General features: G+C 35.8%; 2 protein-coding genes and 4 long non-coding RNA genes across 11 annotated transcripts; 3 read left to right on the top strand and 3 right to left on the bottom strand.

Annotated features, from left to right (window-relative positions):
• The first annotated feature begins 2012 nt into the window (after positions 1 to 2012).
• LOC110894036 lies at positions 2013 to 9026 on the top strand. 2 transcript variants are annotated; one of them, XM_035980765.1, is made up of 4 exons: positions 2013 to 2314; positions 2831 to 2970; positions 6994 to 8041; positions 8737 to 9026. In XM_035980765.1, the coding sequence occupies exons 1-3, from the start codon at positions 2154 to 2156 to the stop codon at positions 8022 to 8024; spliced, it is 1332 nt and encodes a 443-aa protein (XP_035836658.1). In that variant the 5' UTR covers positions 2013 to 2153; the 3' UTR covers positions 8025 to 8041; positions 8737 to 9026. The 2 variants fall into 2 exon arrangements, with proteins under 2 accessions (XP_035836658.1, XP_021996886.1); XM_022141194.2 differs by having other exon boundaries at positions 2013 to 2970.
• On the bottom strand, positions 4696 to 6167 carry LOC110894037. The gene is made up of 2 exons (XR_002566075.2): positions 5822 to 6167; positions 4696 to 5337 (listed from the first exon to the last, which is right to left on the bottom strand). It is a non-coding gene; the product is annotated as an uncharacterized LOC110894037 (long non-coding RNA).
• Positions 8984 to 14573, bottom strand: LOC110894038. Of its 2 annotated transcripts, none has more exons than XR_002566076.2 (2): positions 14453 to 14568; positions 8984 to 9304 (listed from the first exon to the last, which is right to left on the bottom strand). It is a non-coding gene; the product is annotated as an uncharacterized LOC110894038 (long non-coding RNA). The 2 variants fall into 2 exon arrangements; XR_004874431.1 differs by lacking the exon at positions 8984 to 9304 and adding an exon at positions 9828 to 10414 and having other exon boundaries at positions 14453 to 14573.
• A 377-nt stretch (positions 14574 to 14950) lies between these two features.
• Positions 14951 to 16356, bottom strand: LOC118484780. Its single transcript, XR_004874432.1, has 2 exons — positions 16144 to 16356; positions 14951 to 15307 (listed from the first exon to the last, which is right to left on the bottom strand). It is a non-coding gene; the product is annotated as an uncharacterized LOC118484780 (long non-coding RNA).
• Positions 16357 to 27209: 10853 nt separating this feature from the next.
• LOC110894039 lies at positions 27210 to 30707 on the top strand. Of its 4 annotated transcripts, none has more exons than XM_035980767.1 (3): positions 27231 to 28078; positions 28194 to 28309; positions 28958 to 30707. In XM_035980767.1, the coding sequence occupies exons 2-3, from the start codon at positions 28294 to 28296 to the stop codon at positions 29995 to 29997; spliced, it is 1056 nt and encodes a 351-aa protein (XP_035836660.1). In that variant the 5' UTR covers positions 27231 to 28078; positions 28194 to 28293; the 3' UTR covers positions 29998 to 30707. The 4 variants fall into 4 exon arrangements, with proteins under 4 accessions (XP_021996888.1, XP_035836660.1, XP_035836659.1 ...); XM_035980766.1 differs by having other exon boundaries at positions 28965 to 30707; XM_022141196.2 differs by having other exon boundaries at positions 27210 to 28309.
• Positions 30708 to 52398: 21691 nt separating this feature from the next.
• Positions 52399 to 55010, top strand: LOC118484781. The gene is made up of 3 exons (XR_004874433.1): positions 52399 to 52561; positions 53651 to 53739; positions 54762 to 55010. It is a non-coding gene; the product is annotated as an uncharacterized LOC118484781 (long non-coding RNA).
• Positions 55011 to 72089: the final 17079 nt, after the last annotated feature.

Genomic DNA, 72089 nt, shown 5'->3' on the forward strand with positions numbered 1-72089 from the left:
TAATAAGATGTCGTCCTTGCGCGTAGGCTTCGCAGGCTTGTGCAAGATCGCAACATGTGTTGGATAAGTTGCACATGCACAGTGCAAAACAACACATCTACATACTACTCTGCACTTCCTTTGCTGTCCCCACGCGGTATTGTAGCATGGCAATGTGCAAAATATAGTAACATGAAAGTTGTAGAAGATGTGGATTCAGATGAAACTAATAAACTGAGTGATTGTCATTGTCACAACTACCATCTTTAGTAACAACGACCGTATTCTGTGTATGTTGCTTAAAACATCCGTTTTTATACATAAGATGAGAATCTCATCTTTATCTGAGAGGGAAAGCAAACCGGGTCCGTGTGCGCTTTCACGGACTGAAGTATGTTCTTTGCCGAGTGGGGAAGTAAACCGGGTGATGGTCAGCAAGATTTGGGACCATACCACTTCAGAGCTGTAGAGATATAATGATAATAATAATAATAATATAACTAATTTTTAAAAAATATTTTGTTTTCTATTTTAAATAATATTAAGTAATTGGGTAAAAAGACTAAAATATCATTTTATAATCTGTTTCAACTAAAAAATCTAGAGGTTAGAGCTAAAGACATAACGTGCAGGATTTTGAAATGTTAAATACAAAACTCGTCAATTTTAACGCTAAGGGCAGGCGGGGTGGGAGGAGAATTCCTCCGTGATGGATTTCTTCACGCGTGACAACAACGAACACACCACCCCCACTCCTCAATTTCCACGCGTTAAACTTAATTTGCGTGATAAACTTCACTCGTGATGTGATGACCGTTTGAAAAGGTTGTGAGTGTTGTGAGTGATGTGTATTGTTGGGTGTTGTGAGTGATGACCATTTCCACTAAAAAGGTTGTGAGTGATGGAATAATGGTTGATGACATGGCGAAACTTGATTGAATGTTGTGAGTGATGAGTGAGTGATGTGTGATCACCGCCCCTCCCCTAAAAGTAACATAAATGAGAAATCTTGTAATTTAGTTTTACAAATCTATATTAGGAATAAATAACGTCTAAATTATGTATTTCAAGATTACTCACAAAAGCTTACGTAAAACTTATACTAATCTTGACATACCAACTAAATTTTTTTTTCTTAAAACCCTAAAACGGAGTACTTTGTAATTTGTCAACAATAAAATAAGTTTGTGTTTAACAAATCATATATGCGAGCTTCAAATAATAAGATTAAGATAAGTTTTGATTTTTGATAAAGTGAAAAGTTTGAATTGGCATAGATTAAGAAAAGAATAAAGGAAAGAAGTTGGCTTAGTTATGTAACACGCAAGAAAAGAATAAAGGAAAGAAGATGGCTTAATTATGTAACACGCAAAATGAAAGGTAGAACATCATGGAGACAACGAGAATAATTTCTTTTGGAGTGGTCATATATAATCTTTTAAAAAAAACTCTTCCTTACATGCATGATTATATATTTTAGGAGTTTTCTTTTACATGCAAGATTGTATTTTTAGGAGTTTTCATGGTGGAACAAATAATTAATCTATATATTTTCGTTGTTTGGAGAGCTTCTTTTTTGTGAAAGCGTTCCATAACAAAATAATGAACATTGTGTTAGAAAAATGACATGTATTTTTTTTAACGGTAAATTTGAATTACTGACAGACTACTAAAGTATTATTGTGCAATCAACGAAACCACCTAATCATATCCATCTCCAATAGGCAATGATGCCTATACATCAATTCGGGAGAAAACTCAATAAATATGAGAAAACACTTGTTATAGAAAAACCTAGAACCTAATGATCTTAAGTCTTATTTCATCCTCAAAATGTCACTAGACTATATTTTAAACTTTAAATTATATATAAGGATAATTACCTAGGCATTTAAATATATGTTCTAAAGATAAGGATGCATAGTAGTTTAATGTAAAATACAATTATACCTTTACTTTACTTTACCAACTTAAAAAGAAAAGGGAGATAAAGCATATAAATTTGATCTAACATATTATCCTCCATACCTCATTTTTAGTTATCATCGATCTTTTGTATATGATATTTAGTTATCTAGTTCACTCTTGAAAATCATTTCTTCTTGTTCTTCAATCCATTGTTAAATCCTCCTCTTGTTCTTTCGATCCCTTGTTAAATCCAGGTTTCATGTAATATGGTGGTGTTACAACATAAGCATTCACTATTTCTTATCGATTTAAATCCAAAATATCCACGTGATGAACAAGTATATGATGATGAGGAAGATTTGATAATCAAACAAGCCTTTCAATGTCTATGTGCTCGTTGCGAACAAGAAATCACTTACTTACACAGGTATTACTATAAATGTGATCAATGTGATTATTCACTTCACAAATTATGTGAAAAAATTCCAACAAAGTTGCAACATGCCTCGCATAGTGCACATTCTCTTACCCTCTTTCTAGATGAGTCGCTAGGGCAGTGCCATACATGCAAAAGTACTCCTCTGTATAAACAACTGAAATATCAATGTTCTAGGTGTATGTTTAACATATGTTTACATTGTGCTACGGGTGATGTACAATACCATATTATATATCACCCGAGCCACCAACACCCACTAATTCCTGTGTGTAGACAGAGACAAATTTTGACAGAATGTGATGCTTGTGGAAAGGAACATAAAGGGGTCTTCTATGAATGTATCACATGTTTTCATTTTCTTATCCATAAGGATTGTGTTTTCCAGCAGAAAAGGTTGTTAATTCAAGATGGTACATATGGCCGTTTCTCTCATACTCATCCACTCGTTCTAACTTACTCTTTTCCGATAGTGGATCAAAAGGCTAAATTTTATCCTACGTGTAGGGTATGTGATAACTCCTTTTCTGAAAATGAAAATCTTTGGGTTTATAAGTGTGATAAATGTAGATATTATGCTCACACGGATTGTGCAAATGCAATACATAAACCTTCGAGTTCCAATTCAGAATCCAATGAAGATTCAGGTAAATCTATTTCTTATTTTTGTAATGTGTTAATTGCAAGATACATCTTTTTCCAACAATTGTTTAAATTTATGTTAGTTCATAGAGTGGTTCTAAATACACCCTAACATGTTTTCACTTCACGTGTTCGTAAAATTGTTAGTTGTTACGTTTGACCTAACCTTTTTTTAATTTGCCAATCTTTTTTATTTATTCACCTGAATGCATTTCAATCTCAACAATGAGATTATGTGTTTTTAAAAAATATATCGTACAATATGTCTTAACGTACGCTGCGTACATGATGGCAAAATCGCACTTTATGTTACAAAAAATGAAAATCCCATGTTACGGAAAAAATGAAAATCGCATGTACATAAAAATACTACAAATCGCATGTTAAAAAAAATATACAAATCGCAAGTATATAAATAAACTACAAATCACATGTATATAAAAAGATGAAAGTCGTATGTTATAAACCAAATTTGCATGTTGATACTGAATCGCGTACGCAGCGTACGTTAAGTCATTTTGTACAATAGCCGGCCTCTATTTATTTTTATGATATTACTAGCTTACAACCTCGTGTATTACACGGGTTGAATGACGAAAAATATAAATAATAAACTTGTGTATAATTCTTATTAATGAAATGACTTATTTAGATAATTATTAGTAAAACGAAAGAACAATTATATTTTCGTTATTTGTACAGTTGTACATGTGATTTGATACTTTATTAGTAATTATTGTGTATATCGAAATAATGTATTTTATCTTAACAAATATATATGGTTAGGGTAAAATGAAAACTTCTACGAGTTGTGAGAACTTAAACTTACAAAAGGTTTTTTGAATTTTTTACATAGGCTGTCAATGAGCGGTTAGAGACTCAGGGCGTTAAACTTTTTGATTTTTGATTCAAGTGGTTAAAACCACTAAAACATATGGACTCAAAAAGTAATTTACGATCAATTAAATTTAAAATTATACGTTTGATCTCTAACTATATTAAATAATATTATACTTATTATATTATTTGATACATTTATATTTGTTATAGATAATTATGAATTGAATTTGAATTTATACGTTTATCTCTAACTATATTAATTAATATTATATTATATTTTGGAGTAAATTACTTTTTGAGTCCCACTGTTTTAGTGGTTTTAACCACTTGAGTCCAAAATCAAAAAGTTTAACGCCCTGAGTCCCTAGCCATTTATTTTATAACGTTTTGAGTCCAATTTTGTTTATTTTATAACGATTTGAGTCCAAAAAAATTGGACTCAAAAGGTTAAAATATGGACTCAAAAGGACTCAAATGGTTAATGAAAATGCTTATAGGGACTCAGGTCGTTAAACTTTTTGCTTTTGGACTCAACTAGTTAAAACCACGAAAATACAGGGACTCAAAAAGTAATTTACCCTATATTTTGTGTATAAAAAATAATATGTAATACTATTACTAAAAGTGATGAGTCATCAGAGAGTCGTGACACGTGTACAAAAAGATTTTTGTTTATTAGTATAGAAAGAAGAAAGATTATTAGAAAAATCTTTTGTTTTCTTATATACTTTTCTCTAATCGCTGTTATTGTGTCTGTATTTTTAGATTTATTGTTAAGTATTTTTTTTAACTATTCTTATAAATAACATTTCTATTTATATTTTAACTAGATGGACGCCCCCGCCGCGATGCGGCCGGGGGCTTAGAAATTAAGACGTAACATATACTAATAAGGCATAAACGCTAGGTTCAAATCATTCATATATTGTTATTCGGCAGTACAACGTTTGTGTGCATAAACGAACTCCATAATTGAAGACGATTCAAATAGACCATCTACATGAAATATAACAACTGAAAACATAGGGAAAAATAAACGGCATATGTGCAGAAATAGGTGAAGAACGTCACCATAATTTGTCACTTTCTTATCATATCTTCTTCATCAAAAATCCAAATCGTATTAAAGTATTCTCCAACTTATTTGAATGACATAAAAGATTAGAAGTTATGCTAAATGAATAGACTAATCCAACAACAAACTGACCAAGAATTTATTACTCCAAGACATAACTTCATTTACCCCTTTAGAAAGCCAACATTTTTGACCCGTTAACCGACCAACGTATTTCGCTTTAGATCTATCTGTTAGACCACCATGGGTGCAGGGAGTTTGCAAGTGGAGAAAGAAGGAAAACATGAGTGTTGGCTGGGAACAACTGATAAATCATAGAATATCACATGTTGGCCAAATTATTATATTTATTAGGTTTTTAAGAAACAGAAACATACCAGGACTTGCTTGCAACCGGAGGCTAGCCCAACCACCTACACAAATCTATCCAATTAATTACTCTTGAACCTTCTACCACCTACACAAACCAACCAGTTAGTCACTCTTGAACCGTCTGCATTAAGGCTCTTATAGCACTGATGGAAGAACTAACAAACAGGATCAATGGTCATACTGAATTTACCAAAATAATAATTAGTGATTCAGAAGTTGTGTTTTATTTTAATACTGAATTAGTGATTTAGAACTAACAAACAGTATCAATGGTTATATTGAGCTCGCCAACGCAATAATGAGGGATAACTGAGGTTGAGTAGGGTTAAATCAATTTATAATTAATAAAAAGGGCGCTACTGGTGGATGGGGGCTTTATCCCATTTCTTGTTTGTTAATGGGGCCGAGATTATGATCCAAGACATGAATGTAGACTTTCGTTCATTGGACCTTGGTCGTAACTTGAACGGATTCTTGCCGGAATTATGTATTACCAAAATAAGTCTCATACAACAAATCAAGAGCAGATCTAACTGAAAATTTAACATGCAGTATAATAAAATACTTACCGGATCTTCGTCGGAGACTGGCCGGACTTCACCTGAAGTACAACTCTACAACTCACGGCCGCCATGGCGGTCGTTTATGCGTCGAAAGTGAGAGGCGCTGTCGTGCGCAGCCGGTTTCACCACCAGAAACGGTGGTCCTTCCACCGTATCTCTCATCTCTCTTTCTCTCTATCTCTCTCTCTCTCTCTAAAATATGTGAACTCTATCTTTCTATTATATGTGTTTGTGAAGCAGGTGTGTAAGACACAGTTTTCAACTATTGATGTGTTTAAGAGTGTTGTACAATAGTATACAATCACAATAAGCACAAAAAACCTATTAAGCATTATGTATAACCTTCATTGCACCAAAATGTTGAAAGTTAGAGTATATATAAATTATATCTATTCAACTTTGTACACTCTGTTTTCGTTAACTTCATGTCAAATTTTTAAACATCTTAAACATAATTTTTAAACATTGTAAGAATAATGGATAACATACTAATAGATAAGTAATATCTTTAAAAGTATTTGATATAAAAAAATGTTTTAGGTTTATTTGTATGACTTTTTTTTTGAATTATTTGACATGATACAACACCTCAAAGTTGTTTACATAGGATTGAACCCAAATTATTTGATATGAGACAAACTCTATTAAACATTTAATAGAAGGTGAAGAAAAAAAGATATTTATTAGATGTTCTTTTGAATTATAAGAGTCTAGTGGAATGTACTAAATGCTATAAAGTTTCAAGATGAATGAACTAACAAACTAATGAAAACATTTAGATTTCCCTATATGTAACGTCTTGTATAGTCGTTAAATGTAAATTGTGAATGTGAGGCTGGTTGTGGAAGCTATTGCTTCTTAGTTGGAGGTCTTGGGTTCAATCCCAAATAAGGAATAAATTTAATTTATTTGGTGTATTTTAGGAGAATGTAAGCTTAGCCATTAAAAAAAAGTAAATTGTGACGTTAAGTGATGAATATAGAAAGTGTGTGTTTTATTTGGTGTAGTTATTTTGCATATATTCATTGCATTGCATGGAATCCAATAGTAAAATGTAAAGCAAGTTGTTGAAACTAAAAAAATTGAAAAATATGTTACGTACGTACATTTTGAATTGAGATTTCCTTTTTTTTCCCTCTATTAATTATTTAATAACCAAACATTGCATGGTTCATCAGGTTATGTTTCAACTTTCGAAGAGTATAAAGAGTTAAAAGATGGCTGTCATGTTCTCGATCTCCCTCTTCCCGATCTAAGTAAAAACAGATTCACAGCCCTCTTCTCCAAAGAAAGTAATGAAATGACCATAGCTCATAATTGTCATGAACATCCACTGATTTTAGTGGATTCACGATGCAATGATGTTACAAAGGTTGAAGATTTATGCAATGGATGTGACTCACAAATCACGACCGTGCCATTTTACAAGTGCGCAAACGGATGTAACTTCGTTCTCCACGAATGGTGCGGCCGGTTGCCCACTCAAGTAAAAGGCCACCCATCACGTGAGCCAGACGATTATCACCATCGACATGCCGTTGTTCTCAAGCCAAAGGAAATGTGTATCAGCTATAACCCCAGGACATTCTTATCACATGACGATCTCCGTTGTCTTGTATGCTACAACAATTACAATGGATTTGCTTACCGTTGCACCAAATGTGATGATTCCATCGATGTTTGGTGTGCACTCATACCTAGATTCATCACACATAAATCTCACCCATATCACCTATTTTTTAAAGTCCTCAAAAGGTTGGATAAGGATTATTGTCGTCTGTGTTTGTCTGGTTTCACAAATCCTGAAGAAACTTCATTTAGTTGCTCATTGTGTAATTTTCATCTGCATCCCAAGTGTGCTTTGTTATTACCAGAGACAACTAGGCACAAGTATGACAAGCACCCCATGACCTTATGTTACAGCCCAGTTGAAGACCATATAGGTGACTATTTTTGTGAAGTTTGCGAAGAGGAAATTAATCCAAATGGTGCTTTCTATCATTGTCATGAATGTCTCCAGTCCATGCATACAACCTGTGCTCCGTTAGTACCTCTAAGCAAACCACATATACATGACTTACACGTGAAAGGTAGTCATGAAACTGATGTTAATTACGAGGACTTAATCAGATTTAATAAAACAGTCACAAATCTCTTCCAAATTCCAAGTAGTTCAACGGTACCACAAGGTCCAAGTACTTCATCTTAATACCACGAGGTTCAATGGTACGTTGTAATTCCCCTTTCTCGTGCTCTCAGTTTAATTGGATTGTATATGTTTGGCTTTGGGTTTTTGAAAAGGTTAATAGTTAATTTGGACTATGATTAATGAAAAAAAGTTGGGAAGGTTTTGAAAATTGAGGAATCTTTTTTCTGCCACGAGTATTTGGCAACTTCATAAGTTGTAATGCTCACTGTGCAATTTTTTTTCAACATCTGTTGTCAAAATATAGTAGAATTAGTCACTATTTAGACTCGAATTTTAGCTGTTCTTCCAGACTTGCTTATGATCAATTTTAGTTTTTGATTGGGTTGGTTGCCACTTTTTCCTAGCTCAAATTTGATTTTTTGCCTCAATGAAATTGGTTGTTTCGTCAAATTTAGTATCTCCGGTTAAAAAAAAACCTCATTTGTCAAATGCAGTTAGTCACATAATTCATTTCTTTACGGGGTACTTAGATACTAAGCCTCTTGAATCATATATTACTGATTGTATTTAGACAAATTTGCTAAATCATTCGGTATTTTAGTTACCCGTGTCAAATCATATGTAAAATTGACAGGTAATTTGATTTTGTTCATTCAAATTAGTTGTAGTTCACGTTAGATAATTTGCTATAAATCCACCCCTGTTTATGTTCATATTACTATTTTATTATATCTAGGTTTGATTCTTAGTAATGTCATTGATTATAATTCAGGTTTTTTACTGCTGAATGGTTCACATTCTAGACTGGGTGTCGCTGATATGTAAGGTGTACTTCTGATATGTGGAATATCCATGGTTAATTTTCAGCCGAAAACAGCAATAAGTGCGACACCGGTGGTCTCCATCCTCCAAATAGTTAATTTCGCTTTTGCTTTAAGCCTTCATAAAGTTTAAACAACCCCTGGTGATAATTACGATTGAAAGTTTAGATTAAAAAAATGTATTGCTACCGATTTATGTGTGATAATAAGTATTTATATATCTAGTTGATTATTTATAATGCTTTTAAGATTTATGCATCCATCCTTTTATTACACCCTGCGTGTTGCGGCGGATTCGACAATACTCGAACGGAACATGATACACATCAGGCAACTATACCATCTAGCTATACTACTAATTAAACTTTTGAAGTACTCTTTTGGCTTTTCAATCAAACCTTCATGATTAATTTACCAAATCTTCATCCGGGTCAACAAAATGCAACTGCAGGATTAACTTCACCAAACCTTCCTCCATAACTTTGTTGTCCCCAAATATTTGTTCCATTTCGCTGGTTCCTGTATCAATATTTTTAGCCAAAAACTCCTCTATGAGATTAACTATCAATAACATTTTGCTTAGCAAAAAAATGTTATAAACTGGTTGGGTTTGGTTGATCTAGCAGGTTTGTGAGGTGTCTTCTTTCAACCCGTTTGTATTCTTAAAATAAGTTTGTTTATGCCATAACTTAAAATGATTGGCTAATTTGTGGCAACATATAAAAATTTAAAATATTTATAATTTTAGAGCAATAATACACAAAACATTAAATGAATGGGTTAAATAGGTCGTGTTCATGTCTACCAGCAAACTCATGTCATTTTCGGCTCACGTTGATGGGAAAAAAAACGCCAAACCCGGTCACAAACGGTAAACACAAACGCGGAAGCAAACTTCGTTTGACCAAGACTTTTCCCAAACTAGAATGAACCTGTGAGGATGCAAACAAATAGGGTATCCCAACTACAATCTAAACAGCCCGAAAACAATAATGACAAGAACACCAAATTTTAGCGTGGAAACCCTCTCAAGAAAGGAGAGTAAAAACCACGGGACTACTAGAGCCGCTTCAAATCCACTATCACCAAATTAGAGCAATACAAAGTCTTCCCTAGGTCTACTAGAGGCATACAATAATCATCATACACTTGGAATCAACAACATCAAGCATATGGAATCAAATACAATGACAAAAGAAGGAAATCACCAAGAATTCTGCAGCTGGAACAGAAGGGTGTGCAGACGGACTTCCAGAGCTGATTTGGACAAACCCACCGTTGGATAAGGTCGCCCTGATGTCAGAATGACTGTGTCCAAAAATCAGATCGATCCAACGGTTCAATCTCCGGGAAATGAACGACCTCTGCACCTGGGTTTTGAAGTGACGGAAATGAGCGAAAATTTCTTCTTCTTTTGTGTGAGCTTTTTGTGAATGTTTTTTAGGGTGTTGGCTGATTAAACCCTGCTTCTCCTTTTTATTAATCTTCAAAGAAAACCAAATGGGCCAAAGAAAAATTGATGGGCTTCCTCATTGGCCCAAAAACCCAACACACGTGTCGGACACGATTTTCAAGTTCGTGTCAGATTCAACTCGCCAACTCACGAACACAACCCTTCAGCACCACGGACTGGATATTTGACAAACAAAGGAGACAAACTATATCAAGCTCAAATGCAGCTTGTATTGGAGTCATATCTTTATACAGGATAGTCCTGACCACCAAGTCCCATATAACATGCCCAAACTCGCACACATCAAACTTTCCCACTGGAGGATTTCTGCCTAATTATCTCGGGAGCTATCCAACGAGATGTCTTTTTTAGTGGCACGTTGCGGTAGGTTGTTTTTTAAAATGTCAACTTAAAAAACGCACTTAAATACGATATATTTGGGAAAGAACGAAAAGCTACGATGCTTGCTGTAAAAACGTACTTTAAGTAAAACGCAAAAAGAAATTTAAAAGTAGAACTAAAAAACTAAGTGAGAGCTGAGACTGCTTATTTCAATCTGATTATTCTTGTTGGATTCAAAGTACAAGCTTATTTTCATTGGAGTGAAATAAATTGTTTTCAGTAACTTGCTTGTTTGTTCTGCTTATAATTTAAAGTTGCTTAAATATGCAAACTCAAATACCCCCTAACGTAACTTTAGTGGTGTACTGCAAGCAATCAAAATCCTTTTCTCAAATATCCTATCAACCTTTCCATCTACATTAGTGCCACTTACTTTACCATATTTAGCTAGAAAATGTTAGCCTAGATACGTTCAAACTTTGACTGTTGGTATAAGGCTAGCTACTAAATTATATATCAGTTTTATCTTATTTCTTATAAAGAACATATAACCTTGTAAATGTCTAGTGCATCTTCAATTGTTAGAACAATTGAGAATCCATTTAGATTAGTTGTTTAGGGGAAACAAATTATAGACGCCTTGTTTTGATTGACTGTGGATTTAGTTTTTGAACCCTTAAATAAATCCCAATTTAAGGGGAGGCGCTTCAATGGCAACATAGAGCATTGAATAGGGTAGGTGAAACTAATATTAAACTTAGTGTAGTAAATTTAAGGTCGCTGTCCCCAATTATTAAGAAAAATATTGCTTTATTTTCTATAGAGTAAATTACAAGTTTTGTCCTTTATGTATGTCTCAAATTGCAGGCGCTGTCCTTTGCCTTTAAAATTGATGAGTTTTGTCCTTAATGTTTGCAAATCTTGCACGTTATGTACTTTAGGGCAAACCCAGTTAACTTTTTTTGTTAAATCTGGTCACATAGATCCCATATAAGGGCAAATTTGTCATTTTACCCTTTCAATAAAAAGATTATATATATATTTATAAGCTTTATTCTCAGTCACTCTCCCTCACCTCTCTCTATATCATTCTCTCTCTAAAAACACCACCTACCACCACCATCTACCACCCACAAACACCCCTTCTACCACCGCTTTCTACCCTCTGACCCAGAACCGCCGCCACATTCAGACATCACCGCCACATCCAGACACCACCGCCACATCCAGCAACCACCGCCACATCCAGACGCCACCGCCACATCCAGACACCGCCGCCACATCCTACAACCACCGCCACATCCAGACGCCACCGCCACATCCAGACACCACCGCCACTAGATTCCGAGTCTAGTGATGAGTTTTCCGAGTCTAGGATTCGTCCGTGTACAAATACACAGGGTTTTGCCTGACATCTATACAATATTCATACTAGGAGCCCTAATTCCCTAAATTCACACACACACGTCTCTTCAACCACACGCACACCCAAATTCTTCCATTTAAATCACCAAATTCCGGTAAGAAAACCTAATTTTCTCTTAATTCATTATCTCAATCTCAATTCCCCCTTCACAGATCTGTAAATTTTGTTCCAATTGATGCTGTTTTACTGTTTCTTCGATAGGATTTAGGGTTTATGTTGTTATATGTTAATAAGATGAAAGATTTGGGGAGATCTGTTTATTCTGTTGACGTAGAGAAGAAGAAAAGTTCTTCTGGTTGTTTGATTATCAAACGGAAGGTATCCGATGGTGATTTGGGGGTTGTTAAAGGGTTTAGTGATTCATCCTCAAGGAATTTGTTTAATTCTGTCAAAGATGTTAAAAGACCTAGGTTGATTAGGAGTGATTCCGAGTCTATGGATTTTTTGTTTGTTCAGAGATTTGATTTTTGGGGGTTTTTGATGCAAGTAGCAGTGAGGAGGTGGAGGTGGAGGTGGCGGTGGCGGTGGAGGGTGGTGGCGGTGGCAGTGGAGGGTGCTGGTGGTGTTGAAGGGTGGTGGTGATGGAGGTTATATATATATAGTTAAAATAATAATATATTTAATTATTTTGTTTTATTTTTTAAATACTATTAAATAAATGAGGTAAAAAGACTAAAATGCCCTCATGTGCCTTGCACATGATCAGTTTTAACCAAAAAATCTAACTGGGTTTGCCCTAAAGGACATAACGTGCAAGATTTGCAAACATTAAGGACAAAACTCATCAATTTTAAAGACAAAGGACAGCGCCTGCAATTTGGGACATACATAAAGGACAAAACTTGTAATTTACTCTTTTCTATATTCCGGCGTGTTTCCGTCCCTACGTCGTCCCCAATTATTAAGGTCGCTGGAAAAATATTTTTTTGAGTGTTTTGGCCAAAAGCTCAATTTTTTTCGTCTCAAACCTATTTGTAACCTTAGATTGTACCTTTAGGAATTTTTTTTTTTGCGATTTTTACATATATCCCCCTCCTAAGCTGCCTTATTACGTATTTCCCCAAACCAGAAAAACAATTACATATTTCCCCTCCCTAACCCATATATATTACATATTTCTCTTTTTCTTTAAAATGACTCTTATTTATGACTATTTTACCCTTAATAAACTATTAAATGAATATTTATATATTTCCCTAGGGTAAGGTTATTGTAAAAAAAGACCAAAAGTGTGAGAAATGTTAGAAAGAATCTCAGCCATTAGAACTAAACTAATTGAAAAGGGTAAACAGGTAATTTTATCATTAATTCAATTAATTAAAAACTTCCCATAACCGCCACCTTAATTATAGAAAGTATATAACACCATTCAGCAAGTATGTAACACCATTCAGTAAGTATATAACACCATTCAGTATTCAGCAAGTATATAACACCATTTAGTAAGTATATAACACCATTCAGTAAGTATATAACACCATTCAGCAAGTATATAACACCATTCAGTAAGTATATATAAACCATTCAGCAAGTATATAACACCATTCAGCAAGTATATAACATCATTCATTGACTAAACATCAGATCAAAACATATTTTTTTCTCTATATAAGTATAGCAATATGGTACTCATGTTAAAGATAAAAAAACGCTCGTTGTGTTGTTATGGTGTAATTTTTTTTTTAAAAAAAAGTTAGGTATAAAAAGTTATTGACGTTTAAAAAAGACGGGGGAAGTTACATGTGCATTACCTAATTTTAGTGAGTTTAAAAGACTATATTGGCCCTAGATATTTCAAATCAGTCTGAATTAATGAAAATATTTTACAATTTGGTCCCTATTGATCTCAACCATCCATTAGATCAAAAGATCTAATGGCTGAGATTCTTTTTTATCCTTCTCATACTTTAGGCCTTTTTTACAGGATCCTCTACCTATTTTCCCACTCTAATATCATCAATCAATTACATATTTACACAATTCATGTAGTATCGCCCTACCTCTACTTATACGAGTTGTTAGCCAACCGAAAATAACCTCCACATTATTTATATTATCATCTTTCATATCATCCATATTATCACCTAAAAAATAAAAGAAATCATATCACACGTATTGTCACCTAATAAATAAAAGAAAAAAAAAAAGAGATTTGGTAAGCATGTTGGTGTCAGCAAAGAAAAAATTATTGTTTAATAAGCTATTGTAGATAAGCATTTACTGTCTAACAAAGAAACTAAACAAAAAGCAAGATTCAAACTGAGACTTGTATTACGAACTGAGAAACAACAAAATTCACATGTATTACGAACTGATCGATTGTTTAATAAGAGATGATTCACATGGATAATTCGATGCAGTTCGATTCACATGTATGGTTCGATTCACATGAACAATATTCGATGTAGTTCGATTCGCATGTATAGTGTCGTGAGATTCAACATACCTGGCAGGATTGAACAAACAGAAAGATTCAATGGCAGGAGGATTTGGCGTCTACCAGAAGAAGAGGAAAAGTTTGTGTTGTGTAGGGTTTGGTTATGACGTTTGATTATACAATGGATTATTAGAAGGGTAATTGGGTATTTTCTAAAAAAAAGGGAAATATGTAAATGTTTTTTTGGTTTGGGGAAATACGTAATAAGATAGCTTAGGAGGGAGAAATATGTAAAAATCTTTTTTTTTTCTAGTAAAAGCCCCAATTATTGAGGTCGGCGGAAAACTTTTTTTTGTCCGAAAAAACTCAACTTTTTCGTCCCAAACCTCTTTTTAACCTTAGATCGAACCTTTAGGAACTTTTTTTCCGGCCAAAAACGTTTTTCGGGCGACCGACGCCTAACGGCGTTATGGTTCGTTAGTCAGGGTCTATTGGAGAACAATAAGATAATAGTTGGGACTACCGGTGGTGATTTTTGTTGTTGAGACCAATGGCGACCAATTAACAATAGTTGAGATTTGAATACATTACTCCTAATAAATAACAATAAATCAAAACGACCTTAGTTGGGACTTGAAAGTACTTTAGATCAAGTTCAAGTTTCAAAAACAGAGAGAGACTACTTGCAATGGCACCCTCCTTTTGACCTCTCTTTAGCTGAAATTTAACTAATTATTTGCGTACATAAATAATACAAATTGTTGAATGTGGTTGTGCAAATGTGTCTGCTACTATTTCTCTTCGTCCATTTGTATACAACTCTGAGATCTTAAATCATCACCATCTTTCATTGGATCCTCGGAATTTGATGTGTTGGGCAACAAAATCTTCAAGAGCCTCGTGAAAAGGTGGTTATGAACTTGTCTGTAAAAGAAAGTCCTCAAAATTTTATAATTTCTTTAATAAAAAAAAAGGTTTGACACTTTGATACGTTTTCTATCCGGAAACTTTGCAGTTGAATTGCACTATACTCGTGTTAAAAAAAATTTGGTAATGTTGAGAAACACAACCCAGATCGACCAGTTCACTCTACAGTCCCATGTCACTTCTTAGTACTTCTTAATCCGGGCCGGGTCGACTCACAAACTCAACCCAAATTGACCCATTAATAAGTAACGGGTACAAATTGCCAACTCTTGTATTAAATCAGGAGCCTTTATTTTACCTTAGGTAAACAGGATGCTACCAGTTCTAGTGACAATGTATCTATCAATGGCAATATAAGTTTCGGCTTCAAAACATCCCCCAATCCCACACCTACACAACAACTAAATGGAAATTATTATTTTTTTTTAATGGGACTAAAGCAAAATTAATTAATGAAAAACATAAGTAATAATAAGGCTCGACTAAGATTTGATGGCATGACTGAAGGTCCAATATTACTTAGAATGTTTAGAAGAATCCATGAGTTTTAACTCACATTTAACTGCACGCGAAACAAACATAACCATACATCAATAAACTAAGTTGTAACAAACTCATGAATTAACTACCAAGTATCATTAATTGTCCGATTTCAGATTTGTAATACATACACGAACATAGAGCATTTCAAGTATTAATTTCACGTTTATCTGAAAGCTAAAAACCATTGAACATAAAAAAGGTGATTCTAAACTCAAAAAGAAAACTACAGATATGAAGTTTTGAAACACCAGTTCTTGAATTTGAAGATGATGATATTGATGATGGGTTACCTTTTGCGAGTGTGTAGTTAGCTCAATCTCAGAAGTATCTCCCTCATGATGCTCATGCGAAGAATTTACTTGGCAGGACCTAAATCTTTCATTTCAAATTCTTCAGAAATCTGTTGCTTCAGCTTATTAATATGTGACATGTCTGACCCTGCTATCGACATATCATCTACATACAACAGTACAATGATATAGGAATCTGCGAATTTCTTGAGATACAAGAATTTGTGGTCTTTACCCACACATAGTTTACCTACACATGTAAATGTGTGGGTAAGTATCTACACATTTAGGTACATGTGTGGGGAATTGTTGATGATTGATTTTTTATAATAAGTAACACTTAATATACGTTGGAAATATGTACAAGTTTCAAACACAAACAGAGAGTGAAAGATGTTAAAAAATTACATATATATTAAATACAAAGGTCGGTGACCTTTTCCTTTAAGCCCTTAACTTTTAAAAAAATACATATTTAGCCTCTACACATTACTCCTTTCAATTTTTATATATTACAATTCCAACCCCTATACTTTTACTTTCTAACCCCTTACTTTTATCTTTTTCACTTCACACTCTCAAACTAATGAAGTTACACATTCACTTTTAACTTTTAACTTTTGGTAATTGATAACTTTGATCCGCCAACGTTTTCTACTTAATAACTTGACGTCTCATTTTATTTCAATTGCTTTTACGACTTTAGACCATAATGTAACACATTAATATGCTATTTTTTTTATCTATGTCTAACCATGTTAATGTCTAAATTACTTTTATGACTTTATACGGTTGTCTAAAATATTGTTAATGAGCGAGCCGTACAGTTGTCTAATGACGTTAATGACAAGAACGTGTTGTGTGTAACAAAGTAAAAAACGTGTAATGTCACGTGCGGGCATCACACGTTATTGTTATCATTATACATTGTAACCACAATGCTTATATATGTTACACTGAGTTTGATCGGATACGTCAAACACGCGTTTTATATATGTGGTCAATACATCACATAACGTATCGTCAACTATAAACAACTAAGGTGTCGCCGACGTAACGCTCTGTGACTCGCAGTTTTAACGTACCTGTCATTTTAAATTCACGTTTCAACATAAACAACTCACGTTTTGTCACAAACGTTTTTCTCAAGCGAGTCTGGTAAAAAATAATACGTTTTATACTTATTTTGTGTACGTTCGTAAACTTTATTCGAAAGCGAGTTGGGTCAAATATAATACATTTTCATTCAACGGTGACGTAATTATTTTTAGTAAAGAGTCGGGTCAAATATAAAGTATAAATACGAGTTAATTTAACTTTCGACGCCGCCGCAATACGCGTCGGGTAAAAATCCTAGTAAAGTATTATGACAGAATTATCAGCTCCCAAAATAGAAGATTGACCCAGTTGTCTCTCCTCAATCACAGTAAAAGACAGCCAATCAACAATTAATGGTTTTCCTTTTTTATGTTTATGTGAGGACTATAAATTGAGCTTTTTTTTCTTTGTCATGTTATCAAGAAAAATCAATATTATCAAACAATTCATCTCTTCTTTCTCTGTACCATTCAACAAAAGAGACTACTTGCAATGGCACCCTCCTCTCTTTAACGGAAATTTAACTACTTTTTTTGTATACATGAATAATACAAACTGTTGAATGTGGTTGTGCACTTGTGCAAATGATTCTGCTACTATTGGTCTTCCTTCATGGTACTATGAACTTGTCTGTAGAAAGAAAGTCATCAAAATTTTTATAATTTCTTTAATAAAAAGAAAAGGTTTGACACTTTCGCACATCTTCTGAGCGAAACTTGGCAGTTGAATTGCACTATACTCTTGTTAAAAATATTGGTGATGTTGAGAAACACAACCCAAATCAACCCATTCGCTCTACAGTACCATGTCACTTCTTAGTACACGTCATGTTTGGCACGGGCCGGGTCGACTCTCGAACACAAGCCAAATCAACCCATTAATAAGTAGTGGGCAGAAATTTTCAACTCTTGTATAAATTCAGGAGTTTTTATCTTATCTCAGGTAAATAAGATGCTACTTATTCTAGTGACAATGTTTCTAATCTCTGTCAATGGCAATATAAGTTATGGCTTCAAAACATCACCCATCCCAAACATATATAACAACTAAATCAATTTTTTTAACGGTGCTACATCAAAATTAATGAAAAATATAAGTAATAAGGGGAGGGAGGGTGGTTCACTAGTGATAGAATTTGTCACTCATAAGCACCAATCAAGTTCCGCCATGTCAACGACCATTTTTCCATCACTCACAACCTTTTTTAGTGGGGGTGGTCATCACTCACCACCACACCCAACAATTTTCCCCCAACCAACAATACACTCACAAAAAAAAATAATAACGGCGTGATAAAAATAACGAAAATTGGAATGCGTGATACTATAACGCGTTTTACTTTGTACCGGCGGTGGAAATAACGAGTTATACATATGCTATAACGCGTGATGCTATAACCGCCCCGTGTGGCCTAATAAGGCTCAACTACGATTTGATGGCATGACTGACGGTCCAATAAACTTTTTGAAGAATCCAGGAGTTCTAATTGTCATTTAATTTCACACAGAACAAACATAACCATACACCAATAAGCTGTAGCAAACTCATGAACCAACTAATCGGTATCATTAACAGTCCGGTTTCAAATTTGATGAACATCAAGCATTTCAAGTGGATATGGTAGGGCGTGGTTGGGGGCATGGTGCGACACGTGGAGTATAGGGCACCCAAGACCAAAAGCCAATTTCAAAGCGGTATGGTGGGGCGTGGCTAGTGCTCTTGGCCAATGAGGTTTCACCATATCATGTGGATAGCCCCGTCCAACGCCCGGGCTGAATCCCATGCCAATGGGGCCACGCCCAAACCCAAGCCCACCTGGGGTGGTGACTTGGGCGTTTCACTCCAACCCACCCCCAACCCCGCCCCATACTGTGAGATTAAATATATTATTAATGTAATATTTAATCTTGTAGCTTTTATAATCATTTATATTATATTAGATCAAAATATATTAATAACCTATTAATAATTAGTTGGTAATTGTTGATGGACCATATTACCCTTATTAACTAATTAGGTTTCCTCTTGGGTGTATAAATAAGGGGATTATTAGAGAGCTTAAGGGTTACACACATTACACAATTACAAACTCTCATAACATCAAATTCGTCTCTCTCCCCATAACCGAAATCAACCCTACTTTCGGTTCTTCACCATCATCACCTTACACCCTAAGGAGGAACCAGATCATCCTGACAATCATGTCGAACTCTATGGCTGCATCTCTGACTGGATTCTCTACCGGCTTGTCTGCTGTAACAGGTATGTTATTCATGTTTTCCATTATGTTTAAACAGAACTGATCCAACATGTGGTATCAGAGCATATGTTGATAAATCAGTTCTGGTTTTGTATACATTATTCTGGGATCAAAAATCTGGAAAACGGAATTTTGAAAGTTCATAAAAATCACGGCTGTTTCGAGTCCTGTTACCGAAATCCCTGTTTTCGGAAAATAATTGATTGATAAATTGACTCGAAATCGTAATGGGTAACCTAGTATCCGAAATCTGTCAACAAAAATCTTAAAATCTAGATTTCAGAACCCAGAATTATGATTTTATTTTTTTAGGGTTCATCATATTGTTCTAAGAAAACTCGAAAAATTCATTAAGTTTTGGAATATAATCCGGATTAGTGGGTGTTTTACTGTTTTTGATCTGAATTTTATCTACTAAAAATTTCGGAAACTGTTAAAAGATAATCAGTTATTATTTTCGAAATCTTTTGATAAGTTTACAGGAAACATTATCCCACAATCCCTAAAATTTCGAGTTTTCAGTTATCATCACAAAACAGCTGTTAACAGGGATTCGAGATCATCAGACTGCGAATCGAGACCATCAGATCTCGACTCGAGACCACAAGGTCTCGACTCGAGACCACAAGGTCTCGACTCAAAGTCATAAGTGCTCTCAAATCTGCATAACTCGAGACCATAAGGTTGCTACTCGAGACCAAGGTTGCTACTCGAGACCAAGGTTGCTACCCGAGACCATAAGGTCATAACTCGAGACCATAATGTTGCTACTCGAGACCAAGGTTGCTACTCGAGACCATAAGGTCATAACTCGAGACCATAAGGTTGCGACTCGAGACCATAAAGCTACAACTCGAGACTAAGGTTGCGAGTCGAGACCTCATAACTAACTCGAGATCTCAAAACTCAGTCGATACCTAACTCGAGACCATGACTCGAGACCTCATCACCTTAGGCTGTTTAAATGTGACCAAAACTCAGTTCGATCCGCGCTAACATGTGGTTTGCTATTAAATACTTGGTTTTGTTAACACTTAATTAATTAATCAGAATCAGATAATTTTACAAAACCAAAAAATAGCTTTACTTGAATGAGCTTCTGATGTATTAATTCTGGCCAAAGCTGATTTAATACATCTATTTATTGTTCAGGTATTATGAAAGCTATGTTGAGTATGCATTACAAACGTGAAATGTCTTAATTCTGGCCAAAGCTGATTTAATTCATTTATGTTTAGCATGTTTGACAAGTGCATAACTAAAGTGATTGTCTCATTTCTGGCCAAAGCTGATTTGTCACGATTACTTTGCACACATACTTAAATGATTACACTTCTGGCCAAAGCTGATTTGTCTTCGTTTAAGTCGAATTTTTTAACTAAGTCTATTATTTTGATGTTAGTAATAGACATTATCACAGCTTCATAATTAAAATGGTCATTATTTACGTCTGCCTTAGTATCACAAGCCCATTAGATCACATTAGGACTTCTTTCTTAGTATCATAACTTGCTCATCTTATTTCCACTATCAGCACCCAATTGTGGGATTCCACCTTTGACTGGTGATAACTTTGCTGCATGGAAGGATGCTCTCATGCTTACGCTTGGGCTGCTGGACTTTGATTATGCTCTAAGAGAGAATAAGCCAGCGGACCTTACCGCTACAAGTACTGCTGCTGAGCAGATAGTCCATGATAAATGGACTAGGTGTAACCGCATGTCTCTCATGTTCATGAAGCAGTCCATTCATAACTCAATCAGAGGAGCCATTCCTGATTCTGAAGATGCTAAAACCTATTTGGCTTCTGTGGAGAATCAATTCAAGGGAACATCAAAGGCACACGCTAGCACTCTTATTCTCAAGCTGGTGACAACTAAGTATGATGGGAGTAGCGGCATTCGCGAGCACATCATGATGATGCATGACATGGCCAATAAGCTGAAGGGCCTAGAGATGGAGATCAGTGATGGTTTTCTTGTTCACTTCATCATCACTTCGCTTCCTTCGTCCTATGAAGCATTCAAGATTAATTACAACACTCAGAAGGACAAATGGACGATGAGTGAACTGATCGCTATGTGCGTGCAGGAGGAAGAGCGTATGAAGATGGATCGCACTACTGATGTTGCTAACTTCACCACCTCCAGCTCAAAGAAGAGGAAGCACAATTATCAAAGAAAGGATGCTTCTAAGGTTCAAAAGCCAAATCCAAATCCTAATACAAGTGCACCTTCCAGCTCTAAGAACTCCTTAGGCAAACCCTATTGCAAGTTCTGTAAGAAGACAGGACATAAGCAAAAGGAATGCCCTGACTTCAAGGAGTGGCTGGCTAAGAAAGGTAACGATTTTTTCATGATACTTGAGTCCTTTAATTTAAATGTTCCTGCTAATTCTTGGTGGTTTGATTCTGGTTCTATGGTTCATGTTACCAATTCACTTCAGGGATTCCTTACAATCCGGAAGCTGGGAAGAAACCAAAGAACACTTAAAGTTGGGGATGATCGGGAATTAGAAGCGAAGGCCATAGGAACATTACAATTATTTTTGAAAACCGGTTTATGTATTAAACTTTATGATACCTTATATGTTCCTGAGGTAACTCGGAACCTTGTATCAGGACCAAAGTTAGACATAGACGGTTTTGTTGTTTCTCATAGTCATCGCAAACTCTCTATTCTCTATGATTCCGTTGTTTATGGTACTGGCATTCTGGATGGTGGTCTCTATAGATTAGAACTAGATGATAATTTTTCCAAATCTTTGTTGTCATATAATATTAATGAATCACTCACAAAGATGGAAAAGAAACAAATTCGAGACTTAGAGACTTCATCTATGTTGTGGCATCAACGTTTAGGCCACATCTCAAGAGAACGATTAAATCGTCTCGTAAAGGATAAAGTCTTACCTCCTCTCGATTTCACTGATTTTGGAACATGTGTCAAATGTCTTAAAGGCAAAATGACATCAGCGAATAAGAAAGGTGCCACTAGGAGCTCTAATTTATTAGAACTCATTCACACTGATATTAGTGGTCCCTATCAAATCGCTGGCATCACAGGACATACTTCATTTATCACTTTCATTGATGATTATTCTCGTTACATGTACTTGTATCTTATAAAGGAAAAGTCTGAATCTCTTACAACTTTTAAAGATTATAAAGCTGAAGTTGAAAAACAATTAGATCGTCAGATTAAAGTTGTGAGATCAGACAGAGGCGGTGAATATTATGGAAGACGTACTGATGTGGGTCAAGCTCCTGGTCCATTTTATGAGTTTTGTAAGGGCCAGGGGATTGTGAACCAATACACCATGCCTGGTACACCTCAGCAGAACGGTGTCGCTGAACGAAGAAATCGTACCCTTATGAACATGGTGTGCAGTATGTTAGCCAACACTAATTTACCATTATTCCTCTGGACTGAAGCGTTAAAAGCAGCTGTTCATATACTCAATAGAGTTCCTTCTAAGTCTGTCCCTAAAACTCCTTATGAACTTTGGACAGGAAGGAAACCGAGTCTTAAATATATGAAAGTATGGGGCTGCATTGCTGAAGCAAAACTCTATAATCCTTTCCTAAGGAAACTTGACCCTAAAACAGTTACCTGTTTCTTTATTGGGTATCCTGATCATTCAAAGGGTTATCGTTTCTATTGTCCTTCCCATGTCACCCGTATTGTTGAAACCAAGCGTGCTGCGTTCCTGGAGGATTTCAAGGTCAGTGGGAGCAGTACCAACCCTTACGAAGAATTGCAAGAAGTACAAGACGCGGGGGGGGGGGAGACTCGTCGCTTACCATTACTCCGTTTACTCCTCTTGTACCCCATGCAACTGCACCTGAAACCACTGCACAAACTCCAACTCCACAACCAGAACCCATTATACCTCATAACGAAGGCACATCAAACGCTCAAAACCAAGACAATGCTGCACCCGAAAATCAGCTCAGGAGGTCATCTAGGCAGAAACGGCCTACTAATTGGGATGATTATGTTACCTACCTGACTGAAATGGATGCTGGAAAGCTCAATGATCCTATCTCTTATAATGAAGCCATTAGCAGTGATCAGTCTTCTGAATGGAACAAAGCAATGATTGATGAGCTTGAATCCATGAAGAAAAATGACGTTTGGGATTTGGTAGAATTACCCAACGGTGTCAAACCTGTAGGTTGTAAATGGGTGTTCAAAACAAAACTGGATCCGAATGGGAACGTTGAACGCTATAAAGCGAGATTGGTTGCAAAGGGCTACACTCAGAAAGAGGGAATTGATTATCAAGAGACGTTTTCACCTGTCTCTCGTAAAGATTCATTAAGGATCGTTATGGCCCTAGTAGCTCATTTTGATTTAGAGCTGCATCAGATGGACGTCAAAACTGCTTTCCTTAACGGAGACTTAGACGAAGATGTTTACATGAAACAACCTGAAGGCTTTAAACCTGAAGGTCAGGAGCATCTAGTCTGTAAGTTGAAGAAATCCATTTATGGGTTAAAACAAGCATCACGTTAATGGTATCTCAAGTTTGATGAAGTCATGAAGAGGCAATGTTTTATGAAGAATCAAGTGGATCAATGCACCTACCTCAAGATGAGTGGGAGTAACTTCACTATACTTGTCCTTTATGTAGATGATATTCTTTTGGCAAGTAATAGTTTAGACATGTTGCATGAGTCGAAGCGGTTACTTTCGCATAACTTCGACATGAAGGATCTCGGAGATGCTTCTTACATCATTGGCATCGAAATTCACCGAGATAGACACAAAGGGATCTTAGGATTGTCTCAAAAGACTTACATAGATCGTGTCCTTACACGTTACAACATGCAACAGTGCAAACCCTCCGTCGCTCCAGTAGTTAAGGGAGATGTTTTCGGTTCATTCCAGTGTCCGACAACAGAGGTTGAAAAGGAGCAAATGAGCCAGATACGTTTAGTCGGGAGCCTGATGTATGCTCAAGTCTGTACTCGCCCAGATATCGCTTATATTGCTGGAATGCTAGGCCGTTATCAGACTAATCCTGGCCTAGATCACTGGAAAGCAGCTAAGAAGGTCCTCAGATATCTGCAAGGGACGAAAGACTATAAACTGACTTATAGAAGAAGTGATCATTTAGAAGTGGTAGGTTATTCTGATTCTGAATTTGCCAAATGCAAAGATGACAAGAAATCCACTTCGGGCTACATCATTATGTTAGCAGGCGGACCTATCTCATGGAAGAGTCATAAACAACAGTTAACTACAACTTCCACAATGATGGCAGAATACATTGCTGTTTACAAGGCAACCTGTCATGGAATGTTGCTTAGAAATCTGATCACTGGACTCAAAATCGTTAATTCCATTTCTAGACCATTGAAGCTTTACTGTGATAACTCAGCTGCCGTTAGTTTCTCGAACAGTAACAGTTCGACTGGAGCTGGTTTATATCTCGATACAAAATACTTGTTCGTACGTTAACGAGTTGAGGAAAATAATCTTTGTATTGAGTATATTAGTACTAAAGATATGCTTGCGGATCCGATGACTAAAGGTCTCCCACCTAAAGTTTTCGAAGAACATGTAACGAATATGGGACTTACTAAAGACCTTATTTAATGGCATATTGTACTAGCTTATGTTTTAATTAATGAAATTTTCTCAGTTTGATTTTGTATGTCTCTAACATATGTTCTGCCGGTGTAATGACATATAGACAAATATAAATACAAATCAGACGCTAAAGGGCTTATACATATTTTGATCGTAACTATTAGGTTTTAAATTGAGGCTATAGTATGACTAATGGGGGTCCTGAGTCGAATGATGATTCAACGGCTGTATTTCTCTGCTATAGTTCTTGGTTTAGAGCTAAAATGAGTGTTAACTCCTGGCCAGGCTTACCTAATACTCATGATAAATGATTACTCGGCTAAGTGGGAGAATGTGAGATTAAATATATTATTAATGTAATATTTAATCTTGTAGCCTTTATAATCATTTATATTATATTAGATCAAAATATATTAATAACCTATTAATAATTAGTTGGTAATTGTTGATGGACCATATTACCCTTATTAACTAATTAGGTTTCCTCTTGGGTGTATAAATAAGGGGATTATTAGAGAGTTTAAGGGTTACACACATTACACAATTACAAAACCCTCATAACATCAAATTCGTCTCTCTCCCCATAACCGAAATCAACCCTACTTTCGATTCTTCACCATCATCACCTTACACCCTAAGGAGGAACCAGATCATCCTGACAATCATGTCGAACTCTATGGCTGCATCTCTGACTGGATTCTCTACCGACCTGTCTGCTGTAACAGGTATATTATTCATGTTTTCCATTATGTTTAAACAGAACTGATCCAACACATACCCCATAGTCTAAACTCAAAAACAAAGCTACTGTTTTGAACATTATTCTTTTCAACGGGTTTATAAATTTTTAGTCAAACTATATTATTAACATATTTTTTATTTGTGATGCATCGGTTTTGGGGGCTGTATGACTTTTGACCCGTTCTTTTAAACTATACATATTTAACCCGTCAGAGATAAAAACTTAAACAGAAACCACCTCTAACAATTACTCAATATTTTCAATTCAGGTTTCATACATATCATTACGCACCATTTGCTTTTTGATTTTGATCTTAAGGATCTTGGGGGATTAAATATCACATTTAAACTAGTTTCACTGTTGAGACTTCAATCTGATTAAATATCACATTTGCAAAATCTTTAACAGGGAATGGATTAATTTAATAGGGTAAAGTTCTTGTACAAATAATCTTAACATACTAAACATACAAATTGAAGGAAAACTCAAAAAGACAAGGTGGCATTTTTGTAATTATCAATAACTATCAAAGTTACTCTACAAATATACCTAAAAAACCTAACCACTCCCCCCACCCCAAAAAAAAACCTAAACCCCCCACCCCCAAAAACCTAAAAAAAACCTAACCCCCCCCCCCACCCCCAAAAACCTAAAAAAACCTAACCCCCCCCCCCCCACCCCCAAAAACCTAAAAAAAATCTAACCCCCTCCCCCCCCCCCCACCCAAGCTAAAATGCTAAAAACTAAACCCCCCAAAAAACCTAAAAAATCTAAAAAAATAAAAAAAAACACACAAATTATTTTATTTTATTTTTTTAACATTTTTTATTAAAAAATCGCTACTTTTAGTAGCAGCCAAAAATTTTTTTTTTTTTTTTTGCTAACGAAATGTAGCGATTTTTTAATAAAAAATGTTAAAAAAAAATTGTGTTTTTTTAGGTATTTTTGGTTGTAACTTTGATAGTTGGTGGTAATTACAAAAATGCCACCTTATCTTTTTGGGTTTTCCTTCAATTTGTATGTTTAGTATGTTAAGATTATTTGTATTTGATCTTTTGCCTAATTTAATAATAGACAATCAAGTCATTTGAATATTTTTTCAATAAAAAAGGCCTTAAAAGAGAGAGATTAAAAAACGTGATGCATACATATAAAAAGCATGCATGTATCAAACAAGCTTGGTATCTTTTGTGTAAGAACAAAACAAGTATTCTTTTCTTGTATCAATGACCTCCAAAGGGACAATGGAGGAACAATTTCACCTTAAGAAAAGAATAAAGGAGTTTAATTTAAAGTACAGTTATACCTTTACCAACTTAACAAGAAAAGAGAGATAAGCATATAAATTTGATCCAACATATTGTCCTTCATACCTGCAAGTTATCATCGATCTTTTGTATGTGATATTAAGTTATATAGTTCACTCTTAAAATCATTTCCTCTTGTTTATCTAGTTCACTCTTAAAAATCATTTCCTCTTGTTCTTTCGATTCATTGTGAAATCCTTCTCTTGTTATTTCAATCAGTGTTAAATCTGGATCAAGTTATCCAGTTCACTCTTAAAAATCATTTCCTCTTGTTCTTTGAATTCATTGTTAAATCCTTCCTCTTGTTCTTTGGATCCATTGTTAAATATGGATACATGCAATATGGTGGTGTTACAACATAAGCATTCACTATCTCTTATAGATTTGAATCCAAAATATCCACATGATGAACAAGTATACGATGATGAGGAAGATTTGATAATCAAACAAGCCTTTCGATGTCCATGTGCTCGTTGCGAACAAGAAATCACCTATTTACATAGGTATTACTATAAATGTGATCAATGCGATTACTCACTTCACAAATTATGTAAAAATTTTCCAACAACGTTGCAACATGTGTCACATAGTGCACATTCTCTTGCCCTCTTTCTAGACGAGTCGCTAGGGCAGTGCCATATGTGCAAAAGTACTCCTCGGAATATGCAACTCAGATATGGATGCTCTAGATGTATGTTTAGCATATGTTTAGATTGTGCCATCGGTGATGTACAATATCATACTATTTATCACCCTAGCCATCAACACCCATTAATTCCATTCTGTAAACACAAACAAGTTTCGGCAGAATGTGACGCTTGTGGAAAGGAACATAGAGGGGTCTTCTATGAATGTTCCACATGTTTTCGTTTTTCTGCCCATAACGATTGTGTTTTCCAGCCAAAGAGGTTGCTAATTCAAGATGGTACAGGTGGCCGTTTCTCTCATACCCATCCACTCATTCTTGCTTACTCTTTTCCGGCAATAGATCAAAAGGCTAAATTTTATCCTACATGTAGAGTATGTGATAATTCCTTTTCTGACAGAGAGAATTTTTGGGTTTATAAATGCGAGAAATGCCGATATTATGCTCATGCGGATTGTGCAAATTCAATATGGGAGCCTTCAAATTCCATTTTCACATACATGGAACAAATAATCGGTAATATATTACTTATTTTTGTAATGTGTTTACTGCAACCATCAACTTCTTCATCAATTATATAAATTTTATGTTAGTTCATAATGTGATGCTAAATATACCCTAAAGTCCTAAAATCCTTTTTTTTACTTAATCAGAAATTTTATGTTAGTTCATAATGTGGTGCTAAAAGTACCCTGAAGTCCTAAAATCCTTTTTTTTTAGTTAATCAATCATGTGTTAGTAGAATCGTTACCCTTTACCAAACCTTTCTCTGTTTTACTTATTTGTTCACTTAATTGGATGCATTTTAATCTCGATCACCAATGATATTATATACTTTTAAACTTATTATTTATTTTATTGTATACTTTTCTTTATTCACATTTCTTGTTTCTATATTTTTAGACTTATTTTAAAGTGTTATTTAACTATTATTTAAATCCTAAGAGTAAGTGTGTTTTTTTTTTTGGTAAAGAAATATACCCGCATAGATTTTATGTGTAACATTTTTATTTATGCTCTATTAATCTGTGCACAAGATTTAACCCAAATTATTTGATATGACATATACTTTGTTAAATTTCAAATTAACGTGAAAAAGAAAGATATTAAAAAATGTTCTTTAGAAATACATATGTCTAACGGAATTTAATTAATCTTTCAAAGATTCAAGATTGGGTACAGGAGAGGATGTTGATTACCCGCTCGACGATCTAACCTTTGAACAGTATAAAGATATGAAGGACCGTTATCATGTTCTTGATTTCCCTCTCCCAGATCTAAGTTGCTGCATATTCACAGACCTTTTATCCAAAACTAATTATGAGATGAGCATAACTCATAATAGTCATGAACATCCACTGGTTCTTGTGGATTCACAATGCAATAATATTACATTGTATTATTATGAATGCAGAGCATGTCGGACACCAATCATAGCCATGCCATTTTACGAGTGCACAAAATGCCGCTTCCGTCTCCACGAGTGGTGCACACGGGTGCCCACTGAATTAAAAGGCCATCCATCTTGCAGATATGACGAACGTAGTTATCTCCAACATACCATTATTTTCATGCCGGAGGTACACGAGCGGCCGGCACCTTGTAGTGTCTGCTACTACTCTTGCTATAGATTTGCTTACCGCTGCGTCACGTGTGATTGCTATATCCATGTTTGGTGTGCACTCGCACCTACATTTATTACACATAAATCTCACCCATATCACCTGTTTCATAGACTTCATGACAAATGGTTGAACAAGGGTTATTGTCGTGTATGTTTGTCTGATTTCACAGATCCCAGAGAAACTTCATATACTTGCATGTTGTGTGATTTTCATCTGCATATGGAGTGTGCTTTGTTATTGCCAGAAACAACTAGGCACAGGTATGACAAGCACCCCATGACCTTATGTTACAGCCCAGTTGAAGACCATATAGGTGACTATTTTTGTGAAGTTTGCGAAGAGGAAATTAATCCAAATGGTGCTTTCTATCATTGTCATGAATGTCTCCAGTCCATGCATACAGCTTGTGCTCCGTTAGTACCACATATACGTGGCTTACATGCGGAAGGTGTTGCTGTAGAGCTTGACAAATACTTCATCGATAGATGTAAAAAAGTTGCTGTCATGGCCGCAAATCTCTCCCAAACTCCAAGTAGTTCCATGGCACCACAAGGTTCAACTTCAAGTACTTCATCTTAGTACCACGAGGTTCAATGGTTCGTTGCAATTCCCCTTTCTCGTGATATCAATTTGATTGGATCGTATCTGTTTCTCTGTGGGTTTTAAAAAGGTTAATAGTTAATTTGGACTATGAATAATGAAAAATCGTTGGGTGTTTTGGGTAATTGTTGATGTGATATATAAAATTTATGTTTTTGTTTCGGTTGGTTGCCTGACTCTTCCCTCTATGGAATTAGTTGTTTCATCAAATTTGGTATCTTTCAATGCAGTTCAGTACTAAGATACTGTTGGAATATGAATAATCAGGAAATTACTATGTAATTTAGAGTCATATATTACTGATTGCATTTAGACAAATTTGCTAAATAATTCATCATTCTAAATACCTGGGTCAAATTCATATTCATAATTGACAAGTAATTTAATTTTGTTCATTCAAATTAGTTGTTGTTCAAGTTAGATAATTTGCTATATGCAGTTCACCCTCTTCATGTTCATATTATTTATTATATCCGGGTTAGATTCTTAGTATTGTTATTGATTAAATGGTTCAAATTCTGGGCTGAGTATCGCTGACATGTGATATGTGGAATCCAGTGGCCTACGTCCCGCAAAGAGGTTATTTCTCTTTCACTTGAGGCCTTCATAAAGTTTCAGAAACCCCTGGTGTTAACGAGTCTATGTTAAGTTTCAATAAAAAATTGTATTGCCAACGCTTTGTGTGTGATAATAAATGTTTATATATATATAGTTGATTATTCATAATTAATGTTTTAAAATTTATGCTTCCTTCCATTAATAACTTTAAATGGGATTGGTGTCGGTTTGAAATTGTTGGTTAGTCTGTGTAGTTATATGTTGTAGCGTATTCATTGGTGACGTGAATCTTTTGTAAGTTTTTTGGTGGGTAGCATCTTGCTACCATTAATAAAATAACTTTCTGTCGGCCGTTCATAAAAAAATATAACTTTAAATGGGTTGGTCATTAGCTGAATTTTTCGAAGTAATAAATAACAATAAACCAACCAGAAGGACCTTAGTTGGGACTTGAAAGTACTTTATAGTACTTTATAGTAACAAGTTCCAGTTTCAAACAAATATAAAGAGAGAGACTACTTGCAATGGTAACCTCTCTTTAACTGAAATTTAACTAATTATTTGTGTGCATGAATTATACACTGTTGAATGTGGTTGTGCAAATGAGTCTGTGATGTAGCGTGTGTTACGAAAATGAAGATCAAACATGTTGATTATACGAATACCCGTGTAGTTTTTCCCCAACCCTAAAATTCAACCCAAAGGGCAAGGAATTTGAAGTGAAAAATTGAGTAGTTTCAAAATTCAAGTCTGACACATATAAATAGAAACCGAAATTCGAAATGAGCCTCAAAAAGACAACAGGCCAAACACAAGCCCAAAAACAAAATGCCCAAAACACTTAAAAAAACTTAAAAACGTAAATAACTAATAGAAATAAGCGTTTTTTGGCCCGGGCGATGACCCAAACCGCCGTAGGCACGCCCAAAACGACCCCCGTACCCCAAACTAGAGTCATTTTAGTGAAGCCCCTTTTGTTACACGGTCTTGGGCCTCCAAATACGAGATAGCCCGCTCCTCCACACTTGGGCCCGCATCAGTCTGCTACTATTTGTCTTCATCCATTTGTATACAAGTCCGAGGTCTTAAATATCACCATTTCTTTTGAACGGTACTAGATCCAAATTAATGCACGCAAACAAACAATTTTTTGAAGAATCCATGAGTTTTAACTGTCAGTTAACTGCACGCAAAACAAACATAACCATACATCAATAAAATAAATTGTAGCAAACTCATGAACCAACTAACAGGTATCATTAACTGTCCGATTTCATATTTGTAATACAAACACGAACACCACCGAGCATTTCAAGTGTAAATTTAACATTTATCTGGAAGCTAAAAACCCAGGAACATAAAAGAAAAGTGATTCTAAACTCAAACAAAACCACATAAGTGAAGTTTTGAAACCCCAGTTCTTGAATTTGAAGTTGAAGATGGTGATATTGATGATCGATTACCTTTTGCGTGTGTGTAGTTAGCTCAATCTCAAAAGTATCTAGTTCGGTGATGCGATTAGTAGAGAGATTGTACATATAGTTAATTAAATTTACTGAGAACTAAAAAAAAGTAATAGTTGTTACAAATAACTTGTACAATACAAACTGTCAAAAGAAAAGTTGTGCATAATTTCATCTAGCTTTCCAAAATAGCAACTTAGAACACAAAATGTTAAAATACAAGTTGTACAAAATTTTATCAAACTATCAAAAAAAAAAAAAAAAAAAAAAGCTTAAAACAAATTGTCAAGGAAAATTGGTTTTTAATAAACCAATCTTTGTCTCGTTGGTAAATAATAATCTTACCTACGTAATTGGTATACAATAATCCTACCTATCAACATGTTGGTTCTTAATGAACTTCCGTTAATTATTTTTAACTAAAGTTAGTTTTTAAGTTTTATTTATTACACAAACAACCTTGTAGTTATAATTTACTAGTTTTAACTATTTTGTAAAACAAAAAAAAAAAACGTCAAGGGCCATGTAATTAAATTAGTTAAAACTATCTTGAGGTTTTTTTGTTTTATAAAATAGTTAAAACTAGTAAATTACAACTACAGGGACTGTTTGTGTAACAAATAAAACTTAAAAAACTAACTTCAGTTAAAAAAATTAACGAAAGTTCATTGAGTACCAACATGTTAATAGGTAGGATTATTGTATAACAATTACGTAGGTAAGATTATTATTTACCAACAGGACAAAGGTTGGTTTATTAAAAACCAATTTTCCAGTTGTCAACAACAACAACCATACCAAGTATAATCTCACCTATAGCCGAACTATTGGTAGGGTCTAGGAGGGTGAGATGTTGCCCCATACCTCAAATGATATCAACTTCTTAAAGCACCCGAACACGGGTGATGTGGTGTCATCTGAATTTTCCAAACCTTCCCTGTTGTGGAGCTCACCCACCTTACACGTCCTTAAGCTTTGTCCGGAATCCAAACCCATTTTAAACATGAGAGTGGGCTTCACACACACAAACAATATAATATTAGTTCTTTTTTTATACTAAAAGTGGGTGCTTGAAAAATGATGTAGCGTTATAGGAAAAAATTGGTTTGGTTTCAGTTACACACATCCACAAAACCGATTTAACCCAAGCAAACTGATCCGCCATATTTAAGTGAAACCATTACCGAACCATGCAACCGAACCAAATTTATATCTTGAAGTTTCTATTAAAGCAAATTTGTAGGTCAAAACACGGTTAAATGCAAATGAGTATGAGAAGATATAGTGTGGTAAATTTTAAAAAGTTACAACATCAAATGCATAATTGTTTATTGCAATTCAAGGTGAAATTAATTAACCCATGAAGTGTAAGACAATCAGAATTTAAATATTGAACATACGAAGAAGAAAAGAGATTGTTAAACGTATTTTAATGGTCCTTATGTTGGACACCAGAATTATAAACAGCGGAAGCATCATGATTTATCGAATTCATGGTGATAAACTTGGTTTGAACAATATTTGCAGAGATTGAGTTGTGGACAATTTTGGCGGTTAAATTGTCTTGGTACCGGAAAAAGGTTCCCGGCAACCAACATTTATACATTATGAAGAGCAGTTATGTGGCAGGTAAACTTGGCAGGAATAACCGTTTTTGAATCGGTGTCAACCAGCCAACATACCCTTTCGTTCATATCGTTACATACTTATAGACATAAGTAATATATCCTACATTAAATACATATAACATATGAATAATTATGTTTATAATATCAAATACTCTCCCCTAAACATAATTGTGTTTACGAGAGTGCTTGAGAACACTGTTATTGGCATCATCCACAACAGCTTTTGCCCGGTTAAAATCGAACCTCCTCCTTGTATTCAGCCTCTTGATTCCCTGCCAGTCATTGTCGGCGAAAAATGCATAATGTTCCGACTGGTTTTCAGCAACCTCTTGACAGTCTTTGTCCTTCTCAGCCTGACCTGCAACATGCTCTGCTTGATCTCCTTCACTCCGGCTGCCTCTCAGATCTATTTTACTTGTCAGCATTTCCTTTTCTTCCGTTACTTCTTTATCATGAACATTAGTTTGAATGATTTTAAACTTGTGGTAGTAAACAAGAACATCTAAGTACATAGCGTACATTAAACGCATTAATTCCTCATCAGTATACTCAAAACCCATGTCTTTGGCTACCATGGCCCATAGGTTATTTTTAGTCACCCGCCCGTCGATGCCCTCCTTCTCTTTCAACTACCAGGTACAGATCTAACAAACTTATTTTTCGATTATTCGAGGCATATGCCGGCATTGGCCTCGTCATCACTCCCAGTTTCTTGATTAACCAATCCACCTTCTCATTGAATTTTAATTCCAGTATAAACTTATACTTTCGGACATACTCATCATCATCCATCATATCGAGTAACGCTTTATAATCCAAGAATTCCCTGAATTTCATTGACTGAAGTATCATCACGATCCAATCAGGCTCGTTGGATGATACATCCAGTTTTTCGAAATAATCATTCAAGAAATATGCCTTGAACTTCATAAATTCGGATTCTTTATCCGTCATTGTCCGTTTTTCCAGAATTCCAATTTATTCTTCCTTGGTCATTCCAGATATTTCATTTTTCTTATTAATTAGGGGAACGCTAAAAGTAGGGAATAGTTTGCACTTGTCTCCGGTGAATTTCACCGTAAAACCTTGAGTGATCAATTGATCTAAACTCAAAACATTTCTGTCTATGTCTTGTGTGTAAAACACACTTTGAATACGGATTTTCTCCGACCCAGAAATCACATCAACGACCCCTAAACCCCTTATGAAATAAAACTGATTCTCACCAGTTTTAGTTTCAACATCAGACATGCATTTTATTCGTTTAAACATATCTAGATTTCCAGAAAAGTGATGTTTCAGAGTTTTACTTACATACCACATCTCCAACCAGAAACCTCCATCGGTTCCGACTACCAGATATTCCATTCTCTGACCGCTTTCATGATTATAATCTTCACTTTGTTGCTGTTGTGTTCCTGTGTTAATAGCGAGACGGGTCAGTTTTGATTCTTGTAACACCCTAGTTACTATTAAGCGATTTTATATGTAATACCAACAATTAGATGTGTAGTTAAGACTACACATACTACAAAAATACGGGTTTATTAAAACCTTTACAAATCATAAGTTATTCTACATAACGTGATCGGGTTCGTCGTTAAAATTTACAACGAGGCAATGTGCGGAAGCATGTGTCTTTATCGTGTTCGGTTCTTCATTGAGCTTGATCGTCTTCCGGCATCCAAGGTGTACCTACATTTCATAAACATGAAATGCTTTAGTCATACAGGGTTTAAAACGTGTCTAAACGAGTCCGAGAAACAATTGATAAGAAAAAAACAAAAATTTCAACCTGGCCTCCACCGTAACTTACGGTGGCACCGTAAGTTACGGTGGCCTCTGAATGTTAATTCTCCCACCGTAAAACAGGGGGAATCTACCGTAGCTTTTTCATCTCCACCGTAACTTACGGTGGCACCGTAAGTTACGGTGGTCTCTGCATTCCAGCTTTCCATTTTACCGTATTTGGCACGAAATCTTTCGTATCTTTCAAACCACTTATCCGTTTGACCTACCGTTTCTTCCTACATGATTGTAATTTAATTCTCCATCATATGGAGTTAAATCCGACATCCGGCTTGAATAAAATTTAAGACTTTTAAGTCTTCGTCTTATTACTCTTTTACCAAAATTTGACTCGTTCGTGATTTTATCAAACATACAAGTTTGTTTGACCCTTAATTCTCATAAATCTATTAAATTCAATGATGCCTAACATATTAGGTTCCAATTATAGAATTATATAACTTCTTTAACCCATTTTCACCCATATGCTTATTTTGACCCGTTTGAGGTATTTAAGCATATTTTAAGCACCCTTTGCTTTCATTCATTTCCAAATATATATGTCCACATTTCTTATCAAAGGATCTTCCACCACAACTATATTTGTGGTGGATTTAATGTGGTGATTTATATATATCAAAATTTACCCTTCAAAGCGTTATTTTACGGCAAAGACTCAAATAGAGCCATTTGACTAACGTTTTACATCCTTCAACTTCCATACTCATCCTAAGTAATTATCTAATTGTAAAACTCGTTTCCAAACAACCTTTAAGGGTTGTTTGTTCAATTTAGCCTACAAGGGCGTTTTGGTCAACATCAGTCCTTCATTTACGACGAATGACTTTTAATTACTTGTTTAACCCAAACTCCGATCTTTTAACTATGATTTTATTTAAAAGGGCACTAGGCCTTTCAAATATAATGACCATCGTCCGTAACATTTGGTTTACCTATTAGGGTAATCAAAAACTTATTCTAGGCTTCGTTTAACTCTCATTAGTCTTACATTTAAATGAGAGTTATCTTATTATGCGTACCTGGCTCGGATCATTACATTGACCCATTTAAGTACCTTGCCTCGATATCTACTAAGTAATAGCGATGTAAATATCCACTCGATATTTATTTCTGAAATCAAACAACTCATCAAACCATTAGTCGATATTGTCAAAATGTGATATTTTCACCTTTTGACCCGTTGGTCTAAATGACCGATGATATTGGCGAGATAAAGCTTATTGCCATCTCGTCTACACGACTCGTTCCAATTTACAACGCACGGTCGTTTTAACTATAATTCACCTCTTAACGCTTTTTGGCCTATTAAGGCTTACGAAATATGTATCTTTCAAAAACCGATAATTATTGTCAACAAGTGTCCAAATTTCAATTTTTTTTACCCTTATTGGTTATCTTGTTCCGTACGACTACACGCCGGAAACACCATATCTCAATTTCCCATTTGTCTTGTTCGAAATCAAAACAACAAAAGGACATTCTAAACTATATGACTAGTGTAAGCTATACTTACCTTGCATCCGAATTGTGCTTTTCCCGTCATTCTTGCTTCGTTTGACCCACTTTGTTCCCAAGCTCTCACCTAGCTTGTTGATCGTCAAACTATCATTGTAATTGTAAGATGGTTAGGTTAGTCATAATCATTTACGACTATTCCATCCTACTCTTCTTATATCGAATTTACCATCAGATTATACACTTGGTCGATTTGACTTCTTAAAGTCAATCGACTTATCAACTTATTCATTGCACATTTTCACTCTAATTTCAAACACCTTAGTTTTCATTTAGGCATTTTAACAAACACCTAATGTGCATACATTGTTTTTACACATTTCACAACTAGGTAACATGATTTCAAGCATCTATATCACGATCTTAACATCAATTCCTCTATATCGTATAACAACCCATTTCATGGTAAATATGATTTATGTACCCCAAACACCTAAATGGTTCAAGTACTTTGTCTTACTAACTAATATGATCATTCTAATCACAAGTTTGACACTAACATCATCACATCATAAAAACCCATCTCAAGTCATGTATGTTAAACACTCAAACTTGCAATTTGTTCAAGTATCTTGTTTCTACTAGCAACTATGATGATTTTAAACATGTGTAAACCATCATCTTCACTACATAATCAAAACCCACTTTATTTTGTTTTGATAAAAGCTTATCTCATTTGCCCAGGTTTAGTCCCTCAATTTACCCAAGTTATTTAAAGGGTTATCTATTTCTTGTTTCTTTTATTGTTTTAACAACACTTAACCAACTAGGGTGATATCCCTAGTTACTTAATGGGTTTGGGGAAGTCATAACCCGTAGTATTTCTAAGTCCCGTTAACCCGTCGGGCTTTATATACGCTTTGTTTTCTCAAAGCGTTTATTCCCTTTCTAATTTTATTAACATAAAATTATTTATTAAAAATCCTAATTTTTCACCGGGTTAGTTTTACCACTAACGGTATTTTACCCGTTCCTAGTACTAACGGGGTTTTTAATTACCAAACCCGTTTTCGGGGTGTTACAAGTCTACCCCCCTTAAAGAGGTTTCGTCCTCGAAACCTTTTATGATATAATTCATTGAGTTTGCACTCAATGTATTTGAGCCGAGAATTCCTTTAAACATTACTTATACTTTTAACCAATTGTTAGTATTACCAGAAAAGTATGGTAACATCTTTTTGGCTAATAATTGTCTACGTATCTTACATGACATAATGCGACTTGAATAACGTAATCTCGTTATTTCCACTAGTTTAATCAACTTAGCGATATTCATCTCTTTCATATATCATTGAATTCTTTATGAATCCGTTACTTTAACCCGTTTAAAGGTCTTTAGTGAAATCTTTCACTTTTAGCAACAATTCCTTTTATTTTCAAATTTATTTATTCGGTTTAGTTATACCGAATTTACTGCTTACAAGCAAACCAAATTTCTTAACTTAAATTGCTGACCTTAACCGGTTTCACTAACTAGACTTATTAGTCCGGTTTCTTTTTGCCGCTCGCTTGGTGATAATGTGATTACACTTCACATTGCATTTCTTGACCGTGATCGTGTCACGTCATGTTTATCTTTAGGCCACTTTGCAAGTTTTGTCCTTTATGTTTAAATTTGACGAGTTTTGTCCTTTATGTTTAAAAATCAAGCACGTTTTACCCTTTATGTTTAAAAATCAAACATGTTTTGTCCTTTATGTTTAAAAAATCAAGCACGTTTTGTCCTTAAAAATCAAGAATAAAGGACAAAATGTGCTTGATTTTTAAACATAAAGGACAAAACTCGTCAAATTTAAACATAAAGGGCAAAACTTGGAAAGTGGCCTAAAGATAAAGGACAAAACTTGAAATTCACTCTTTAAGAAAATACCACTTTTTCGAATATATCGTCTTGCACCTATCGATGTTAAGACCCATACTCTTTGATATTTGTTATTTCCAAATTCGTCTTATAGTATTCACGTTTGTTAAAACGTTGTTTCTTACTAAAACTGAATTTTAGTTTAACGTTTTTCCTTTTTAACTATGTCAATTACTCATATTAAGGAAATTGACAATCCATAATTTATTCTTTTCTGTTCTCATTTTACGCGGGGAATCATAACTTGTTCCCTTGCTTTACACTATTGACCCGTAGGTTTTTTTGGTCCCGTAGACCTTAACACTGTGTTTAATCCCGTAGGTTATGATGATCCCGTATATCATCTTTTATTCTTGTCTATATTCAAGTGTATATATATATATATATATATATAGCTTCAAGGCATCTCTTATTATGTTTGGAATCGTTTATTTTCGCTTTTGAACTTCAATTGACCTTGACCGTAGTCTAAGGTTTCATTTTTATATTCCGACTTTGTCCTTAAGTTTGACGTTTTACAAAAACGACCCGTTAAGGGACATATTTGCATTTTCCGGGTTCGAGTGTAAGTACACCCCCTCCCAATGCATATCTAAATCATTTTACATGTTTACATTCTCCGGGTTCGAGTGTAAGTATCACTCCCTCCCAATACTTGTCTAAATCATTTTACATGCTTCTTTGTCCCTTCACCCGGGCTCATTATTCTTCTGATGTAATACGCTCCCGTCATGTGACAACCGGTAATTAACGGCTTCTAATTTCGCGATTAACAAACGTTTAAGGCGATAATAAACAGTGTCTAAGGCACGAATTAACCCAATTAGGCTTTTGGAACGCCTAGGAACGCCTATCTGACTTCATGGTGCGCGTATGATGATCTTCGGGAAATCTGCTGTGCTTTAAACGATAACGAGCTAAAACCGTACAATATACTGACAACGCTGACAAATGCGAGGTTTATACGTATAAAAAAAACATATTACTAATATCGTATTTTCGAATTTTATTGCGTAAAATATTATTTTAGCCTCAATTTATAATCTACACTATAATATTTCACCCAAACTATGTGTGTTGTTGTGGGTACTTATATTCTCTAGTATAGTTTCCTACAATTTCATGTAACTAGATTAATTAGTTCCATAGAGCAACCAAACTATAACTAAATTATGTGTTGAAAATTAGGAGACATATTTATATTATTTTATTCAAACTTTCAATCAAATTCTTTCCCCATACACATATGGTACGTTCACCCATGCCCCCATATTTTCTTGGAGTGTTTGACTTGGTAAAGAGACATGCTCATGGCTTTGAAGTTTGAAAAGCCAAGATTCACTTTAAGACATTTTCCAACTTGTGAAAACAGAAGCCTTATCTCCTCATTTCTATTTTTCAACAACAAAAAAAAAAGAAAAAAAAATCCTCTTTTGCCCTTTCTCATACGGCCAAGACACCCCACTGTTCCCACTTTGAAGATTACTTGCAAGCTACTAGTCTCCTAAATCTTGTTCTTCCATTCTTCTTACTTTGGTATGTCTTTTAAAGCTTTACTAAATTACATATTAGTTCATATAGATCAAGTCTACACACCCAACACACCTTTATATAACTTGTTTTCATACATCTATGATTTGAAAACAAACTTGCGGTCCATGTTTCTAGTAAAAAATAAATAAATAAATAAATAAATTAACGTATATATCCATATTGATATTGTTACTTTATAGCAAAACTCAAAGGTTTGGTGATTTATCTTTACATTTTCGGTATATATTGTGTTTACAAAAAAAAGGAGGTTATGAACTTTAAGGTTTAACATAGCTGGATGTCCAAATAATTATATTTTTGTGGATCATAAATTTTGGAACAATAACGATGTGGTTTACATATATTTATATGTAAATGAATTGTTATGAAGCTGATTTAGGCAAAACATGTCAATGTTAAGTGTATATATATTTTTGAAAATATGAATATATATATATATATATATATATATATATATATATATATATACTAGTTATAAAATTGGTTTCTCCACCTATACTTATGTATTTTGTGTAATCATTAATATTATGTAAAAATAGAAATGAGTCTATTTGCAGGACTGTATAAAGTTTGATAAAAACTTGAAGGATCGTACATGATCACTTAGTATCACACAGTCTCAGTTTTCAGTTCAAAGACATGATGGTTTCATGTGATTATTATTTTTTTTTTCTATAAAAAAAATATATATATAAATATTTATTTATTTAGCAAGCTAGTCATGACGGTTCTCGGGTTAATATAAATTATTACGACGTTAACCCGAGCATGGATTTAAAGGATGAATATAAGGACGAATCGCAACTTCTTGCATTGTAAATATTTTTTTTCAAGGATTACCAAAATATCACCAATGGGTTGTTGAGTCAAAATATTTCAAAACAAGGATGTTCATCGAGACTAGCTAGTTGGGTAAATATTATACATGAGCAAATCGCATACCAGAAAAAAAAAATTATTTACACCTTAGTCTTATTGCAATAGGACACTTGTAGGTCAGAACACAAACGAGGAACCACGCGAGGTTGCTAGCACTATAACACGGAAAGACGGCGGCACAGTGGTCAACTCAGGTCTTGTTTTGGGTTAAGGTCAACCCAGTCAACACAGCGGGTTAACTAGTCAAAGATGGTCAACTGCCGGGTCAAACTCAGTTGACGCAAGACCCGGTAAAGTTTTAACGACGCGTTGAACTTTCATATATATACACTAGTTTAGATTAGTTTACGCGATTTTTAGATTTTTATTACAGTTATACGCGACCGAGCTCGACCCGCTTCGACTAGATATTAGTTGTGTTCATGATACCTTTAACGAAAACTATATATAGTTGATTATATTGATTGAAAAATTGTTGAATTTTGAAATTATACGACGACTTCTATTGTCGGGTTATTCCAAAAACAGAGGAAACTCTGCCCAATTTTCGTTAAAAATCCGAAATACCAAACATATTTATAATGTATAAGCAACGCCTATCGAAGTATTTTCGTGAAATAAATATAAATTATATCTATACTTTTGGCGACGTTTTACGACTTACGAAATGAATTCATAAAGTCTCGACAAAACACGAGCTACTAGTTTACGAAAACTACGCAGAGTCGTACCACTATTTCATCTACGCCTTTCTATTCATGACAACTAACACGACTTAGTATATTTATATTTAAATATATATATAAATATATATGTCCTAAATCACTCGGAAACTAAGTCGTTTCCGAGACTTAGCGTCATCCCGATTATGAATGGGATCAAATAACCGTAGTTTGGTTATTTCAAACCAAGATAATAACACCTTTATAGAATCGTTTAGTTAACGATTCGGTAGAGCTCGGACACGTAGTTTAGTTACGTCGATTTATTTAGAAAACTTATAATTATTCCTTGATTAGGAATGCTTTAGTTGCACGCTAGCTACTTCACATTCTTGGAACGACACTACGACATCACACTTTTAGCTAGCTTTGCGCAGGAATGTCCAGATGAGTTCATAACCCCCACTTTTTACTGTTTTACATTTTTATAAATGTTTTCGGGGGTGGAAAGACATGCAAGTTTTGCAAAAATAAACAACTTTTCGTTGAACGAAAACTCATATTTCTAAACCATATTGCGAATGGATTTCAAGGAACTCAAATGGTTTACAAACGGTTTATACTAAACATACCGGTTTTACAAAACAAACGCGTATTTTCACAAACGTGCATGATTTTCATGACTAGTGACAGGAATGTCCTAGTTACTACAACGGGACTGGGTTGTTCTGCGTACGAACAACGAGACAACCCAATGGGTTTATGTCCTCCTTTTTCTTTTGAAATACATATTAGCTAGGGTATGATTAAGCTATGGAATGAACTCTTGGATCACGTGCGAATACGCGCTAACTTAGGCACCATTAATCCTTTTAAGGACCACGGAACAGGGGGTAGATCTATCGGGTACGGGCGAGCCCCACTCACGGTCCTTGTGCGGCCACTTAGAGTGCTTTTGTGTCCCTGTCGAAGTGAATCGACACTTAAATCGTCTACCGGGTTGAGTGCTTCCTATGTCGGCACACATATTAATGTCTTAGCTACACATTAATGATCAACATGTTCATAGACGCATTACATACCTACTTATAAACTGAACTTTCAAATGTTTGTAAGATTCATTTGATGTAAACTCACAAATACATGGTTTACAAACTTTGGTAACGTTTTTCAAATTATACCTAAGTAAGAGGACGCGCTGATCCTGCTTACAAAGGTTCGTTTGGGCTCGGCCCATTCTCTCTCGTGCAATGCACAAAGACTTTTGTGGGCTAGACTCACAATTTTTCATATATCATGCCAAGAAAATAGTTTTACTATATTTTCTCAACAACTTTGAAACCGGTTATCAAAAGATTTATTTTAAATCTTTTCAAAACAAACTATGAACTCGCTCAACTTTATGTTGAGTTTTTCGCATGTTCTTTCTCAGGTTGCATTTTCAAAACTATGGAACGGTTGGAATAGGAGAACCCATGGGAATTCGAGTACTTAGCGGCGTTCATTTTCTAGAAGTCTTAGCTTATTTGCTTCCGCTGTGCAATGAAGATACCAGTCCGGTCACGCCAGCTCTGATATTTCGGGGTGTGACACGTCACCCGGCTGTGCGTTTACATTTTTATCAAATATTTTTGCTCATTTGATTCATTTGGGTACTTTTAAGTTAGTCCCATTCACCCCACCCTTACTACATCGGATGTAAACGTGTCCGCCATAAGAAGTTCATGGTATCATATGCCGCTACTTACTTGGCCAGAGTAAGCGATTAACACATGACACGCATGACCTTTTTATAGTTTTCACATCACGCCCTATGTAAGTAATACCTCTATCTGTTTTTCTTGGAAACAATATCCCGGATAGGTTTTCTATTCAGGTCTTTCCAAGTTTTCAATCTACATATGCAACTTTCAATCACTACATATTTGTTGCATATTACTATTTATGCAATAATTTAAAACGTGCACCTGATAATGCTTTCCCTAATGGGCTTCTCTTGCCATTAGCCTTGTTCGCGGTCGTTACGCGATTTAGTCCTTGATGGGCATTTTCCTCTAGTCATGCCTCGGACTGTTCCTCTATCACATCCTGCATTTGTTTAACCTTTGTCATCTTTAAATGTATGTGTCCTTCAATCAAGACATTCACAAAGTTAGTAATGTCAACTTTATTAAATGCCCGTATCATAGTACAAGGCTTTTGTACTATATGTGTCACCGCACGAAATGTTGTTAACCATATCTATCATTTAATTTGGGGTAACGTGTATTTCACGATAACCCTATGTGTTGTTTACAACACTTTAATACGCTAAACGATTAACATACATACACTTACCGGATTTGCGATCAAGCCTCGAATCGAACACATTTGTCAACAACCTTGAGCTCTGATTACCAACTTGTAACACCCTAGTTACTATTAAGAGATTTTATATGTAATACCAACAATTAGATGTGTAGTTAAGACTACACATACTACAAAAATACGGGTTTATTAAAACTTTTACAAATCATAAGTTATTCTACATAACGTGATCGGGTTCGTCGTTAAAATTTACAACGAGGCAATGTGCGGAAGCATGTGTCTTTATCGTGTTCGGTTCTTCATTGAGCTTGATCGTCTTCCGGCATCCAAGGTGTACCTACATTTCATAAACATGAAATGCTTTAGTCATACAGGGTTTAAAACGTGTCTAAACGAATCCGAGAAACAATTGATAAGAAAAAAACAAAAATTTCAACCTGGCCTCCACCGTAACTTACGGTGGCACCGTAAGTTACGGTGGCCTCTGAATGTTAATTCTCCCACCGTAAAACAGGGGGAATCTACCGTAGCTTTTTCATCTCCACCGTAACTTACGGTGGCACCGTAAGTTACGGTGGTCTCTGCATTCCAGCTTTCCATTTTACCGTATTTGGCACGAAATCTTTCGTATCTTTCAAACCACTTATCCGTTTGACCTACCATTTCTTCCTACATGATTGTAATTTAATTCTCCATCATATGGAGTTAAATCCGACATCCGGCTTGAATAAAATTTAAGACTTTTAAGTCTTCGGCTTATTACTCTTTTACCAAAATTTGACCCGTTCGTGATTTTATCAAACATACAAGTTTGTTTGACCCTTAATTCTCATAAATCTATTAAATTCAATGATGCCTAACATATTAGGTTCCAATTATAGAATTATATAACTTCTTTAACCCATTTTCACCCATATGCTTATTTTGACCCGTTTGAGGTATTTAAGCATATTTTAAGCACCCTTTGCTTTCATTCATTTCCAAATATATATGTCCACATTTCTTATCAAAGGATCTTCCACCACAACTATATTTGTGGTGGATTTAATGTGGTGATTTATATATATCAAAATTTACCCTTCAAAGCGTTATTTTACGGCAAAGACTCAAATAGAGCCATTTGACTAACGTTTTACATCCTTCAACTTCCATACTCATCCTAAGTAATTATCTAATTGTAAAACTCGTTTCCAAACAACCTTTAAGGGTTGTTTGTTCAATTTAGCCTACAAGGGCGTTTTGGTTAACATCAGTCCTTCATTTACGACGAATGACTTTTAATTACTTGTTTAACCCAAACTCCGATCTTTTAACTATGATTTTATTTAAAAGGGCACTAGGCCTTTCAAATATAATGACCATCATCCGTAACATTTGGTTTACCTATTAGGGTAATCAAAAACTTATTCTAGGCTTCGTTTAACTCTCATTAGTCTTACATTTAAATGAGAGTTATGTTATTATGCGTACCTGGCTCGGATCATTACATTGACCCATTTAAGTACCTTGCCTCGATATCTACTAAGTAATAGCGATGTAAATATCCACTCGATATTTATTTCTGAAATCAAACAACTCATCAAACCATTAGTCGATATTGTCAAAATGTGATATTTTCACCTTTTGACCCGTTGGTCTAAATGACCGATGATATTGGCGAGATAAAGCTTATTGCCATCTCGTCTACACGACTCGTTCCAATTTACACCGCACGGTCGTTTTAACTATAATTCACCTCTTAACGCTTTTGGCCTATTAAGGCTTACGAAATATGTATCTTTCAAAAACCGATAATTATTGTCAACAAGTGTCCAAATTTCAATTTTTTTTACCCTTATTGGTTATCTTGTTCCGTACGACTACACGCCGGAAACACCATATCTCAATTTCCCATTTGTCTTGTTCGAAATCAAAACAACAAAAGGACATTCTAAACTATATGACTAGTGTAAGCTAGACTTACCTTGCATCCGAATTGTGCTTTTCCCGTCATTCTTGCTTCGTTTGACCCGCTTTGTTCCCAAGCTCTCACCTAGCTTGTTGATTGTCAAACTATCATTGTAATTGTAAGATGGTTAGGTTAGTCATAATCATTTACGACTATTCCATCCTACTCTTCTTATATCGAATTTACCATCCGATTATACACTTGGTCGATTTGACTTCTTAAAGTCAATCGACTTATCAACTTATTCATTGCACATTTTCACTCTAATTTCAAACACCTTAGTTTTCATTTAGGCATTTTAACAAACACCTAATGTGCATACATTGTTTTTACACATTTCACAACTAGGTAACATGATTTCAAGCATCTATATCACGATCTTAACATCAATTCCTCTATATCGTATAACAACCCATTTCATGGTAAATATGATTTATGTACCCCAAACACCTAAATGGTTCAAGTACTTTGTCTTACTAACTAATATGATCATTCTAATCACAAGTTTGACACTAACATCATCACATCATAAAAACCCATCTCAAGTCATGTATGTTAAACACTCAAACTTGCAATTTGTTCAAGTATCTTGTTTCTACTAGCAACTATGATGATTTTAAACATGTGTAAACCATCATCTTCACTACATAATCAAAACCCACTTAGCACGAAATAGGTTAATCATCAAATCCCTAGTTTTGACAACAATTCATCAAGCTTTCTACTAGGGTTTGTTTCTAGACTAAGATATAATCACAACAACACTCATGGATTCAACATTCATTCCAGAATTTCGATTTTGATTATTCATCATAATCTCAAAGTGTCACCAAATCGTAAAATTCGACATACCTTGTAATCCCCATGACTAGGTGATCATGAATTCGTGTTCATGCATCTGATTTGAGCTAGTTCTGCCCTTCAGTTTGGTGATTCTTGGCACTTTAGGGTTTTGAGCAAGAGAGCCTTCCTGGCTCTGGTTAAAATCGCAGACATACACACACGTATGTGTGTGTTTTATTTATTTATTTTGTTTTGATAAAAGCTTATCTCATTTGCCCAGGTTTAGTCCCTCAATTTACCCAAGTTATTTAAAGGGTTATCTATTTCTTGTTTCTTTTATTGTTTTAACAACACTTAACCAACTAGGTTGATATCCCTAGTTACTTAATGGGTTTGGGGAAGTCATAACCCGTAGTATTTCTAAGTCCCGTTAACCCGTCGGGCTTTATATACGCTTTGTTTTCTCAAAGCGTTTATTCCCTTTCTAATTTTATTAACATAAAATTATTTATTAAAAATCCTAATTTTTCACCGGGTTAGTTTTACCACTAACGGTATTTTACCCGTTCCTAGTATTAACGGGGTTTTTAATTACCAAACCCGTTTTCGGGGTGTTACAATTCTTCATCATCTTCCTTCATCTTGCAGGTTGAGATTTGATGCCCTGGTTTAATCAGTAGTAACATCGCCTCACCAACCATCTTCATTCTCTTTTTTCGTCTGAGAAATGTTTACATGGTAACGTGGTAGAAGTTGGCCTGAGATCAGAATCATTTTCGCCTGTGGCTCCGATACCACATTGTTGGACACCAGAATTATAAACAGCGGAAGCATCATGATTTATCGGATTCATGGTGATAAACTTGGTTTGTACAATATTTGCAGAGATTGAGTTATGGACAATTTTGGCGGTTAAATTGTCTTGGTACCGGAAAAAGGTTCCCGGTAACCAACATTTATACATTATGAAGAGCAGTTATGTGGCGGGTAAACTTGGCGGGAATAACCGTTTTTGAATCGGTGTCAACCAGCCAACATACCCTTTCGTTCATATCGTTACATACTTATAGACATAAGTAATATATCCTACATTAAATACATATACATACGAATAATTATGTTTATAATATCTAATACCTTAAACTTATTAAACTTATGGTTTTGAGGAGACTATATGGTAGTTGTCATTTTGGTTGAGAGACCACGCATAAAATTGTCATAAACAGTATAAACGGAATTTAGCGTAGGTTTACGCTCAAGCAACGTTCCCATTAGTTGGTGCTTTGAAGATGAGGGTTTAGGGGTTGCGGTTGGAGAGCATTCGTTATATACTAGACATTTATTATCATGATGTAATCTAATCATGTAGCCAATTTTTGTTACTTCAAATGGAAATACCAAGGATGAAATCAGCTCTTTATTTTAAGAGTTCATCATGGCTGAAGATAGGTTATGTCTTGCTTCTCTATACCTAGCAAAACGGGAGGCCAGGCTGACAGGTCAAAACGGACGGGTTGACACTTGACATATCAAAAAGGGTCGTTTAAAAAAATATCATATTGTTTCAGGCAGAAAGAGTTTTGATCAAAATAAATACATGTCAAAATGGACAGTTATAAAAAAAAAGTGTTCAGTTTTTAAGTAACCCAATCTCTAAAATGAGCATTTGCCTTCTTTTTGGTTTATTAGCCCATTTACTAGTAAAAATGTTTCACAACTGAAAATCTAAGATGAAATGAAACGTAATTAACCGAACCAATTGTAACACCCGTACTATTATTTAGCGCTTTTCGTATAAATTACGAAAAGAAATAAGTAATAGTACGGGTGTTACAAGTTGGTAATCAGAGCTCAAGGTTAAAAGAATAAAGTGTTCGGTTCGAGGCTTGATCGCAAATCCGGTAAGTACATGTATATCAATAGTTTGATATGATTAAAGTGCTGAGAACAACACATATGGTTATCGTGTAATACACGTTACACCAATAAAATCGATATAGAATAGATATAGTCAATGAAATTACACGCGTTGATGCGTATAGTAGAAAAGTCTTGTATTATAATACGGGCATCCTTTAATGTTGAAATTATTAACATTTGTATATGTTTTAGTTGAAGGACACTCGCATATGAGGATAGCGAGAGCTTAACAAATTACGGGAGCTTAACAAATTACGGATATGGTAGAAGAACGGTCCGAAGTATGACAAGAGGAGCATGCTCACCAAGGACTAAATCGCGTAACGACCACGAACAAAGTTAAAGGCAAGAAACGCCCGTCGGGGCAAGCATTACCAGGTGCACACTTTTAAATTTAATTGCTCAAGTAGTAATATGCAACAAACACGTAAGTAATGATGGTTGCATACACATATGATAGAACTTAGAAAACCTGATTTCCAAGAGAAATTTAATAGAAAATGTGTTATTCACGATGATGAATAACAAATGAGTAACAAGATTAGTTCATATGGAAACTTGGACGGTGGTAATATTCCAAGTGGAAAACTCTCAATATAATGCTATTGAGAAGAGAAGCGATCACAATAATGGGTGCGATTATACAATAGTTTGATAGAGAAAAAAAAAACATTTTATATGTTCAAATGTAAAACTCGTAAAACTAACGATTGTTGTTTTGGCAATTAAATAAAGTTTTACTAAATAAAATAAAAGGTATGAAATAAATAGAGGCGTTACTTGCATAGGGTGTGATGTGAAAACTATAAAAAGGTTATGTGTATCATGTGTCGATCGCTTACTCTGGCCAAGTAAGTAGTGGCATATGATACTATGAACTTCTTGTAGCGGACACATTTACGTCCGATGTAGTAAGAACGGGGTGAGTGGGACGAATTAAAAGGTACCCAAAAGAATCAGATAAGCGAAATATTTGATCATAATGTAAACGCGCGGCCGAGTGAAGGAAACATGTAAAATGATTTAGACATGAATCGGGAGGGAGTGTACTTACATTCGAACCCGGAAAACGTAAACATGTAAAATGATTAAGACATGAATTGGGAGGGAGTGTACTTACACTCGAACCCGGAAAACGCAAACATGTAAAACGATTTAGACATGAATTGGGAGGGAGTGTACTTACACTCGAACCCGGAAAACGTAAACATGTAAAATGATTTAGACATGAATTGGGAGGGAGTGTACTTACACTCGAACCCGGAAAACGCAAACATGTAAAACGATTTAGACATGAATTGGGAGGGAGTGTACTTACACTCGAACCCGGAAAACGCAAACATGTAAAATGGTTTAGACATGAATTGGGAGGGAGTGTACTTACATTCGAACCCGGAAAATGCAAATATGTCCCTTAACGGGTCGTTTTTGTAAAACGTCAAACTCAAGGACAAAGTTGGAATATATATAAAAAAAGAAGGGAAACGAGGTCTTAATGCATACCAGGAGGGTTGCAATAATAATGACTTCACACCCGGTTGATGGGTAAGAATTGAACACATGCGTAAACCAAGAGACATGAACGAGGGTTGAAAATTCAAAAGACTTGGATTATGAATTATGACTATAAAATTTCTTAAAAGAAATTTTGAATAAATATGTTCAACTATTTTAAAGTTGAACGGGTCGAATATAATATTATGCCGGACGACATGAGTAAACGCAAGCAGGATAATGGTAGCATTAAAAACAAGAGAATAATGAGCCCGGTAATGTGACATAATCAAATATTAATGTATGTAAACAGGATAGTGATGAGCATAAGATAAACCGACGCATAAATGACGCGAGAAGTCATAAAGTCGGAAAATTTTTTCGAAAGAAAATAATGTAGCCTTAGACTACGGTCAAGGTTAAACAAAATCCAAAAGTAAAGGTGAATAATTCTAAACATATAAGGAGTGCCTTAACGCTATATGCGTATATGACTCGAATAAAAGATGATCTACGGGATCATCATAACCTACGGGATATTAATTAGTGTAAAGGTCTACGGGGCCAAAATTACCCACGGGTCATGAATTGAAGCAAAGGGATCATAAGGGTCTCACCTTAAAGAGGTGAAAACATAAAGAAATAGCCTACGAGGTTAAGTGAAGGAACATACGGGTCAATAGTGTAAGGTGACGGAATTTGTTACGATTCCCTGCATAAAGTAAGAACGGAAAACAATAAATTATGAGTTGTCAATTTCCTTGATATGGATAATTGACAAAAGTTAAAGGGAAGATGCTAGACTAAAACTCCGGTTTTTGTAAGAAATGACGTTTTTACGAATATGAATTCTGATAGACGAATATGTAGTAAGCTTGAAAGATATAAGTCTTGACATTGATAAGTGCAAGACGATACATTCGAAAAGAAAGGTTGGAATAAACCTAAACATGACGTGACGCGATCACGGTCAGGAGAAGTAATGTGAAGTAATCATATTACGACCCGAGTGATGGGTACAAAGTAACTGGACTGATAAGTCGAGTTAGTGAGATCAGTTAAGGTCGAAACTCAAATTAAGAAATTGTTTAACACGTTATTCACTACGAAGAGTAATGTAGAATAAACATAATTTATAAACCTATGAGACTAAGTGGCCAAAGTTTGGCGACTCGGTCAAGTAAACAACAAAGGTATATAGATACAAGAGATAAAGTGACGGCCCATGAGACCTCACTAACAGAAAATATTGATCACTTATTTGAGGGATCATAAAGCTATAAGTTCACGAACAAAAGAATAGTTGCTAAAAGTGAAAGATTTCACCAAGGACCTTTAAACGGGTCAAAACGACGGATTCATAAATAATTTGATAGTATATGAAAGCGATGGATATCGCTAAGTTAACTAGGCTAGTGGAAATAACGAGGTTACATTATTTCAAGATTGCACTATGTAACATGAGATACGTAGACAATTAGTAACCAAAAGGATATTGCCATGCTTTTCTGGTAATACTAATAATTGGTCAAAGTAAAAGTAACGTTTAAAAGATTTCTCGGATCAAATGCATTGAGTTTAAACTCGATGAATTAAGCAAGAAAAGGTTTTGAGGACGAAACCTCTTTAAGGGGGTAGACTTGTAACACCCCGAAAACAGGTTTGGTAATTAAACCCCGTTAATACTAAAGACGGGGAAAGTACCGTTAGTGGTAAAAGTAAACCGGAAAATATTAGGAATCAAGTGAATAATCCTAATATTAATTAAAAGTGAATAAGAGCCTCCAGGAAAATAGAATGGATAAAAGGCCCGATTTAACGGGACTTAAACTAAAACGGGTTTTTGAACAAGATGAATAACTAGGAAAATTATAACCTAGTTAACTACAAGTCTAAAAATAACTTAAATAGGGTTAAAACAACAAAACCTTATGTTAAACAAAAGTGATATTGTCAAAACTTAAACTTATATTACTAAATTAGTAAAAAAAAAACCAAATACCCCATAATTGAGGTGTCTGGCCGTACAAGAAGCAGGAGGGCGACAAGGGTTCTTCACCAAACCCTAACTCTCACAAAAATTGATCAATTGAAGGATCAAATCAAGTCCAAAACGAAAATCGAGCATAGATTAATGATCCCCATTGCAAGGAGAACATAAGGTATGTAAAATTTTATAAAAATTCTCTACTTGAAATTCTCATGAATTTGGGGAATTCGAAATTGGTTGATGCATGCTTGTTATATGGATGAAATAGGAACATTGTAGTGTTTAGAAGTAAACCCTAGACAAGATATGTTGAAATCGTGCCTAATTCTAGTAAAAATCCATGAACACCATTGAAGGTGATTGTTGTTAGGGTTTTTGATTGCTAAAATAATGTTATGAGGTCAAGAACATGCTTAAATTGAAAGCTGAATTCAAACGGCTCTTGATCAGAATTTACAGCCGACTTGTATTGGCTGTAACGTAGACAAAACGTGACAAAAACGTTTGTTTCTTAAATCTAAAATGTAATTCCAGGGAATATCTTTAAAACCCCACTGGAATCGTATTTTTTCGACGAAAATTGAGCGTTTTATGATTTTTTCCGTATCAAAGGTTCAAGCTGCGTTTTCTGGCAGAATTTGCAGCCCATTACGAATGTCATAACTCAATTTAGGAATTGAGTTATGATCTCAAATTCTTACTGTAGAAAGTATTAAGTGATTAGAAGAATTGCCAATTGGAATTTCGTCAATCGGATAAACGAGGAATTTTTAATGAATTTTTCCGTAAGCTACAGTCAGAAGTGACGAATCTGATTGCAGCTTAGTAGATGAAATTTTACGAATTTTTGGTAAAGAGTTAGATCTTGAAATTTTAACACAAGTTCTAACCCTCCGAGGGGAACGCCACACAAAAAAATCATAATTTTTGAAGGCTTGTAAACAGGTTAAACAAGTCACCAAAAACAGCCCATTTTCAGTAATATGAAACGCCTAAATGAAATCGCGGCCTACTAGTTAGTATGTAAAATTTGATTTCGTTAAGAGGTCGGATGAAATATGCCTAAGTGAGTTCATTGAACCAAATGTGCATTTGAATATGTTGATAAGTCAATTGAATTTTAAAAAGTCGAACCGACTAATGATTAGATCGAATGAAAATTTTGATATGGACGAATGATAAATTCGACATAAAACCCGTAGGATTGAATAGTCGTAAATGATTATGACTAATCTAACCACCTTACGAAATATGATGATAGCTTGACACCTAACGAGCTAGATGGAAGCTTGTGGATGAAGCGGGTCAAACGGAGCAAGTACGGAAAGAAAAGCGAAGTATGGATGCAAGGTAAGTGAAACTTACACCTTTTAGTAAAATAAATGTTCATCCTATAAGTTTCAAATACATTAAGAATAATTTTCAAGATACGGTTCCCGACGCGAAATAATACGGGTTGGAACTAACATAAATGATAAAAACCATGTTTAATGGTAAAAGAGATAGAACGGTAAATTAGCCATGAAAAGCTAATTATAAAAATGGGTTTTTGAACGGCAACTATAAGTAAGCCTAATGAATAAAAAGAGTCAAACGGGTCAAATAGTAATGTGGATACCATTTGACAAATATCGACTAATAAGCACTTGTCGAGTTTTATGCTTACACGATAAAGTAGCTTATGAATTAGCGTTGCTATGAATTAGCAAATTTTCGAAACAAGGTATTAAAACGGGTCAATGTATTGATCCGAGCCAGGTACGTGTAATTATGTTATAGTTAAAAGTGATTAAAGCATGGATATTGCTTCGTAACATGATTGACTATTCTATTGTTGACAATTGAATATTGACATATTAAAACACGAGAATTTAATATGCTGGTTGTTAGAATAAAAGATTCGAGAAATTGGTATGGGCAGCACAAACAAAACAGTCAAAAACTTACATGTGCAGAGGCTACCGTAAGTTACGGTACCACCGTAACTTACGGTAGAGGTCAGAAGGCTACAGTAAATTACCCCTGTGTTACGGTGGAACCATAGTTTTCCAGAAGCCACCGTAACTTACGGTGACTACCGTAAGTTACGGTGGAGCCCTAAAATGAATATTGAACTTTGTATATTTTCTGAAATCAAATCCGTTTTTAAACGTAGTATTGATTACGTAATATTCCTAAGAATTTCTAACATTAAGATTTGTTAAAATCTTTAGTTTTGCTCGCGGCACGCGAAAGATCAAGAGGAGTCTGTCGCGTGGCGCGACAGACTAAATTCCGAAATTTTATTTTGTTTTTGATTGTTCGATACTAGAACTTGATTATACTAATATTTAAGATATCGAAACTAACTTTTAAGTTGGTTTTGATCTTAGGTGAATATCAAGAGTACCCGAATGAGGATCAAGCGACGAAAAGAACCGAACATATGAAAAAGAAGCTTCCGCACGTTGCATCGTTGTTATTTCTAAATGACGAATCTAATTACATTCTGTTGTATCATTTTCACATTGTAAAAGTTTAAATAAACCCGTATTTTCATAAGTATATGTAGTCGTAATTACTTATTTCTTTTCGTAATTTATACGAAAAGCGATAAATAATAGTACGGGTGTTACACCAATGCCTATAACCGACAAACTGAAAGCGAGCCAATGCCTATAGCCGATAACTGAAACCGAATTAACAAAATCAATCAGATTTCAAAGTCCTACTAGCGAAGATTTCGATTTTGATTTTGTAGATTTAGTTTATAAATATTATCTTTGTGTAACTACGGTAAAATCTCTATAAATTAATAATGTTGGGAACGGGATATTTTATTGATTTAGTGAGATATTATTCTATCGATAAATTAATAAATTATTAATTTAAAGAGTTAGCTTAATGGTTTAGATGCCATCAATTTGGCCGTCTCGGCTAGGAGAAATGTGAAACAGGAGTCCATAGCAAATTGCTTTCGACACTCTAAATTCGTTCGGCTAATCCAACCAGCTCAAATGATTTAAACAATGTGAATTATGGAGAAGACATTCGTGAGAATGAAAACTTGATTACGGGAATGCATTATCGGCACAAAATGGATGTGAATGAGTTGTTGGATTATCCAGGTGAAAATAATAAATGTTACGAGGTTCAAAGGTTCAAAGCATGAAGAAATTATGGTCGGATACCGTTCAATCAGGTTGATGATGAAGTTGATGATTCAGTACCTTTGGAACCTGTCACTCGGAAACAAGCATTGCAAGCAACAACAACTCTTCGCCACTTTTTGTTGCAATACGAGAATACAGTGCCTCAACTCTTAAGTACAATTGGGAGATTTAAAGATGAACTCAATATATATTTGAAGTTCACAAAAAAAAACAAGTGACTATAGATTTATTTTTTACTAGACAATCCTAGAATTTTGGAATATTTTAGTAATTATTAATTTATAGTTTCGCTGGGATCAATATATTTACATTGGAATTTCAAAAAAAAATATTATCTTATTATTTTATCGATTGGGGTCCAATTTTGTACCTGTCCCAAGTTAGGATCGGACAAATTCTTAATTTTATCCATGTTATTAATTTATCGAGTATTAAATTATAGAGGTTTTATTATAGTTATGTGTAATCAAGGTTATATTCTTTGATATTGTATAAATGTAAATTCATAGTAACAATTACTACTTCTAGTTACTGTTATTGGTCCTAATAATTTACCAAGATTACGCAATATGTACTAGTTTACAAATTTAAATTAAGAATGAGGTATACATAACATCAAAATCATATATATCAAACTTACTCATAAAAACTTATGTAAAACTTATTTTAATCTTAACATACCAACTCAATTTTTCTTATCAAAACCTAAAAATAGAATCTTTATAAGATATGTTTTGAATTTATGATAAAGTGAAGAGTTTGAATTGGCAGATATCAATAAAACTCAATTTATATTTGGATTCTTTTGAAAGAAACAATAGTCATAAAACATATTATTTTTCTCATACAAATTGTTCTCAAATCAGAAAGTAATATTTCTTGGTTTGACGTCGACGGTTATTTTCTGTCCACTTTTACAATACATTGTGCAAATATAAAAGTGCACACCAACAACATTTAATCTAACTGTGGCAGGACCCCAGGTATCGATATATATGGGGTTAGTGGTGTTGCATGTATCGTATGCCTCCTTTGTCACTTCTGCAAGGGTATGACTTCCGGTATCAAAAATAAAAACGAGAGCATCGAATCTGAAGAAATTCTCTCCTTTTACCCATTTTTCGTAGTAGTTTGGCTCCGGAGGCGCAACCCACCCTCCTATACCGCCGACGAAATGCAAAGATGGCACCGTTGTGGAAACATGCATATATGCTATCACAATAATAGTTACTGCCACAAGATTTAACTTTAAATATGGCATGTTCTTGGTAAGGGATTCAGTTTTAGTAGGGTTTGATTTGTATTTATAAAGGGTAATATAAAATAAAAAGATGTTTTAAGTTTTCAAAATTGAATTCATGCCTAAGTTATGAACTTATGATGTAACAATTTGTTTAAATAATACAAAACATGTTCATGTGACATGAATCCTACAAGATCCGTGTAAACTCGTTTTGTTGTAAAAACAACTATATATAGTTTCTACTTTTTAAATATTCAAAATACAAAAGTAAAAGTAATTTATGAAATATATTTTTTAGAACAATCATCCTACTCATAAAGGATAATTGTAGCAAACTTGTTTGTTTGCCATGAATACAAAGATACCAACCGGAATGCAGAACTCGCAGTTGGTACATATTGACCAAAAATTTGGTTTATAGATGAAAATCAAGGGGCAGAAATCACGTCGATTATTAATGAAAAACCCTAGAAAGCAATATCAAAACTACAAATTTTATTTGTATCTGGAGCTTGAGAGAATCGTTGCTGAAAAGCTAGAAAATGGATGTTTGAACAATCGGATCAAAAACAACAAACGATAAATGGATATTGTGAGAAAGGTACTCACGCCTCTTTTATTTTTTTTTCATAAATCAAGCCACACATAGTACATAGCCCTAATCATCTATTTATACTAATCAAACATGAAAAACATGTAACCCAAACCTATTCTATCTCTAACTCTAAATAATAGGAAAGAAAGTATTAAGTAAACTCATAGTTAAATCTGACAGTTTAAACATTTAACTTTATCCTCATACTCCTTTAATATAACATATACGGATAGAAAATCTATCTTAAAAACTTCTGCCCCCCGTTAAGAAATTCATGGGTCTGCCACTGATCACGATCTTTTCGGACCATGATATGCTCATAACTTTCATAGCTACACCTTTGCATAGTAAATTATAGTTATCAATATCAATCATCATTATTAGCTTTCATCTTTGTTTGCTATCAAATCATCACCACATCACCTCTATTCACAGCCAACTTGCTAGGATTGTGATTTTAGCCACTCCATCATTCTATGTATGGTGAATGTAATCATAGTCAATGAAATTGTCAGTTTTTGTGAAAATGTTGTACATAATATGAATTCTGAAGTTAAAAAGTATGTGTCCCCCTTTGACTCACTACAGTAACGAGTTATAGTCAATTTACACACTTTGTTGTGGCTGTTTTAGCTTCTAACAAGCACATTAGTCGCTTTATATAATAGACAGTATAAGGGTTAATGTGTTCTCCTGGTTCCTTGGTTATAAAAAGCGCACCTAGGTACCTATAAGATATATAGAAAAAATTATACGTTCACCTTTTTCCTCTTGTACAAAAAGCTCTACGCTTTTGCGCTTCGGTTTTAGACCTGGTCACCTCGGTGCGCTTCTCGCTTTTAAAACTAAGCACCGCCCTCAATGTAAATCACATTCCTGAGAATACTGTTATAGAGCCTTTGGACGAATCTGTAATTGTTATTACTCCGTCTCATAAACAAGCTAGAAGGCGGGCCAAAGAATTTTCAAGATAATCATATCATGTCATGGAGGATCTTTCGATGGATAACAGATTCAACCAGGCTTAAACAGTTCAAGAGTAAGATATATCCTAATGATTTGTTTAATCAAGTACCTATAATGCAAATCAACACAAATACACAATAAACAGAGTGACCGAGAAGTCTACACTTGAAGGCAATGCCGTTGTTGCTGGAAGAACGGACAAGGGATTCACCGGCAAGAAGTTTGCTCTTTCAGTATTTGATTTGAATTTTTTATAAACTTATGCATCAAATGGAACAACGAGCTCCTAAATGCACATGCCATATAATATTGTTGCAATTTCTTGAGTTTAGATACTTGGAGAAAGGATTAAAGACCTCAAGATATTGAAGATGCCGTCAACAGCACAACACAGTAAAACATTAGTTGTATATAATACATACATGTATATAATACATGCTGCATACGACCATCAATATTCTAAATCACATCTATCATCCGATAGTCAAGTTCTTCTCTTTGTCGATACGATGGTACTAACCTGTTCACGGACTTGCTCTCGTGCCCTGCATGCATACGAACATCAAGTTCCTCATAAATAAGTGATTTTATCACATAGGGCTTGTATTAATCCTCAAATAAGTGAGTATCTCACATCATATACGTCAAAACAGATGATAAATGGTATACTTACTAGTAAGATGAACTCTCGTGCATACCTTGATACGGGAATGTGTCGTGAGTGGATGAACACAGGTCGGTACGTATAAATCATACATTAACGTATCCCCAAGTCATATGATTACACCTGATTGTTAAGTTTAAGTGGACAACAATACTGATAATCGTTATAGGATGCTTATCAAAATGTTAACTAATTGAATAACAAGTGTGTTTTGGCATGACTGTTGATATGATTCTCTTACCCTCGAAACTCGCAAAAAGAATGTCTGTAAATGTTTATTTATATTTCTCCGTTTCTGTATTTCTGTATATATTTATTTACTGCTTTCAGTCTTTACATTTGAAATATTTAAAAATACCAAAAAAATTTAGGTGTTTTTAATATAAACTTTATAAATGCCAAAAAGATTTTTCTTTTATCTTATTTTTAATTGACCGATGTTGGAACTCGAATCTATTCCACCTAAAACCTGATTGAAAACCAGACAATTAAATCTTCATAAACGGTCAAAGTTAACAAGTTTTGAAAGTTAAAGATCTAAAATTGAACAATTTTGAAACTTTCAAAGTGTTGTCGGTTGGTAGTTGAATGAGAGTTGGTCTCATGTGTTCGTCCATTAATTTTGTTTAAAGTCAATGCTTAGTGAGACTTCCATCTGAAAAAAATCTCTAAGGTTGATTATATCCCATGCGGTTGTTCTCATTACACGTTTAGTTCTGTCGTATGTGCAGATGTGGCATTTGAACCAGCTAAAGGCAAAGAGAAAGTGTCAGATGATAAGCTGTGGAGTAACAACGCGACATTGATGCAATCAGAGGATCAAGATGATCAAGTTGTAGCTGACCACTCATCAACACCACGAGGATCTGAAATCTTGAAGATCAAAGATTCACGAACAATATTCAAGGGGGAGTTTGTTGATACAAACCCCATGTCTGTGACACGTGAAGACTTTTGAAGATCCTGCACTGTGTAGAACGAACCATCACCAGTAACATCCAAGGGAAAGTTTGTTAATACACTTCCGTATGGATGTAGCGTGGATCAGTTCGTATCAAGACCACATATTGATATCCTCCGGTCAACATGTGAATGGGATATAAGGCATCGAAACAAGCTATCGAAATAGGTTGTTCATCTAGGATCAAATAGAATATTATATAATGAAATTGAAATAAAAAAGTCATGATCGAAATAGACAAATTAATGTCTATTTCGGCGAGCACGCAATCCACTGTAAAGAGCTACCAGGGTTTAAATATCGGCATGATTGGGTGAGAGATGTGTTATGTGATGTTCTTAAGCGGGCCGGAATCTCTGCCAAAAAGGAGGCCCCAGTAAATTTCCTGACTGACCCCTTAGAGGGGAGGTCCACTTTACGCCCGGCGGACATCCTTGTGTTTGGATGGGAAGGGGGGAAACACGCTTGTGTAGATCTAACTGGAGTCTCCCCCCTTGTCGGGCTCAAGGACAAGGGCTTTGTCGTAGGGCAGGCGGTGCTCAAGGCAGAGGCGAGCAAAGTGGCAAAACATGAGAAAGCATGCCTGGAGAATCAACATGTGTTTGTCCCGTTTGCGTTTGATACCTTTGGTGGTCTCGCTCCTGACGCTGTGCGACTTTTGAATCGGGTTCAAAAAGTCGTTAATAGTAATTCTTCGTCGCTAAAGGTTTCAAACTTTGTATTTAGTAGAATTGGTTTTTCTATTCAAAAGGGGGTGGCGGCGCAACTTGTTGCCCGACTACCTGCGATTGCTTTGTAATTGCCCTTTTTCGTGTTGAATGATAACGGTATTGTTCTGGAAAAAAAATGTCTATTTCGATACTCTTTCGATTCATTTTAATATATTCTAATTTTAGTGGAGCATCAGAAAGTTGTATTTCGATATTACAAGGCATTTCGAAATAGGGGCCCATTTTAATCACATGTATTTCGATGTGGCTTTCTCCTATTTCTATGTATTTCGATAGTTCCTATTGTATTTTGTTGTATTTGTTCTTTTTTTGTTGTAAGTCTTGCTGCTGGTAGTAAAAATAGGAGTAAGACACACTCTGTTTAGGTAGAGCTTGTAGGAGCTTAGAGAAACTAGAGAGAGAGTTGAGAGCTTGATCTTGTATTTTGTAACGAAACTCTATTCGATCTAATAGACGAACCAGTTAATGTATTATTATTATTATTATTATTATTATTATTATTATTATTATTATTATTATTATTATTATTATTATTATTATTATTATTATTATTATTATTATTACTATTATTATTATTATTATTTTATTATTATTATTATTATTATTATTATTATTATTATTATTATTATTATTATTATTATTATGTGCATATGGTGTCCAAATGTATGACGTGATTTCCGTATCCATTTTATATCGGACTTAATGAATCTCATGAGTTAAAACTGTATGACACCAAGATCCACTATTGCTCATGTTAAACTTGATAATTTGATTACAAAAACACAGTTATTTGGATTTAGGGTATTGCAAAACCCTACTTGACTACATACTTACATCTATCGTACATTAGGTCTCGTGTAACGGACCAAACATTTACATAATGCGTAGAAGTATATTGTCATTTACCGAGCAAACTAAGGTGAGTTCACTACTCTTTCACAAGCATGCATCCCGGGGAGGGACAAACAAACTAATATTCCGGGGAGGAATACTTTTATTACTTTGCTTTAATTTCGATGTTAGTTAATAAACTCAAGTCTATCACAAAAGCCCCTACTTACTATCGAACTAGTTGTCGGGGAGGCAACGGGGTATTAGTTGATAGCGCTATTAGGCTTAACAACCTCACACCGTACCGGGGAGGACGGGCGTGAACTAATGACCTTAAACACATGGCCAATGTTGATAGGAATTGATGAGGGCAAACAAACATACGTCACTTCGGTATCGAGTTTATTATTGGTATGTCTTTAAACTAAAACGCTTAACATGATTTTCGTTAACAAAATTGTGAACTTGCCAGCTTTATGCTTTATGCTGATACACTTTTCTGCATGCTTGTAGGTTGTTAGATGATTTCATGAAACGAAGCTTGCAATCAAAGGAGCTGTGGATGTCATGGGTCGTGCTGTTATTAACTTATCTGATGTTATGCTATGTTTTGCGAACAAGTGGTTTTCAAATACTTAGAACTATTTCATATGCTTCCGCTGAACGCATTTTATTTTAAACCGACGTTTTGAATTACTCTTTTCACGTTGAATGGGATTTTGAGTTTATTATACTACTACTAGTTCAATGTGATTAGTGGCTGGATCCTGGTACGTCACACACCTCGCGGTGGTTTCCGCATGTGGTATTTTGGGGATGTGACAGTTTGGTATCAGAGCCACTAGTTATAGTGAACTAGGTTTTAAAATGTTTTTATAAAACCATACTATAACCAAATTAGTCACGACAGTGATCATGACACTCCGCTTCAGATTGCAAGGTTCGTCTTTACTTATTGTATACATTATACATTTAGCATACACGTACACATTGAATTGCATATAGTTGCATACACAATATTGTAGCATCTCTATAACTTCGTGATTCTTATCGTTTGACAACACCCTAGCTTTTAAACTCGAATCTGAGGATCTTTTGACGGGAGTTAAGAGGAATTGAGATGAACATGCAAATCACATTATCATTGCGGGTGCACACGTAATAATAATGTGGGGTGCATGTGAGTCTCAGTGAGGCTTAGCAAGTGTGAAAGGATTTCGACAATTATCCAACATAATTGGAGATTCAACAATCTATAGGAGTCACAACGATGGTTGACTTCTATTCAATCGTGATCCTTACTCTTTCCACTCTTCTTGTGGATACAGAATCATGAGTGGACGAGGTGGATGCGGTGGTGGCCGCGGCGGTGGACGTGGCAACATCGTCATGACTCAGGCGGAGTTGACGGATCTCATCAAGACACGTGTGGCTGAGGCCTTAGCAGCTCAGCAAGCTAGTATGACACCTACGACAAGACGACACTTGTTCTTTACTCTTAACTTAAACTCTCATTCATACTCGTACGTTGTACATTCTTTCACCACCAGGTCAACACGTGAACCAGAATCAAAATAATCTGCCTGTCTGTACTTTCAAGGCGTTCATGGATTGCAAGCCACAAACTTTTAATGGAACTGAAGGAGCAGTGGGACTTCTCCATTGGTTTGAGAAGGCTGAATCAGCTTTTGCTATGTGTAACTGTCCGGCTGGGGACAGGGTGAAGTATGCTTCAGGCACATTGGAGGATGGTGCCTTAACTTGGTGGAATGCCCAAGTTCAAATGCTTGGGATTGAAATGGCGAATGCAACTACTTGGGATGATTTCAATGAACTGATGCGAGAGGAATATTATCCTCGTGAGCAAATTCAAAAATTGGAGAATGAGTACTATCATCTGAAGATGGAGGGATCGGAAATCGAAGCTTATATGTAGTGATCACATGAGCTTGAAAATATGTGCCCAAACTTATCAAACCTGCCCCACAGGAAGATCGAGCTGTATACCAAAGGCTTGGTGCCACAGATTAAGAGTATGGTCACAGCGGCGAATCTCGATAAGTTTCCACGGATTATCCGTCTCGCCCCCAAGATTTCTGATCAGGAAGTCGAACGTGGTACACTACTAGAGCGTGGTGTTGTGACTACTATGGTCGTCAATAACAAGCAAAAGTGGAACGACTCAGACAAAGCCTCCAATTCCAACTCAAGTCAGCAACAGAAGAAGGCTGACAACAACAACAACCGCAATTTCAACCTTAATCCGGCTGCAAATCAGAACCAGAACAACAATCGGTTTCAAGGTTCATACGCAGCCAAGCAGCCAAAGTGTAGTAAGTGCAATTATCATCACTACGGCCAGTGCACTAGAACATGTCAGAGATGTGATGAGGTAGGTCATATGGCTAAGGATTGTAGAGCTCCGTTCCCAAAGCAACACCAGCCGCAGCAGCAGTAGCAACATAGGCAACAGCCACAGCAGCAACAAGGCGATCGGAAGAGCTGCTTTCAGTGTGGAAGTGAGAATCACTTCAAGAGGACAGCTAAACCAGAATGTCAACAATGCAGGAAACAACAAAAACGACACTGGGAATAACAACAACAACGATAACAACGGCGGAAATGGTACGTTATCTGTAAACAATCTTTCCACTTCTGCATTATTCTATCCTAGTACCGATTGGAGTCTCATGACCTCAAGGTTCAGTAGGCTGCTAGGATCGACTCCAAACCCCTTTTGGAAACCAAACACATTGAGGAATTGGCGGACGGTCAGCTGATTGAAGTATCCATATCTATGTTGTGTGCAAACTTGATTTTCTAGGTCAAGTGTTTGACACTGACCTCCTTCTTGTTACCTTTGGTAGCTTTAATGTAGTCATTGGTATGGACTGGTGGAGCAAACATCGAGCTGAACCTAATACTCATTTATTCAAAACTGTTGAACCTAACACTTATAAGACTAGTGAATTTCAGGACGAAATTCCCTTTCAAGTTGGGGATGATGTGGTACCCAAGGAAAATCCACAGTCATATTAACTCACCATTTCATTTTTCTAAGACTGCTTATTAAATTTCGGGACGAAATTTCTTTCAAGTTGGGGATGGTGTGACAACCCGCAACTTTAGATTAATACTTTAATGTCACACCCCAACCAATGGCGGAAACATCGGGATGAGACGAAGTGTGAAGATTGCTAGAGACATCATAACGCTATTTGTGACAATATTTAGAAAATCCAAATTTCATTTCATTTCATAACTTCAAATAGTCGACATTACAAGAAATTCAAATACAACAAGCTTAACAAAACAACATGATAACATAACAAAATTTGATACAACATATTAAACCCTAACGTCTATATGTGTATCTAGGCATCAACGCTATTTCTTTTCTTAGCATCGTCCTCATCAACCTGTAACATGTTTAAAATAATTCAATGCAAAAGCAAAGGCGAGTATACAAGTTTGGTACATACATAGCATAAGATAATAGTGTGAACAATTCCTCATAGCAAGCATGCGATTCAAGATAAACATTAAATATGGCATGTGTATAACATATCAAACCAAGAAAACGCAACTTGCTCATGACATAACCAAAGTTTCAGTAGAGGCGGGTCGTTAATCCTATAGCGCTACATATGTCAAGGTTTGGCTCGTACGAAGTTAATGATAAGTTCAACACATAAGAATCACCCAAATTTAAAGTATCAAGTCATCACATATACAAGCATGTTATAGGAATGTTCATGTGTTTAGACAAAAGTTCATGTGTAAGTTTCAATAGGTAAACATGTTACGCCCCGAAAGTGGTAAAAGTAAAAAGGGGAAAAGTACGAGTATACTCACGGTTTACAAGTGGTGACTTGAAGTTCCGAGAGCAAGTTTGTGGATGAATTAGTTCGGAGCACCTTGTCCTTCTACACAAGGAAACGTAGGTGTGTGAGTTTGGCGTATAACGGAAGATTATAGATTCGGGGTTTTTAAAATATAGAAAGTAACATAGGTGAAAATAATCATCTTGTACACATAACTCTTGTTCTTGACACTATTGAAACTCAAAAGAGTTGGTATGATTTCATGGATTCTAAGATCCATTAGAGTCGTAACAAGGGCATGGTCATAGATGATGTAACGTCCACTTAACAAATAACTATTAAGTCATCATCAAGTCTTAGTTACTTAGATGTATACATATAGAATAACTTAGATATTATATAGTTTACAAGTCTTAAGATTCAAGCATGAGGTAGGAGATTAATGTCTCCATTTAGGTACCTCTTTGTGTCATAGAATACATACATGAGGTAGGAAGAACAAGCTTCCATTTAGGCACCTCTATTGTTCACCACTACACTTGTTGTTATAAACAACAAGGAGGGTCATGAACATACAAGTATCAAGGTATTAACAACAACTAATCTATAGCAAAACATCAAGTAATGAGTGGATTCTTATGAAGGATAGCCCAAGCTAATCCAACCATCACACATTCAACAAGTTTCACACTTGAACATTACTTGTGGGTAAAACCCTAATTAAAAACAGAAAGTTTATGAGGTTTTAACCTCTGATTTAGATGTCTCAACCATGTTTTTAAGCTTAACCAACCATAAGAGGGGTTGTAAGCATTAGGACATTGGTTTGAGATGTGTTTCACACAAGTTAGATGAAGTTTGCATAAGTTTGAAACAAAACAGAAAGTTTTTGGTCAATTTCGGAGCAATTCCAGGTCTGATTTCTCCAAGGAGAAGTCTAGGAATCGAACCCCATGATTATACAAGCAGGTAGGAAAAAGAATCGAGTGAATCGGATAAGAATTGAGTGAGTTATGCTCATTTTCGTGAAGGGGTGTCAATCTGCTCGAACCTTTGCTTTCAGCTACGGTTTGGAGGATGTTTTGAGAGTTTTTAGTGTTGCAAAAGTGGTAGGGAGGCTGGTTATAAGTGATATTTATAGGGGGAAGGATTAGGGTTTCAATGGGTTGGGCTTTGGAAGTGTTTAGAAGGGGTTACACCTTGAAACTAGCCCACAAAACCCAACTATATGGGGCTGAATTTTGCTGAATTGGGCTGCCATATTTCTTTATTTTTTTATTTTTTTAAAACATTATAATGAGTAATTTTGTTACTTAAGTTGTGTAATAATATGCAACAATGTTTCCCCTAACTTGTAACAAGGTGAAATATGAAATAAAACATGATTTAACTAGGTAAAAAGTGTAATGTACTAGTATGTAACATGTTTGTAAGTGACAAGTATATATGTCGCATATTTACAAGTTCAACATATGTTTGTAAGTATCACAAAGAAGTATCAAATGATCTCATGATTAATCGTATTATGGTGTATGTATAGTATGTAACAAGGAAATGCAAGTTTTCATTCATGATCAAAATCTCGAGTTTACAACGAGTACTAGAAGGAACGAGTACAATGATACAAAGCTTCCCAAAATTAGAAACACGAGTAAGACAAGCTATAAATAGAAAGTACAAAAACACAGGGCGTTACAGTCTCCCCTCCTTTAGGAAATTTCGTCCCGAAATTTAGGAAGACTCAGGGAAAAGATGAGGATATTTCGATTTCATTTCGCTTTCGAGCTCCCAAGTAAATTCAGCGCCACGTTTTCCTTCCCATCGAACTTTGACAATAGGAATTCGACTGCGCCTCAATTGCTTGGTTCCTTGGTCCATGATTTCGACCGGTTTTTCTACAAAGTGAAGCGTTTCGTTGACTTGCAAGTCTTCGAGAGGAACGTGGAGTCCTTCGTCAGCTAAACATTTCTTTAAGTTGGACACATGGAAGACAGGATGTACATTGCTGAGTTCTTCAGGCAGGTCTAGTCTATACGCAACCTCGCCAATCCTCTCGAGAATTTTGAAGGGACCGACGTAGCGAGGCGCGAGTTTCCTTTTCTTGCCAAATCGAATCACGCCCTTCCAAGGGGATACCTTGAGAAGCACGAAGTCACCTGTCTCGAATTCCATAGGTTTGCGTCCCTTGTCAGCGTAACTCTTTTGTCGGTTCCTGGCTTTCAATAGGTTGTCTCGAACCTGTAAAATCTTGTCCGTCGTCTCTTGTATAAGCTCGGGACCGGTGAGTTGGGCTTGACCAATCTCGTGCCAACAAATAGGCGAACGGCACTTACGACCATACAATGCTTCGAAAGGTGCCATTTGAATACTCGCGTGATAACTGTTATTGTACGAGAATTCGACCAAGGGCAAGTGTGAATCCCAGTTGCCACCAAAATCTATTACGCATGAACGAAGCATATCCTCTAAGGTTTGGATAGTACGCTCGGTTTGACCGTCAGTCTGAGGATGGAAGGCAGTGCTAAGGTTGAGTTTAGTACCCATAGCAGATTGAAAAGTTTGCCAGAGGCGAGACGTAAAGCGAGCATCACGATCAGAAATGATGTCGATGGGAATACCATGACGACAGATTATCTCCTTCATGTAGACCTTAGCCAATTTCTCGACTTTGAAATCTTCACGAATAGGGAGGAAGTGAGCTGACTTGGTCAATCGATCAACGATTACCCAAATGCTGTCATGACCAGCCGTAGTGCGAGGAAGCTTAGTGATAAAATCCATGGAAATGCTCTCCCATTTCCAGACAGGAATCCTGGGTTGTTTGAGTAAGCCAGAGGGACGTTGATGTTCAGCTTTCACTTTGGAACATGTAAGACACTTCGAGACGAAAGTGGCTATATCCTTCTTCATTCCAGGCCACCAATAGGATGTACGCATATCATGGTACATCTTGTCGGCACCAGGGTGAATAGAATACTTCGTGTTATGGGCCTCCTTCATCAGGAATTTGCGAAGATCATCACGGTCGGGAATCCAGATACGATTGAGATAGTATAAAATGCCATCAGATTTGGACAGAGACTATTTTCAGCACCACATTGCATTTCGTTGTAGAGGTTACCCTCATTAACGGATGTGTACTGAGCGTTACGTATGCGATTTTGAAGGTCGTGGACGAGTTGGAAACAACGAATACTCTTGACGTGAGTTTTACGACTAAGAGCGTCGGCTACTACATTCGCTTTACCTGGGTGGTATTTGATTTCGCAATCGTAGTCGTTTAACAATTCCACCCAACGACGTTGACGCATATTCAGTTCTTTTTGGTTGAAGATGTGTTGAAGGCTCTTATGGTCGGTGAAGACCACACAGTTAGTACCATAGAGGTAGTGTCGCCAAATCTTCAATGCAAAAACGACTGCACCAAGTTCAAGATCGTGGGTAGTATAGTTTTTCTCATGAATTTTGAGTTGCCTCGATGTGTAAGCGATAACCTTGTCACGTTGCATAAGAACACAACCAAGGCCGAGGTTTGAAGCGTCGCAATACACGACAAAATCATCGTTACCATCAGGAAGCGTTAGGATAGGAGCATTGCAAAGCATGTCCTTGAGCGTTTGAAATGACTCCTCTTGTTCGGGACCCCAAACAAAAGGTCTCTCTTTTTGAGTCAAGGAGGTCAAAGGAACAGCGATTTTTGAAAAGTTGGAGATGAAACGACGATAGTAACCAGCAAGACCAAGAAACGAGCGGATTTCAGATGGGGATTTAGGTGCGATCCAATTCTTCACAGCTTCGATTTTAGCGGGGTCAACGTGAATTCCAAGTTCGTTGACAGTATGACCAAGGAATTGAACCTCTTTTAGCCAAAATTCACACTTGGAGAATTTGGCGTATAGACGTTCAGTACGAAGGAGTTCAAGGATAAGGTGCAAGTGTCGCTTATGCTCTTCTTGCGTCTTGGAATAGATGAGAATATCGTCGATGAAGACGATCACAAAACGGTCCAAGTATGCTTTGCACACGCGGTTCATTAAATCCATGAAAACAGCAGGTGCGTTGGTCAAACCAAAGGGCATGACCACGAACTCATAATGACCATAACGTGTACGGAAAGCGGTTTTAGGTACATCTTCTTCGATTACTCGAAGTTGATGATACCCAGAACGAAGATCGATCTTTGAAAAGCAGGTCGCGCCTTGCAATTGGTCGAAGAGGTCATCAATGCGAGGAAGAGGGTATCGGTTTTTGATAGTAAGCTTGTTGAGCTCACAATAGTCGATACACATACGAAATGATCCATCTTTCTTTTTGACAAACAAAACGGGAGCGCCCCAAGGAGAAGTACTAGGGCGTATAAAGCCTTTGTCAAGAAGCTCTTGAAGTTGACTCGAGAGCTCTTGCATCTCAGAGGGTGCTAAACGATAGGGGGACTTAGCGACAGGCGTAGCACCAGGCACTAAATCGATGCGAAAATCGACAGAACGAGCAGGAGGCGGACCAGGAAGATCGTCGGGGAATACATCCGGAAAATCGCGTACAACAGGAACGTCGCTTATGCTTGGGCCTTTGTCCTTCTTTTCCACAATGTGGGCGAGAAAGGCGAAGGTACCCTTGCGTAAACATTTGTTTGCTTTGATACACGACATAAGCTTAAGGCCTTGAGAAGGCTTTTCACCATAGACGTGTAGAGAATCACCGTTTGGAAGAGGAAGGCGGATAAACTTTTCAGAACAAACAACTTCAGCGCGAACTTGCCTAAGCCAGTCCATGCCCACTATGATGTCAAAGCTACCCATTTGCATAGGTATAAGGTTGATCGAAAACGTATGATCGTTGAGAATCAAGGAACAATTGGAGAGAACAGAATTGACAGTGACGGTTTTACCATTAGCGACTTCGACAGCGAAAGATTTTGGCAACTTAGAGCGTTTACACTGGAGCCAGGACTCGAATTCTAACGACACAAAACTTTTATCGGCGCCAGTATCAAATAAGCATGAAGCATAGACATGGTTAACGAGAAACGTACCAGTAATGACGTCGTTTGCGTTTTGAGCCTGAGCTGTGGTGAGGAGGAAAGCTCGACCCCTAGCGGGTTCTTGAACCTGTTGTTGTTGCTGCTGGGGTTGTGGCTGTGGTAGATGCTGTCGAGGCTGTTGTGGTTAATATCGTTGAGGACACATATTGGCCATATGGTTGGTATCACCACACGTGAAACATGCTCGCACAGGAGCGACTTGGGTTAGAGCTAAGAGAGCTTGGTTTTGGTTGACATGAGTGGTGTAGCGGCAGAATGGGGCGGTATGCCCACCTCGGCCACACCTGTCGCACTTCCGACATTGAGTGTTTAGAGGGTGATGATATCGGCACTTGTCACACTTTGGGTGCGTTCCAGTATACACCTTGCGTGGAGTTTCATTGTTGGCAAAAGCAGGCACAGTTTGTAGAGGTTGTGGGTTTGGCGGAGTGACGACCGCACAGTTTTGGCTTGAAGCCTTCTGCTTCTTGCCTTGGTTCCTCTTAGACTGTTGGGAGGGTTTGGGCTCATCAGAAGAGTCAACAGTAGCTTGGTGTCCATTCTTTGTTGAAACCTTGTCATAGGTTCCATGAAGAACGCAGTTGTTGTTAAGTTCGGTGGCTATACGAAAAGCATCTTCAATGGTTTGGGGATTGGCAGAGGCAAGGTGGTTTGTCAGGGAAGGTGCAACACAACGGACGAATTTGGCTACGGTTTTGGGTACGGTTTCAACTTGTCCAGGACAGAGAACACTGAGTTGTTTAAAGCGCGTAATCAGGCCATCCATGTCACTCCCCTTCTGAGTAAGGTTCCAAAATTCGTTCTCCAATTTTTGGAGTTCATGAGGAGGACAGAAGTGGTCTTTCATAAGCTGTTTGAGATCGTCCCAAGGCATAGCATGTGCAACCTCGTTTCCCCTTTTGTTGCGTTCAGTCGTCCACCACTCGAGTGCCTTTTCACGAAACACCCCAGTTGCATTCAAGGTTCTTAGTTCGTCAGGGCAACCACTTTGCAAGAAGGTAAGCTCGATGGCATCAAACCAGTTCATCATGGCGGTAGCGCCATTCTTGCCAGTAAATTCTAAGGGTTTACAAGCCATGAAGTGCGTAAATTGGAAGGTCGATTTGGGTTTGTCTGCCTTTGAGTCAACGGAGCCATGCGGTGAATCGGTTTGAATCTTGCTAACGATGTCGGGTAGGACTTTAGCAAATTGTTTGGCCATGAATTTCATGCAATCTTTTTGGGACATGGCGGAGGAAGTCGAACCCTTCTTAGACTTGAGTCTCTTGGAGGAGCTAGACGACATCTAAAAGATTGAAAGAGAAGGAAAGGATGAGACTTTGATCATTAATTGAAAACAAGGTTTGTGTATGTAAAAGCAAGTAAATGTTCATGTACCAAGTAAAGTTCACATAGAGCGTAAGTTTCCAACATACATTCAACAAGTATAACACATAAGTTGCGTAAAGGGGTATAAATTTAGTTTGTTCACGAGGATTATTATTGTTTGTGATTGCGGTAACGTGCGAAATGATTAAAACGACATTTCGAAATGAATGAATGTTCAAGTATAAAATCACATATAAATTGAGATACATAAAAGAGAGGCTCAATAAAACATAGGAATGTTTCGGGTAGAGAAACGTCGACAATTCCAAAGTGGGTCGAAAGTCCTTTCGATTTAGAGATATTGTGCTTTGGCCTATAAGTAAG

Source organism: Helianthus annuus, chromosome 12 (assembly GCF_002127325.2).
Source record: "Helianthus annuus cultivar XRQ/B chromosome 12, HanXRQr2.0-SUNRISE, whole genome shotgun sequence".
Taxonomy (NCBI): domain Eukaryota; kingdom Viridiplantae; phylum Streptophyta; class Magnoliopsida; order Asterales; family Asteraceae; genus Helianthus; species Helianthus annuus.

Coding starts and splice junctions, on each gene's coding strand:
- LOC110894039 (XM_022141196.2), top strand. CDS start 27,475: ATGGATACATGCAATATGGTGGTGTTACAACATAAGCATTCACTATCT. Junction 28,310..28,957: donor ATACATGGAACAAATAATCG/GTAATATATTAC, acceptor AATCTTTCAAAG/ATTCAAGATTGGGTACAGGA.
- LOC110894036 (XM_022141194.2), top strand. CDS start 2,154: ATGGTGGTGTTACAACATAAGCATTCACTATTTCTTATCGATTTAAAT. Junction 2,971..6,993: donor AGAATCCAATGAAGATTCAG/GTAAATCTATTT, acceptor ATGGTTCATCAG/GTTATGTTTCAACTTTCGAA.